Genomic DNA, 55,133 nt, shown 5'->3' with positions numbered 1-55,133 from the left:
ATGATCTATTCAATTCCACTAGATAAAGAATTTAAATCTGATAAAAATCACATCCTACACGGTGCAGCCTACAAAAATTTACCCTTCACTACTATAGCATCATGCGGTAGATGAGCCTCCCTTCTCCATAAGGTGAATCTTCAACTGCTCTAGCTTGTGAAGTGGTGAATTGCAATATGTAGTTTGACAATAGGGGATGAAGTCAGAGTCTAGACAATCATGGACTCCTCATCTGGGGGCTGGAAATTGTCAAGCCAGGATAGAAACAATAGAACTCAAGCAAGCAAGAGCAATAAAGGGGATGGTATAGCAAATGTATCATGGAGCTATCTCATGCCTGAATCTCCTTCTTTCTTTGAGAGATTAATTTCCTCTCTACGCATCCCATTGGGCTTCCACATCTTCTTCTGCAAAATCTATACATTAACTAATCGATCAAAACAAAGCTAACCTTAGTAATTATAGAATATGGGAATAAGATTTGAGGGAGCACATTAGAAGCAAGCCAAAAATAGTAGCTTTCCTAATCTATGCTATGCCTTCTATGATTGAAACTGGTGTAGCGTCCTGCACCACAAGATTCTTGTTGACACCATCACCATCGATCTCAACACCAACTTAAGATGCAAGGTAAGGTTAGAAGCCTCATCAATGAAAGCATTTATTTTCCTGGTCGTCATGCACATTGTCTAGAAGCTCTTTCCCCTTCTTATAGTGGTGTAGCTCCTTTAGTTGTTGTTGCTTTAAGATAATCGTTAATGTGGCACAATATAGCTTAGCGGCACTATCGGAACAAGTGTTGACAACTTTGATTTTGAGATGGTGGAGGGAGGCTTCCTGGAGGCTTGGGCGATGGCTTGGATAAGTTGCTCTTCATTGGAGGGAAAGAAGTGCATGAGGTGCATGGAGTTTTACAAAGCAACTGTTGGAGTTGCAATGGAGAGGTTACACTAGGCAAAGAGCAGAACAAAGCACGGAGTCATATTGAAGATGTTCATGTTGCCTTGCACAATGAATAATTTTCTCCACCATAAAAATAAAGCATAATTCAGACCATTAGATCTTCATGAAGATCAACATCTAGAAGATAGTGACATGAGGTCTCACAAAAGGAAAACTTTCCTCTAGGTTGCCTATCATAAAGACATGAATGAGCAAGTTTAGCAAAGATGAATGAGGTAGGATATGCAAGACACGTGTGATTGTATACCACCTTCTTAGTCATGTTCCAATAAAATTCCCACTTTAGTACATGCAATTTAGCATAACCCCATTCGTTCTAGACTACCGTAGTCAATTTGGTTGTTTTCCTATGCTATACAAACATGTTACTATTTACACCAAAAGGGTACACTCTGTATAAAATACTAGGGGAGGAGGGAGCATCAAAACTGAGTGCATTAGAGGGATACATCCCTCTCTCTCTCTCTCTCTCTCTCTCTCTCTAATATGTGAAAAAAATAGGCTCCAGGACAGGATGTATGCTCTGGAAATTGAAGTGCAGGCAAATAAAAGACATGAAAGTAACTCCAGAAGAGAACTGCAAAGCAATGGAAGAACTGGAAATAGAAAATGCCACTCTCAGGAAGGAGATTGCAGCCATGCAAGAAATAATGCAAGGCACACATGCTGAGCTTAAACAACAAATCAGCAACGGGGAAGCCAAGATGATGGAATGGAAAGATGTGGTAAAATAGGCACAATAGCCCTAAAGAAAGAATTCATCTTAGAAGAAATTGAGGAGGAAAAGAGGACCAGCAAAGCGCTAAATGTCTTGGTGAGGGGGCTTTCAATGGGAGAAACTCCAATGGGAGATGCCAAGATATTGTTCACCCAAATGGGGGTCAAGCTCACTTGCGAGACAGCTTGGAGGGTGGGCAAACCAAAGGCACTTACCAAGCCACTAGTGCTGAAGTTATGGATAGCCATGGATAGGAAGACCCTCATGAGCATGAGAGCAACTTTGAAGGGAACTTGGATGATGACCTCACACTTCTACAACAAAGAGCATTAAAGGGAAGGTATGGTACGAGTAATGGCAACAAGAGAGGTAGGGAAATGGGCTATATATATAGGGATGACAGGGTGATCATCCGAGAAAGAGGAGACAAGGAAGATAAAGAAGAGAAGGAAAAGAAGGAAGAGGGAGAACTGTGACCCTGTCGAGCTCATGGGATGTGTACACACATCGGATTGAAAATAACAGTATGGAATTGTAATGGCACACTATGGTCTGACTCAGGAGGTCTCTTAGAGACATATAGTAATAGAGATATGATCTACATTGAGACACATGAGAGCCCATAGAAAGGGTTGCCCATAGTAACATGATACACATGGGAGTCATCTCATAGGAGGGAGTTTAGGAGAGATAGTGGAGTACGAGGCTCCATGGGGGTGGCTATCCTTTTTGGGAAGATGCCCCAAAACCCTTGGTTTGATGACGAGTGTAGAGAGGAGAGAGCCCACTCGACATAGGAACGGGCTTTGGGTCATGATGCCACGCGAGACACAGAGGATATTTCAACAATTGACACATTGTAAGAGGCGGGCCTTCCTCACACATAGGATGGACAATATTGTCAGATCTTTTCAAGGAGGAAACTCAATCATTAGATGGGGGTTTCTATCGGAGGGAAAGACACCTATTTCCATCATCGACCTAGATGTGTGGCACACCTATGCATGTTACCTCTATGATGCGTAGATGCAAACACCATCGGATATGTCCTCTATGCCAGCCCACCACTTGCCACTTGTTCACCACACATAATGTATGGGTTGCACTTTGACAATTACACAATCGGAGAGTGCAGGACCATGAGGGCCTATGGAATGAGCACTTTGCATATGGACAGGAGGTCATAGCCTTGGTCCTAACACAAATGTTCAACTGGGCTGTGTGCCACGACTTCCCACCTGCTTGGAGCACTACCCCTATTGTGATGATACACAAAGCTGGAGACCCTATGGAGACTGGGAACTACCGTACCCTCATGATTGGCCACACTCTAGCCAAGATTTATGGATCAGTCTTAGAGAGGGAGCTCAATAGTCATACAGAGGCTTGGGCACTAGGGAAGGTAGGATTCTAGAGATAGCATTCTACCATAAATCACATTTTCACTATGATTGAGGAGATGAAGTCCAAACACCAGAAGGTCTACACATGCTTTGTAGACTTTTGGAAGGCTTTTGACACTACCCCACAGTCCCACATGATCTGGAGAATACAGGAGCTACAGATTCTAGAGACACTGAGATGGGGATGATGAGCCTGTATGAGTCAGTCACAGAGGCAGAGCTTGCGCCCTAGGTGGTCTATCGCATTGGGTTGAGAGTACGATTGAAGTCAAGCAGGGTTGCCCCCTCTCACTGACCCTCTTCAGGCTTTACAAAATGATGAGATCACTTCCTTCATAGATGCCTTCGAGGGTTGCCCCCTCTCACCGACCATCTTCGGGCTTTACAATGATGAGATCACTTCCTTCATAGATAGCCTTGGAGGTGAAGGATCACTACTAGCTGATCTCATGATACAGATATTGCTATATGCTGATGACATAGTCCTTATCTCATTCTCAATGGAGGGATTGCAAAGACATTTGAAGGCCCTAGAGGTGTTTTGTAGAGAGAGAGACCTGAAAGTCAACCTTGGGAAGACCAAGGTTATGGTTTTCAACACCTCACATGTAGTGCTCCGTCGACTCAGCTTCACTTATTGAGACGAGCCAATGGAGATAGTGTAGTCTTACACCTATTTAGGAACAATCTTCATAGGACCCCTTTTCACTATGACACATACAGCCCATGCACAACTCACATAGGGCAGGGTACTCTAGCCTAACTGCTATAGAGACAATGCATCCATGCACACTTTCAGGACCCACCAATGAAGTGCTAGCTATTTGATATGCTAGTTTGACCGACTGCCATGTATGCAACACCCTTCTAGGGATGTGACCTACCGATAGCAGAGTGGTAGGATGATTTGGATCAGGCCCTTAGTCTTGCATGAGATAGTACAGGCAGAGTTCACCATGACACCACTATAGATTGATGCCATCTTCTAGACAGTGACATTCATTCATAGAGTCTGGGACTTACCCCATTGGAGAACTACCGAGGTTGGCTCTGGAGTCATCTAGACAACTAGCTGAGATCAGGGCAAACACATGGTATGCATGTATATCCACATGGTTTGGCAGACATAGGATTCAAAAGGGCATGCTCCCTCCCTTTTAGTACAATATCGATATGGATGCACCCCCTGAGTCAATCCTGCAAGATGAGATTAACCGTATCATATAGTTAGACCTCCTCCAACTCCACACATCTCGAACTTGGGGGGATCAAAAGCTCCCAACCAAGACCTAGTTCTACCGCGACCACTTCCTGAGAGTCTTAGAGGAGGGATTCATCATCAAACCCTAGTTCTTGATGACAGAGGAGTCTCACATGAACTAAGGATCGCCATTGGGTAGATGCGCATTAGCTGAGGATTAAGACATGGAGAGTAGAATGTATACCCAAAGAGTAGTGGATCTGCATGCCATGCACACTAAGAGTGATTGAGACAGAGGAGCACTTTCTCTGCATCTACCCAACCTACTACAAGGTCCAGGGCAATACAACTATCTCTATCAGGATGAGAGGGGCTTTAGCTTGCTGTCATGATTGAACCACTTCCATGACCAAGTCTGCAGGTCTACATTGAGCTCTATCTACTTGAGATGCGCTGACACATGGAGACCCTATTATAACGGATCAGGGAGCAACAAGAGATGACCAGACCACATGATATAGAGGCTAACTAGACACAGTGGCATGTCACATATTTCTATGCCTTTGAGTCAGCTCCAGAGCTCACTAGATTGAGGTCCCCAACCTATAAGATCTTTCCTTAGAGAAGACCGATCGTGATGAGGGGTCACTTTGAACATAGCTTAGCGAGTTCATAGATCAAGGAGACAACATCCCCCTCTACCACCATAGCATGAGACAGCCAGATAGACATAGATATGAGACATTTTTGTCGCTCGTAGATGAGCCACCATAGTGCCGAGTTTCATATTCAAAGTTCCAGTTCTAGTTCTAGCTCTCATCATACTTCAGATAGTACATGATATGATATGATGTGACATGTTTTATACTTGAGCCATTGAGCTCTTTATTTCAACATAGTACTCAGCAAGGGCCTTAATGCACCCTTTGCTCTAGCCCTTTGTGGCTTGTATGAGTTTTTCCCTTTTGGTGTATTCCGCACTTGGTCCCATAGGCCCACAAGGCCTCCTGCGGATGTTAATAGTTCTTTCTTTCTTTGTTTCTTTCTCACTCTCTCTCTCTCTCTCTCACACACACACTCACACACGCATGCACGTACGTGTGCGTGCGTATTAAGAAATCATAAACCAACCATAAAAAGTGTAAGATAAACTTATTCATAACACAATTAAAGTGTCCATATGCCATATAAATTTGGTCAAGCAACATGCTAGCAATAGCCATGGCTCCCAATAATGTAAGACATAAGGGGATCTAGAGATCACTCAAACAAACTCTAAAGAGTTTGCAACCAGTAAAATCAAGTACCATAACTTGGAGCAAGTATGCCGTGTGGAAAATGAGGGCTACCTAGAAAACCAATGAACTCATAAAACATGCTCAGTAATACAAGTATCCATTGTTGCTAGTGCATCGAGACTTGCTGGTAAGATTGATTGAGATTGATATCATAGAGAAAATAATAATAATAAAAATATTAGGAGCTAACTAAGAATAGCATCATGAAGAGAAAGTAATAGCTTGGAGAGAGAGAGAGAGAGAGAGAGAGAGAGAGAGAGAGAGAGAGAGAGAGAGAGAGAGAGAGAGAGATGAGGATTTACCAGAGAATTCAAGTGTGCTATTGCGAATGATAACTCATCATTAATTGGAGGCCCACAAGGATATGGGAACTTGATGGATGTTGCACGTGATGTGTTGGTGCATGTGAGGATGTTTTTCATATATCCATGGCATGTCCACCACCAACTAGGAGTGCTCAAAGATTAGTAAAACCGCACATGAATGTTTAGTGTACTTGGGATATTTACCTTCATGCTGAGGCACAAGGAAGTGCTTAGGCAAAATTGGACTCAAATTGAAGCACAAGTTATGGAGTGCTTGTGGGTGGTACCTACTAGATATTAGTTTGATGATGTTGACATGGACCCAATTTATGAACTACATGCTTGGTTGAGGTAGACAAGAGATTTAAGGCAAGAAGGCATCGGGGGTTGATCATAGACTTCAAGTGTTGGCTACGCAAAATCATTAGAGAGTGATTATACAAATCAAAGCATATTAGTTGAGCTCAAATATTATGGATTGCAAATTCAAAATAAAGAAGTATATTCCAATGGAGCTTAAGTCTTTGCTTCCTAATTACCTATCACAATATTCAATTTTGCTAGATTTTTTTCTTTGGGGATTATATTTATCAGTAGTTATGGGCCTTAAATGAGTGTTTGATTTTCTAATTCTCTTAGGTTAAGGTCATCAGTGCTGTATATTTATAAAAACCTTTTGTCATTTTTAGAACTATGATGGCTTTATTGATTTTATATATTACACGTAATACAAAGCACATAATTTTCTAGTGCAAAAATATGGAAATCTAATCTTGATCATCTTGAGAGCGTACGGTATGCTTAAAACCATGGCTATAGGAAAACGATATAATGGACAATCAACATTCGTATCCAAAAGATATAGGTTAGATCCACACCTCATTGATTATGTGATGCAGATTGCCCATTTTTAGTAAATCAGCTTTGTATAGCATGGACAAGTATCAATAATAGAAGCCTAGAATATTGCTTTATTCAGATGTAGATGTGAAGAAAAATATTGCAAAGATTCTAGGTGACCTTAGATTAACCACAAGGGAAGCCACTATAATATTTTGTGATAGCATGACCATAAGCATTGTAGCAAAGAATACAAAAGTTCAAGGAAAGGCAAAGCATAATGATATTACTTGACATCAAATTGTGAGTATATAAATTTGATTTAGATACATTGTATTCCTAAAGTTCATTTGGCATCCCAAGGTAAAATTTTAAAACATGCAAAGAAAATCTATATTTCATAGACATGGATCTTTAATTAAAAGGGAGGTCTTAGCATAGTGATTGTTCTCATGTATTATTATTATCATATATGCATAGGTTATTGTGTGGGTAGTGACACAATGATGGAATAAGGATCAATTCTCATCCCATGTTGTATATGCAAAATTTATTTTCATTAGTATGTACATTGTAGTTCTCTTGTTGTGTGAGCCCCTCAATTTTCCTCTCCCCTTCGCTCACATTTTTCCAAATGACTTCTACTCCTCTCTCACAAACATTTCATGGACAATTTCCACATTACTTTAGGGCATCCTTCTAAAGTTCCAAAGCGATTCTTTGCTTGTTGTGGGCGATCCTCTTAATCAATGTCTAGTAATGCTGACATGGATTTGATATGCATTGAGTAACCATGGCTAATACATAAGTAATGTTTACTTTACATACAATCATCCAATAAATTAGTTTGTTGTCAACCATGTGTACATGGATGCATCAGGGTCATCCATTGGATTGATTGTCACTAAACCTTATGGGAGCCTTGATTTTCCAATATTTTATACTTATTCTATACTAGCAAAATGTTTACATATGTAGAGCAAAGCTAATAAATAGAAAGGGAAGCTATAGACATGGCATATTGTGTATCAAATTTATATTTATTTGCTAAGAAAAAACTTAAACTTTATGTGGACTATCAAGCATTAGTATGCCTCATTAACAAACCTTCAATGAAAAGAACCTTCCTTGCATTAGGGATGCTACTATTACATGAGTTTTGATTCACAAACTAGGAGAGACACTTCATGGTTACCTTGACTATATTCTTGAAACATTTCTTGATGCAATTGAAATGAAATGAAAATTTGGCTACTTACTTCGCTACTACAAACTTCCCCAAAGAGATGCCAAACACTTTACGGAGAAAGGAGCACTTCAAGCATAGAGATATATAAAGGAGGTAACTAAGGATAATTGACCCGATCTTGAGAGGACTGAGAGAGGACTAGAGTGGTTTCATGCACAAAGCTCTCTAGGGAACAAGAAGTGATGGCTGTTCAGTACCCTCTAGGGTGAGAGCCAAGCACCATCGTGCCACCTCCAAAGTAGAAGGAAGTTTTAATGTCTAATAACCCTGATGAGAAGCAGCGGGAGACTTTAGTAAAACAAAGATTATATAAAAGTTTGAAGACAATAATTCTTATTTAAATAATTATAATCTTTCAAAGTACATAATGGAATATATTAAAGCTTGTCAATAATATATTAATAAACAATACTTTAATTTATTATTTAAAAACATTATAAACAAAATAAAAAATTATTCAATAATCAAGATTTGTAAAAAACTTGATTGTAATGCACATAAACAATATAAAAGAAAGGAAAAGGAAGTCTTATCTAATAAATTAAAGCTTACAAACTTAATACATTTATGGATAAACACTCTAATTTATTGGTTATTAGTGAGGAGGAGTGGGGGGCTTTAATGGTTGTTGATGAGAAGGAGCGAATGGCTTCAGTGGTTTTTGTTGAGTAGGGTTCAACCAATTCTATCCTCCCATCATACCATAAAACTATTAATTGTCTTTTTGGTACAAGGTTTTGGAGATCTTTGATTAGGAAGACAAAAACCATTTGTATGCAGACATCTCAACGATAGAGAGGGAGGCCAACTGAAAAAAATGGAAGGAGTCTGCATGCATGCACTCTCACACCTGCAAAGCTCTCATGGAAAAAGTGAAGCTTAAACTGGGAAGCTTGTAAAAGATAGAGTATAGCTCTTCTTCATTGGTCACATTCTTCATTTGAGGAGCTCAAAAAATGTGATAGTATATGAGTGCATCTATCATGCTGTTATACTCTTTTTCCATGACGTCAACCCATTCCTTGGGTTTCAATGCCTCTTGGAAGTTGACAGGTACTTTGATTTGAGCCACACAACACTTATAGGTTGTTTCCACTCTTCTATGCTTCATGTCTGGACATGACAATGCCCTCTACTTCATCCACTAGCTTCATTGTTGCTCGGTTATTGCATTGCTCCTAACAACTGGTATTAGAATGTTTGTTTAAGCAACATCCGTTGACTCATTAGGAAGGAGGTTCTTGGTTTGAGTGGGAGCAATGACAGAAGAAGGAAAGTTAAAAATCGAGAAGTTCAATGGTGAGAGTGCTCTCAACGGAAGCAAGAACGGAAGAAGGAGAGAGAGAGACAGAGAGCCACACAAGTTTTGGTGGGTGCAATGTGTTTGAGTATTGTACATAACCGGGGTAAAGGCACAGTGACCTTTAACCCCCACAACCTCCCACTTAAAGGACAATATGCCTTTAAGGGAGAACAACCAGTGAGCATACTATCTAATGCCCATTAATACACGACAATACTCAAACCACTAACTAGGTAAACTCTTCGTCAGCATATTTGCAGGGTTATCATGTGTATGAACCTTGACAAGCTCTATGCGCTTGTCCTCAAGTACCTCCCTGATGAAATGGTACCTGACCTCAATGTGTTTGGTCTTTGCATGAAAGATCGGATTCCGTGCTAGCTAAATAGCACTCATGGAATCACTATGCAATGTCGGTATACCTGTATGAATCCCCAAATCTCCCACTAGCCAATCAAGCCATATAGCCTCCTTGCAACCCTTTGTGGCTGCAACATACTCAGTCTCTGTGGTAGACAAAGCAACGCACTTCTGTGCACGAGACATCCACAACACTGTACCACCTACAAAGGTGAACACATAACCAGAAGTGCATCTCCTACTATCCACATGCCCTCCTGCATAGTCTGAATCTGTGTACCCAAGTACACGCATGTCTCCTTTACCAAAGCAAATGCACATCTCCTTGGTACCCTTCATGTACCTCATGATGCACTTAACTGCCTCCCAATGCCTCTTTCCTAGATTAGCCATATACTGGCTAACAACTCCCACTACAAATGCAATGTTTGGTCTAGTAGCTATCATAGCATACATAAGACTCCCAACTGCTGATGCATAAGGAACCTTGGCCATCATGGCCCTTTCCTCATCTGATTTGGGACTATCTGTATGACTCAGTTTCACATATGGAGGCAATGGAGTACTCACTGCCTCCCCCCCTCCATATTGAAACGCTGCAATACTTTTGTAACATACTCTTTTTGTGAAGCCAAAGGAGTTTCCTACTCTGATCACGCATGATGCGCATACCAAGAATATGACCTGCAAGTCCCAAATCCTTCATATCAAAGGCCTCATGCAACTTGGCCTTTAATGCATCTAGCTCATAAGTGTTCTTGCTAGCCAATAGCATATCATCCACATATAGTGCCAAGATTATCAGGCTATTATCCTTAGCCCTTTTAGTGTAGAGGAAGTGATCAATTTCACTCCTTCTAAAACCCTGGGACCGAATGAAAGCATCAAACTTCTGATACCATTCTCTAGGTGCTTGCTTAAGACCATAGAGACTCTTCTTCAGCTTGCAAACTAAATGCTCTTTGCCCTTTTCTTCAAAGCCTTCTGGCTGCACCATGTAAATTTCCTCATGCAAATCCCCATGCAAGAAAGCTGTCTTGACATCCATCTGCATAAGCTCCATATCCTAGAGCTGCCACTAGTCCAAGCATGCATCTAAGTGTGGTCATCTTCACAACTGGAGAGAATATCTCATCAAAGTCCACACCCTTCTCTTGCTTGAACCCTTTAGCGACCAAACGGTCCTTGTACCTAGGCACATCATCACCTGTGACCATTTGTTAAACCCATTTACATGGCAATGCGTTCTTTCCATGTGGCAAAGAAACCAAGTCCCAAGTCTTATTCTTTTTTATAAGTGAACTCATCTCTGATTGCATAGCATACTCCCACTTCACTTGCGTTGATCCTCATGCATCATAGCCTCTCTGTAGCAAGAAGGCTCCCCGCAATCAGTAAGCATCACATAGTCTACCCCTGGAACAAACCTATCAGGTGGTCTAGACACTCTAGATGATCTTCTCAAGGGCATTTCAGCTTGCTGTCCCACCTGCATATTAGCCACATTTGGCTCATCATTTCCACCAATAGATGATCCATCATCTACCCTTGATTGTATACCTGTGGGAGTACTTGGTGGTACCATTTCTTGCACATTTGGTGCATGGATAGCTTGCTGTCTATCAACATATGCAGGTGGATTCACATCCTGGAAAGTGATTTTCCTCATTTCTACATCCCTCATGGGTGCCTTATGCATCTTCTTCTCATTGAAGACTACATCATGGCTGCGTATGATCTTCTTTGCTTCTAGATCCCAAAGACGATAGCCCATCTCTCCACTTTCACCATAACCTAGAAAGATGCGTTTCCTAGACTTAGGATCTAGCTTCTTTCGAAGCTCTTTTGGCACATGTGCATATGCCTCACACCCAAATATATGCAAATGAGAGTAAAAGGGCTTCTTGCCACTCCATGCCTCTTCAGGAATACCACCATCCAAACTCTTACTAGGTGATCTATTGATCACATGCACTGCAGTCTTCATTGCCTCAGCCCAAAAACCACCAGAAAGACTTGCATTAGAAAGCATGCATTGCAACCTTTCTTGAATGGTACGGTTCATCTTTTCTGCAACTGGATTTTGCTCTGGAGTACGAGGGGATGTGAGCTCCCTCTTAATCCCACGTGTATCACAGAAATGCTGAAAGTCATGAGAGAGATACTCTCCACCGTTGTCAATCCATAGGCATTTAAGTGTTCTACCTGACTGATTCTCAACCAAGGCCAGCCATTTCTGAAATACCTGGAACACATCACTCTTCCGAGCTATAGCATAAGCCCACACTTTCCTAGTTGCATTATCAATGAATGTCACATAGTATTCAGCTCCGCCTAATGACCGTGTAGGCATGGGACCACATACGTCTGAATGCACCAAATCAAGCATTTCAAACTCTTTCTTTCCCCTTCTTTTATGGGCTAACTTAGTCTGCTTCCCATAGAGACAATGCTCACAAAATTCAAAATCAGAGAAACTCAAATGCGGTACATAACCCAAATAGCATAAGAGTTTCATTCCATTCTGGCTCGTGTGCCCCAACCTGCAATGCCACAAAGAAGTGCTTGGCTGCGCGGTTATTACAACAACATGATCAAATACCCCTGATACATGTAAGGGATACAAAGTCCCACACTTGGCACCCCTGGCCAAAAGCATAGAGCCCTTCTGAATTTTCCAACTCTGAAAGCCAAAAGTGGTGTGAAAACCAGCATCATCTAGTTGACCCACTGAAATAAGACTCTTGGTCAGCTTAGGCACATGTCTCACATGTTTCAAAACAAATGCAGACCCATTTGCAAAAGAAAACTTTATGTCACCTACTCCCACTATGTCACATGCATAGTCATTTCCAAGATGCACACAACCTGTCTTTCCACTATCATAAGTGGAGAACCATTCCCTATGGGGAGTAACATGGAATGAAGCACCAAAATCCAAAATCCAATCCTGGGAATATGCATCATTTGAAGTGGTAAGCAACTCTATAGATAAACTAGACATGAAGAGAATGTCATTGTCACTATCATGTGTGACTGCATTGATCTCCTCGATCTTCACTTTTCCTTTGTCCTCCCTTGGACTCTCTTCCTTTTGATTTGCACCCCAATTTGCATTCTTTTTCTTATCCTTTTGCTCTCTTTTCAGCTTGTAGCAATCCTTTTTCATATGGCCCTTCTTGCCGCAATGGTAACACTCAATGTTCCATGCCCTGGATTTGCTACGAGACTTCCCTCTTTCTTGGGACTTCCCCCTGAACTGTGATCTGCCACTTTGCACATTTAAGGCTGCATCCTGCTTGTTGCCATCCATAGACTTCCGTCTAATCTCCTCCGCCAACAAGCTACCCACAACATCATCAAATTTCAGTACTCCACTAGGTGCAGAGTTACTGACAGCTGTACGGAAGGTATCCCATGAGGATGGCAATGAACATAAGAGAAATATTGCCTTAGTCTCCACATCAAAATTCATCTTCTGAGCCTGAAGCTGGTTGAAAATAATATTGAATTCATTCAAGTGAGAAGTAATGGAGACCCCTTCCTTCATTTGCAGCTCAAACAACCTCTTCATGAGGTAAACTTTATTAGAGGCAGTTTCCTTCTCATAAGTGGCACACAGTTTCTTCCACATCTTCCGTAGTCTGCTCATTTACTACTGTGAAATAAACTGACTCTGCAAGATGAAGTCTAATAGTAGACTTTGCTAATGCATCCAACTCATTCCAATCATCCTCAGACATATTTGTAGGCTTAGCTTCAATCCCTGCCAAGGGTTTAATTTGCTTCTTTTGAATAAGCACATCCCTTATTTGTTCTTTCCACAAAGAAAAGTTTGTCCCATCAAACTTTTTAATGCTAAAAAAACTCCTTTCTAGACATGGAAGAGGATGCCATGATGCAAATGAAACAAAATCCCAAATGCTAGCACCTGCAAGAGAGAATCACACCAAATACCAGGTGCACCCAAATGTGTATGCCACAATAGAGTGAAATATCACCAAAACTCAAAGCTCAAAGCATCAAAAGATGCATTTGACTCATGTGCATATACTATGCATCCATATGAGCAAATCTGGCCCAAAAGAAAATGCCAATAAGTGCCAAATGACTCAAGCATAAACATCATCCACTGGCATATGCATCAATAATATCTCATCCAAGAGAGCATAGCACTATTAGTGCATCACCTGCAATGTGTCAAAGTTGTCCCTCAGGATAAAATAGCATCCATGTGCAAAGCGTCCATAAAAATAGTATCCCACAAGGCAATTTGGGCCTATCCAATAAGGACCGCAATGCATCCAAAAGGCTTATAAATCATCCACTGCAACCCAATGCATACCACGAATGAGCGCACACTACTCAAACTACAACCAGAGTGATCTGCATAAGGTATGCTCAAGAAATCATGGTCCTATGGTAATGACTGCTACTAAAAATAGAACCTGAGATGCCTCAAAACATGGGCACCATTGCATAATCGGACTCAGCAAGAAAATCTGCAAATATCTCTCTTCTGTTGGAACTCGAAAATCCCAACCGATGAGTGAGAAATGGGAGTCAACACTTATCCACTGCCATGTGGCATAAATCTAAGGTTTCAAAACCTTAGAATGAAAAATGCATAACAGAGAGACGAAATCGAATACATAGAGATCTATAACTCTGAAAATCCTCCACCGAATTGCATAAGAACTGATAGGTAGGGGTTTTTGGGCATCCGGAAGGCAATGGGATAAACGGTTTTGGAAAACGTGGTCTCAATCGCTGGGTCCAACACACGGACTGAAAAACGTTTTTGGAAACAAAGTTGTTTGTAGACTCCACCGGAGTGCAAATGATGAGCAACATAGAAGATTTAGGACCTCTGAGTCCACCAGAACTGACAGATCTGCAAATGGTTGCTCCAAACTTGAGTTCCAATACCCGGGCAAAAAACGCAGAAACTAACACAGTGAGTCAAAAATCTAATGAAATGATCCCAGATTCAAGAATGAAGGTGTTTCCAAGCCCCTGAAGTGAAGTGGACACTAAAAGCAAGCAATAGTTGCCTCTACAAGTCAATGTGGAGTCTCTGTCATCGAACGGAACAGGGAAAAGCTCAAAAAAATGACTTTTTCTTTGAAAACACTTAACAGGCTCTCAAAACACTTCGTAAAGCCAAAGTGACTTTTCCAAAGGTTCCTCTAAGGTCTCTACACACTCGAATGCAAGTAAAGTCACCCACAAAGCTTCCCACAGAGCTGTTGAGCTTCAAGCATTCATGCACGCTCAGCTAGATCAGGGCTAGATCACCTGGGCTCTGATACCAGTTGAGAGTGCTCTCAACGGAAGCAAGAACGGAAGAAGGAGAGAGAGAGACAGAGAGCCACACAAGTTTTGGTGGGTGCAAAACCACCCTAATCTTCTTTTTCATTCATTTATATATGTGTTTGAGTATTGTACATAACCGGGGTAAAGGCACAGTGACCTTTAACCCCCACAAATGGTAAGGACTACCATCATTGGAAGATGTAGTTTGAGGATTATCTATACTAGAAGGACCTTTTCTTGCCATTAGGTGGGATCACAAAGTGGCCTACAAGTATGTCAGCCAAAGATTCAGAGGTTCTTGAGAAAAAGGTGCTAGGAATGATACGACTGTGTTTGGGAGCATCAGTGGCTTTTAATGTTCTTGAATAGAAGACAACAAAGGACTTCATGAGCACACTAGATACATTGTATGAAAAACCATCAGCTTCTAACAAGGTATTTCTTATGAAGCATCTATTCAATATAGAGATGCTAAAAGGTGGATTGATAGTTGATCATTTGAATAAGCTCAATACAAATACAGGCCAACTAATGTCTGTAGGAGTGAAATTTGACGAGGAGGTTTGAGCTCTCTTGATTTTGTGCTCAGTGCCAGAATGTTGGGATAACTTGGTCATGGATGTGTGAGTAACTCTATTTTTGGGTTGAACACTTTAAAGTTTGATGATGTTGTTGGTGTTCTCCTTAGAGAGGAAATGCGACAGAAAAGCACAGGTGAAACATCAAGTAATGCTTTGACTCTTGAGAAGAGAGGAAGACAAAGGGAGAGAGGAAAGAGCTCAGGACATCACGACAAGTCAAGATTCAATGTTCAATAAGTCCAAATCCAAAGGGAACTTGTAGTGCTGGCATTGTGGGAAGAAGGGATAATGGAAGAAATACTATTGGTCACGAAAGAAAAAGGAAGGAGACTGACAACAAGAGAATATGTAGGAAGCAAATGTAGCAGGTAGTGTGTTGCAAGATGCCTTAATTCTTTCATCAAATACTATCATTGATACATGGGTAGTGGAGTCAAGGGCTTCATTTCATGCTACACCTCATAGGAAATGTTTTCAAGACTATGTTCAAAGTGATTTTGGAGTTGTTCATTTAGGTGATGATGAAGCATTGAAGGTTGTTGGAAAGGGAAAGGTGTTGATAAAGTTGTAGAATGGAAACCAATGGTTGCTGAAGGAGGTAAGACATGTTCTTGATTTAAAAAGAAACTTAATTTTAGCAACAAGACAATTGGATGATGAAGGCTGCACAAACACATTTGCAAGAAATTTGTGAAAGGTCACAAAAAGGTCAATGGTAATAGCAAAAGGACCCAAGCTAGGTACATTGTATTCAGTGTATCAGTAATGCTTACTCCTCTATTGCTTTAGCTTCTATAGGTGCAAATACAGCTCTGTGGCATCATAGGCTTGGGCACATGAGTGAGAAGGGGATGCAGATTCTTCACTCAAGAAGCCTGTTGCCAGGTTTGAAGTGGGTTGATTTGGAATTTTGTGGGAATTGTGTTTATGGAAAACAAAAGAGTTAGATTTCTCAAAGTTGGGAAAGAAAAGAAGAGAGAAAAGCCAGAGCTTGTGCATACAGATGTATGGGGTCCTACTGATGTATGATCTCTTAGTGGTTCTCACTATTATGTTACTTTTATTGATGATGCAACTAGAAAAACTTGGGTTTATTGCATTCAAAGAAATCTAAATGTCTTGAAAATTTTAAGAAATGGAAAGCTTGAATGAGGTAGGAAAGAAGTTGAAGGCCCCTTAGATTTGATAATGGAGGTGAACGCTGCAATAAAGAATTTGATAGTTACTATTCATACAATGGAATTCTTAGAGAGAAGACAACTCCAAGAATGAGCCAAGAATGCCACAAGAAAACCCAGTCTCAGAGAGAATGAGCAGAACAATCATGGACTGTGCAAGGAGCATGAAACTACATGCAGGGCTACCCTTATAGCTTTGGGATGAAGCATGAATATAGTTGTTTACTTGATAAATAGATCACCTTCAAGTTCCTTAGATGGAGGCATGTATGCCCTTGCTTTCGAGGGCATATCTTGGCATGATAATTATCAGTGCCAACCCTCAATACCACACTCTTCATCACACTACCAAATTGTAAGGTGGTGAAGCAAGTCAAACGAAGGCCAAGAAGAGAGGGAGTGTCCAGAAGAGGCATGGATAGGTTAAAATGTTAAGTATTCTTTTCTAAAGGTTTTTGGTTGTGAAGCATTTTTCCATGTTGATGAGGAATTGAGAACAAATATTGAGGCAAAATCCAAGAAGTGCATCCTAGTGAGTTTGGTTACCGTCTGTGGGATTATGAAAGTAACAAATTCATTAGGAGCAGAGATGTTGTATTTAATGAGCCTATTATGTATAAAGCTCACTTGCAGAAAAGTAAGAAAGAAAATGCAGACACAGAATACACAGCCCTTGTTGAAATCATAGGAGATGAAATTCCAAAGGCTGTAGAAAATGAGAATGTGCAACAATAGCAACAGTAAGAACTTCAAATTCCTCCACGTGCACTTAGAAGATGTATAAGGGTAAGTACACCACCTGAGCGATTTTCTCTTACTTTTAATTATGTTTTATTGATTGATTCTAGTGAACCAAAAATGTATGAAGAAGCAATGCAGGTAGAATCCAAAAAGGAGTGGGAGCAAGGCATGGAAGAGGAAATGGGCACTTTGCTACAAACCCAAACTTGGGATTTGGTTTGCTTGCCTATGGAAAAAACAACCTTGTGGAATAGATGGTTTATAGGGTGAAAGAAGAAGATGGAGGAAAAAGGATGTACAAGGCAAGGCTTGTTGTAAAGGGGTTTGCACAGAAGAAACTTTGATGAAATATTCCCTCCTATTGTTAAAATGACTTCAATCAAAACTATTCTGAGTCTTGTGGCTGTAGAAGACTTGCATTTTGAACATTAAGATGTGAAGATAACTTTTCTTCATGCGGATCTAGGGGACGAGATTTACATGCAGCAACCACCACAGGGATATGAGGTCAAAGGAAAGGAGGAATTGGTATGCAGGTTGAAGAAAAGTCTGTATGGTTTAAAGAAAGCTCTAAGGCAATGGTATTTGAAGTTTGAAAGGTTTATGGCAAAACAAGGCTTTAATAGATGTCATTGAAAGCACTGTGTTTATTCTTAGAAACTAGACAATGGTACATACGTGATCTTGTTGTTGTATGTTGATGACATGCTCATTGCAAGCTCTAACATGCAGGATGATATAAATGTGCTCAAGAGGAAATTGGCAAATACTTTTGCAACAATGAAGGATTCGGGTGCTACAAAGCAAATCCTTTGCATGAGAATAACAAGAGATAGGAAAAACCAAAAGTTGACATTGTCTCAGAGTGAGTACATTGAAAAGGTATTGGAAAGGTTTGAAATGCAAAATGCAAAACTTACTTCTACACCTCCGGCTAAGGAGGAGATTGACTATGTGTTAAGGGTTCCATATGCATTAACAATTGGTAGCTTGATGTATGCAATGGTATGCACAAGGCCAATCTTTTAACCAGTGGATGATTCCCTTTGCATAGCATTTATTCAATCTTATGACATGGTTAGTAACCCTTTTGATTTCTTGGTTCTCCACACATTCTTACGCCCACTTTTGTATCCATGTATTTGTGTCTTCCTATGCTCCTATTTAAAAAACATATGATGGATCCCGTATGCTCACTTCCTTTCATGATTGGAGTATTTGTGTCTTCCTACACTACCTATTTAAAAAGCATATGGTGAATCCGCAATGCTCACTTCATTTCTTGCACATTGTAAAGGGAACAAGAGGGTGAAAGATTGCAAGGTGGCTATTGAGGGGACAAAGAGAGAAGAGGTGCTTTTTGGGTGCTTTTTTGCATGATTGTATTATGCACTTGGTCACTACTTTATCACTAAGTGTGTTCGAGTTGCTGCCTCTCCATATGACTTTGCTTCTCTCTTCCATAGCGCTTTTTGCACCATTGTATGCAAAAGGAAGGGAACCCATAACTGCACCTATGGGCCCTCATCGCACCCATCTTTAACATAAGAACAAGTGCCCATTCCTCGGCAAAGTAAAGAAGAGCTGAGTACATCGACCTCTGGTTTGGATCCACATATCAAAGAAGCTCCATACCCACGCTGAATTGGAAAAGGCTCAATTTCAAGCACTTCAAAAATGGGTGGAAAAGGAACAAGCCCAATTTGAAGTTGAAAAACAAGCATAAGATTCAGTCCCTGACATGGCTCCACCAAGTCTTGACACCAATGAGCCCCTGTTCCATCAACAAAAGCCACAACATAATGTTCCACAATGCCAACTGGAAGGTGCAATACTCTCAAGCATTCTAAGCTACCTTGTGTCCATACCTATTGAAATTCTCATATGACATTGCCCCAACCTTTGGGAGACTTTCAAGGTATGGGTTAAATTGGCAAATCTCCCTCTGCTTGTGGAAGAAATAGAAGACATCCTAATCCAATCAGGTATGAATGTCTTATCAAAATATCTCTACGATGAATGGGGCCTCCTATCAATGAAGAAGTCTCAATTTAACATTCGCTTTGTAGATGATTCATGCAAAAAACCCTTGGGTGTAGTGGATGGGATATCCACAAAGGTAGCAGGAATCTGATTTTCACTCCAGCCACAATATTGGATCTCCCCAAGACATCCTATCAAGTTTTACTTGGATGCCCTTGCCTATGAGAGGCATCAATGTTACATGATTGGGGAACCAATAGACTCACAATAAAAATTTGCAACATAGCAGTGAGAATTAATGTGGGGTAAGGAGCAAAAAGACCAATTGTGCCTAGACCACTAGATGATATTCTTCTACCATGGCCTCTAGGAAATTAGCCTCCCCACAACAAAATGTCTCAATTGGGGATACACAAAGCAATATCGACAATTGGATCCAAGCATTGTCAACCATTGACAATTGCCACACACTAGATCTAGTCCTACAAAGGTCATGCAAGTAGAATATTCACTCATGCATGAAGGCCCAATTCATTCTGAAGTTCCAATGTTTATGGTTGGCCTTGAATGGGATAATGAACTTGATAAGGCCATCATTGAAGGCTATAGTGTAGACTTTGACTGGGACCTGGAAATAGAAGTGGATAATGCCACATTAGATCTTTGATAGTCATTTGGCGATCCTTCAAGCATTAATGGTGGTAAAGTACCCCAAGCTAAACCATCCAACACTAGCAATAGCAGGCACTCAAGGGAAAAAAAAGAGGGTGTGCAATGCTGGCCTCCAAATGAACAAGTTAGGGCCTTGAAAACAATTTTTGCAATTTTCAATCAAGGGTATTTCTTTCTTTATCTCTCTTTTTTTTTTTGAACTGAGGTTAAAGCTAGCCTAACCTATTGTAGTTAGGTGTTTATTATTTGATTTGACTAGCCTAGGTGGAGTTAACCTAACTATAGTTATTATCTTATTGTAAAGACTTACCAACAATGGTTAGTGTTAACTAATTGTCTATGGTTGGTTTAATCTAATTGTCGAAAGGAAACTAACTTAATGACTATGATCACATTTAAAAAACTATGATCCTCTGAGCTAACCTATTGATTTTAGTTAGTTGAGGGTTGGATTAGGCTAGGTAGGGTTAGTTGATGAGGTTCAGGGACTTTTCCATAGAGATGGGTAGGGGCCAGCCATTGTCGAGCAATGGCACAACACGATGGTGGGCAGTGGGGACTAACAGAGGTGCCATTGTCGGGCAATGGCACAGCATGATGGTGGGCAGTCGGGACTAACAGAGTGCGTAGAGGGCTTTGTTGAGCTCTCACATAGAGGGATGATAGAAGCATGAGGTGGCAGTGGAGGGCAAACGTGTCATGTGGCGATAACTCATTGTTAGTAGGCAGCAGTAGTAGGCAGTGCTAGGTAATGTGGTCATGGGGAGGAGATTGGTAGAGCTAGATGTTGCAATGGCTTGGTAGGTAGTAGTGCTTTGTTATGGTTTTGTCGGGGCAGTGTTGTTGACCGATAGGAGCATAGGGAGTAGTATGACCACCAGGACAATGCGACTAGGCATAGTGCATGATGGAGTTGGCTAATAAAATGGTCAACATAAATGGCAGTGTAGATTGTAAGCAAGCAAGCAAATGAAGCAAAAGGAGGAAGGTGGCCACTAAGTAGAGAAATCAGCCACAATGCATGAGCAACAAAAAATTAAAGGGAGGTATGAAAAAATACATGGACAAAAAATATTAGATATATTTTTGGTGGAATGAGAGGAGTAATGGAATTGGAGGAGGGAAATCAATGGAAATGAGGGTTCTACATTTGATCGAAGGTACCATTTGCTAACAAAATACGAGGGTGGCCGACATAAATCAAATGTTCGTGAGACAAAAATTCAAGGGTTGAAAAGCAAGTGGGAAGAGAGAGAAAGAGAGAGAGAGAGAGAGAGAGAGAGAGAGAGAGAGAGAGAGAGAGAGGGAGGGAGGAGAGAGAGAGAGAGAGAGAGAGAGAGAGAGAGAGAGAGAGAGAGAGAGAGAGAGAGAGAGAGAGAGAGAGAGAGAGAGAATGGAAGGGGGAATGAAAGGGAAAAGCAAGGAGGAATGAGGGAGAGAGAATTGAAGGGGGCGAAAGAGAAAGAAAAGGGGTAGAAGAAAATGGAAGGGGAGAGTATTTTTTGTTTCAATGCCCCCTTGGAAAAGGAGGGTCTAGTTATCCTCACCCTGAGAAATGATAGCCTAAAATGTGTGATCATGCTCTAAAATAGTGGGTCATAAATTTATTAAATGCTTATTTGTTGCATGTGACTTTATTAAATGGTGCAACAACATGTTAAATATCTAAATCATGCCTTGCCATTTGATTTGATATGCTACATGACCAAAATATATTTGCTACATTTGATTTGGATTTGTCAACCAAAATATATAGGTCATCAAAGTTTGGCAATTTTTGGCAAAATCAACATAGATTTTTCACAAAAAATTGAATGCCGGTCACCCAATTTCTCCCAAACTAAATGAGCACCTAATTTTCTAACATTCAACTTTAAAAAAAGCATTAGAAGAGGCAAAAATGGACTAAAGGGGGGGAATGGGAAAAGGGGTGGGAAGGGGCAAATGAAGGAACGAACTTTGAAGGGGAAAAGATGAGTGAAGGGGGAAAGGAGAAGCAGGAGACATGGAAAGTGAGGGGGAAATGAGAAGTAGGAGGCGTTCGAAAGTGAGGGGGAAGATCACAACATTAAAAGAGGGAAAGAAGGGAGGGTCTCAGGAGGTATACCTTAAAGTGGATAAAAAGTGGAAGTGGTGGTGGAGGAGGTTGACGGGGGGTTGATAGACAGAAAAAATGGTGGTGGAGGTGGGGGAGGAGATCAACAAAAAAAGTGGTAGTGGAAAAATGGAGGATCAAAGAAACTTGGAGATGGTGGTGGAGTAGTGAGTTGAGAGATTCAAAAAGTGAGGGGTTGCTTTGCCTTCTGTATATCAGATTGGTCCTTTGCATCTAATGGCTAAATGGAAAATACCTCGTCCTTGGACACCAAGTTCTTGATGTCAGTAACATGAATGCTAACTAGATCTTAGTGTCTAGAAAATGTTGGGAGATGTAGTGGCAATCCTTTGCAAGCTCTCACAGTGTACACAAATTGTATGTTTGCACTCCTCTTCTTCTTGATCCTCCTCTCATGTGTCTCTTACCTACTCTTCCAACTTTGTCATTATGATGTGGCTCATCTCCTTCCGACAATTTGAATGGCCTATGTGAAGGTAGGCACTAGTTGTGGCAGGTGTATTTGTGGCCATTTGCAAAATGTAGATAGTAAGTAAGCTATTCTACATATGCATAAATTCTACATACACATAAATTCAAGCACATGGAAAAGTGTAGTCTCAATGCATGGAGCATATCACATTTCGCAATTCAAGGACCTGTAACATTTAATTTGTGTCCATGCAACATTTCATATGGTAGGATGCAACACTGATGACATGATGCATGATGCAACGAGATGATGGTATGCTGCATGATGCAATATGATGATGGTATGATGCATGATGGTGACACATGTGATGCCACATGATAAAATGCATGATGATGCTACATGACAAGATGCAACATGATGCCACATTAGAGATTTGGCCCCTTGTGTGTACTCCATTTCCACCTATTGTTATTAGTCTAGCAAGTTGCCTCTGTGGTGGCTCGCTACCATCAATTCATTGGAGGAGGCGAGGGATGTGACATTCTAGGGCATAGCTTAAGCCATGGATCATAGATCAAGAGGAAACCATGTCTCGTAAACAACTGGTCCAAATCTTATAGAAAGCCAAAGACGAGTTCATATGTCAAGAGGAAACCATGTCTCTTAGACAACTAGTCCAAGTCCTATAGAGGTCCGAAGACAAGATCAAATACACTTAGGGTCACAAATTTCCTCATAACCTATGAACTGATAAAGGTTGGTCACACGTCTAAAGTGGTCATCACAAATCAAAATGATTTTTGAATTTGCAAATGTTGAGCATGTGGCTATCAACCTAGTACCCAACCTTGTAACCAAGTCTATACCTAGCCCATAGAAGTGACCCATGGATGATGACATTTTACACACTTACTCCAAAATTTGTACTTAGAAGCACTACAGTTCACACCTAATGGCCATTTGATGAGACTCTTCCTTGAAGTGAACTCTAATAGGGGTGATAGATGCATATAAGAGTTTGATTATGAATAGTTTATCCCCTTCTTCGGGAAGGAAATTCATAAGTCCCATGAGTTATTCACAAGAAGACGCAATCCCCATCACAAGAGGAAAATCATCAATCATCATCTCCACCTCTCTCTTAGTAAGGATCTATCTTTCTTCGACAAAAGTTCAAGGGAAACACCATATCCAACGCACTTCCAAGTTCCAAGGGGACTCTCTTCCATTGTTCCATTTGATCATGAAATGAACAAGGCTAAAAAGTACATTTTTAAAATATAATATGAACAATGCATTTTTCCAATCGATTTTAGGTGACTTGTTGACCAAACAAACAAGGGTTGTAAACAAATATACCGCATAGTATTTGTAATAAACAACACGTGGTAAAATTTGATTCACTGCATAATAAATCCATATACCATGCGGTAAATTTTTGCACCATGTGGCGATGACTTTGGACATGGGGTGACAACTTTGTACATGTGGTGACAACTTTGGACATGGGGTGACAACTTTGTACATGTGTGCCAAGTGGGGTGCTCCAATTACTACACAGTAACTTGATATATTGTGAGGTTATTTTGCGTAGGTCTATAAAAGTAACCCGCCTCACATTTTTCCCTCGTTCGCTACCAAAATCCTGCAATACTTGGATCACCTTCCCTTTAGTGAGTTTTTTGCTTCTATTTTTAGTTTTGTGTGTATCTTTTAGGGCCAGGTGGTGGCTTGCTTCGGCCAGTCGAAATTGCCTCGACCTAGCTGACATGTAGGATGAGAGAGAGAGAGAGAGAGAGAGGGGGGGGGGAGGGAGGGAGGGAGAGAGAGAGAGAGAGAGAGAGAGAGAGAGAGAGAGAGAGAGAGGCATGCTAGGAGTGCATGTCCAACCCATAATGCTCCTCTGGCTCGACAATTGTATGATATTCTTGGCATTAGAGCAATATTATCATCTGATCCTCAGTTGGGTAGACTATAACATGTTGGGACTCCTATCCAAGTTAGTGATGCCGTTGCACTTTGGACATCTATTGTAATGACATACATCAATTTTGTTAATGGATTTTTGAGATGTTGCGAGAAATTATAAAAAGTTCCCATGTTGTATTTGCAAATTTCTAACTTGCATTATGTTATTTCAAGAATTGAGTTTTGAGTATTGTATTCCAAATGTTACATGTTTTAGGAACATGCTACATGCTATTTCAATCATTCAGTTTTGCAAATCAGTATTCTTCGGTACATCATGCCACCACCTCTTCTTCCGAATTGTAGATCTAATTCATCTTAGGATGTGTAAGCACAAGAGCATCATCATGCAAGGGACCTGGAAGATCTGTGTTTACCCAATTTGGCATATCATCATCACTACACACCCCTTTTACATCGTCCAGCACTTTACCATTTCCATAGAGGTTTACAGGTCTCTCTGATCTCTCTTATAGTTACTCTATGTTTGTTCACTAAAGGAGTTGCTACAAAGTTATGACAATACCTTCATGGCCAAGGCTTGTAGATGAGGCGTGGATGTTGCACACTCTTCCCACCATCTCCATGCTGGCATATCTTTTGCTAATTCTTTGAGCCATCACCTTCACATGGCAAGCCAAGTGATGTTAATGGCAACATAGGAGAGCATAATAACTGGTCACCATATCAAAATGATCTTGGCATATAGGACATATAGGTTCATCATCCACAAAAGTAATGGGCTCCAAAATGGTAGGGCTTTCTGACTAGCAGGCCCACAAAATTTGGATCAAGGTTACGAATGTAGCCTCCTTCTTTGATATGTTGAAGTGCGGCCTATGCATCTCGTGCTTGTTGATGATATGAAGCTGCAATTTGACATTGCTCCTCATAGGCATTTTTGATGTCTAACCTTTGTCTAGATTGTTGGAGCAATGCATTCAAGTGATTTGTTTCAGTAAGGAGCCATTCGTTCTCACTCACTACCCCTCGGTATTCAAACATGGCATCTCGAATTATGATGCTAGAAAAAGTGAGATCTTCCCTTAACGAACCTGGGTCCTAATCACTATCACCCCCTCTGCACCGTCAACCCCTTGCACTTTCATGCACATGCATGAAGAGTTCACTGGAAGTCATGGAAACTACATGATGCAGAACATCTCTAATGAGTACACGATCATCAATATGACAATTGTTTGCACAAATGGAACAAATTGGCATGCACTTCTAGAGATATCTATTCACTCACGTGCTCCTCAGCTAGAAATCGGGTTAGAACATATAAATAGTACTACCTTGTGGTTTAATTGTGAAAAACCCACATATGATATGTGTTTAAGGGCTAATATTTAAACCCCTACATATGGGTCCTAAATTCCTTTTCCTTTATTAAACATTTAATTTTATGATTTTGTCATGAATTGAATAAAAACCTTTTGTTTGTATATTTATATAAAGTTTTTGGTTAAAATGTCATTGCATATTTTTAGGTGCACCCATTTTTCCTCGTGGGAGAGGAGGAGCATTGTATGTAACTTTAAAGAATGGATGCTTGAGATTAGGATGTGTAGCTAGTTATTGCAATTGAGCTGAAGCTTACAAACATAGATTAGAAAGTGCGCCATGAGGTCTCATGATCTATACAAAAAATGTACAAATTCTTTTTTGCTAATTGCAAGAATTAAGGAACAATAACAAGTTGAATACATTCAAGAGGCTTGCCCGAGATGGTGTGCGGACAAGGGGGCGAATTGAAAGCTAAGAGAGAGATAGAAGAAGAAGAAGAGGAGGAGTCTTCTCTATTGACATCTTCCTCAAATTCATTAGACCATCTAGACTCTATAACAATGTTGTCATCTTGGTTGACATTGTGTCTATTCTCTAAACTCTCTTCTTGTTCCTTGAGAGGATGAAAAAAATTTTTCTGTACTGTTTTTGGCTTTCTGATATCCTTTTCTTTATCACGAACTCTAGTGATGCTCTGGAGAGAGAGAGAAAAAGGACGGGAGAAAAAGACTAGGATTTCAAGGGATACACATAGCAAGATGGAGCACAAGGATTTCAAGGGATACAAATACGAAGTGCACCAATTGCAAGATGACAAAATTCCAACCTCATTGCAACTCACTTTAATCTGTAAAAGGTAGATTTTTCTTTTCCACAAACCACAAAGCCAAAACTTGATGAGGAGGTTACACAAAAAATGAGTCCATTATTGCAAATTTCAGGAATTAAGGAACGATTAAAAACAGAATAATGTACAAGTTTTTCTACGTACTTCGACCGTACACTGAAGCATTTGGAACTAGATTGATGGTCTGCTTGAACAGTGTGATCGGTTGAAATATTTACATGAATAGAGTGATGCAGCTTGCAAGGAGAATTTGATTGTTGTAGTCAGCCTTGTTTCAGCTGGGCTAGAAATCTGCGGCTTGTTATGGAAAGGGTATAAGAGATCAAAGCGGTTCTAGGTTCTGTCTGGTGACGAAGTTTCGCAAAATTAATCTGCTGTGCTAATGCTCTTTGATTCCGTGCTCCTGGTGAAAACAAGGTATTGGCGCTTGCGGGAATCCCTACATAATGTTTGATGCTGTGTGATAGCAGAAATCGAAGGTCTGCAATGGACAAAAAATGCTTCATACTTTGTGATCGTTTGATACTACGATCTGAGAAATTCAGCGTCTGCATTGAACCCAAAACGCTACAGACGTTGCTCGCGCATCCGTGTGTTGCCTTGAGGCTCGTCGAACACTCGCATCGGTGTGTTGCCTTGAGACCCATCGAACACGCTGGGATTGCTCTTCTTGTACTTGTAAAACATAGCGCACACAAGGAAGCACAGAAAATTCACCACGCTGATGCCTGCAAGCACCCAATAAAAGTAGTCGATCCTGCTTCTGTTGAGATTGTCTCTGATCCATCCAGTAGTCTTTCCCGTGGCGGCCTGTATAATGTTGACGATTAGCACGCTGATCCAGTTTCCTATGCCTATCCCCAGCAAGAACAGGGACGTTCCCACACTCCTCATCCCATCCGATACCTCGTCGTAGAAGAACTCGAGCTGACCCACGTATGCAAACACCTCTGCCATTCCTCCTATAAAATACTGCGGCACCAAAAAGAAAATGCTGATGGGAATCGTTGCCTCTGGATGATCTAAGAGCCCGTTCGCAGCTGCTGCATGCAACCTCTTCTTCTCCACCACCGCAGCTGCGACCATGGAGAAGATGGAGATGAAGAGGCCGCACCCAATACGCTGCAATGAGGTGAGTCCCCGTTCATTTCGCGTCACTCGCCGGAGGAGCGGCACCAGGAAGTAGTCGTAGAGAGGTAGCAGCACGAGTGAATTAACGGTGCCGAAAATTGGAAGAGAAGCTGCAGGGATCAGGAAGTGCTTGCCCAAGCGTCGATCCATTGTGTTTCCTTGCTGGATGAAGAATGCGGCGATCTGGAAGAACACGGTGGAGAGGAAAATGGTGGTCAGCCAAATCGGCAGGATACGTAGAACGCTCTTGAATTCTTCTACTTGAGTGACAGTGCAGAGCTTCCACGGGCTCTCAGGCACGCCCTTGAGAGCGGTGTTATCAGTGTCCACTGCTGCTTTGTCAAGAAATCTGTTGATGTACACAACTTTGTTAGATACTTTATTTCACCGATTGAAGCTCTGCCTCTGCCAGCTTAAGAATAATATTTGCGGTGTATCTATAAATTAGTGGATTTGTATCTCCGATCGAAGCAAAAATTATGTAAACTCTCAACCCGCCTAATCGAATCACAATGATTTTCGTACACTTACTTGAACTGTTCCGAATGTCTAAGCTTCCTTACGCCCTTGATTGCAGAGCTCTTGCGGCTGTCAACCTCGTAGAGCATGCTTTCATCAGGTACAATTGCGTTGTGTTTTCGAATAGCAGCAACCAAGACTTGAAGAAAGCGCGTGAACGGGCTACCGGAGGTTAGTTTGTGCCTATATACACGCATCCCCGCAAGCAGGAGCACAATGGATATAGCAACAATTGCGGTGGGGATACCGAAGCCCCAGCCAAATCCTATCGTGTTCTGGATGTAAACGAGTATTGTGATTGCGAATAGAGCTCCCAAATTGATGGCCCAGTAGAACCAATTGAAGAAAGAGGACTTAGATAGTTTCTCTTTCTCGTCCTTATCATCGAACTGATCTGCTCCGAACGATGAGACATTGGCCTTGATGCCTCCTGTGCCTATTGCAATGATGTATAGTCCAGCATACAGGAAGGAAAGCATGTGCTTTGTAGCAGGCAGGCATGTTTGAGGACTGTGAACAATGTCACATACAGGGGGCCTGAAAAAGCTCACCGAAGCTCCCACCGTCAGAAGAATCATTCCCTGATCACGCCAACAATGGGCTTCCAAGTCAGTCTAGCTTTGAGCAGATGCGACAATTCGAAAGGTTTAAGTGTGCTCGATGCTTGATTCGCCTGACAATTCGGAGCCCTAACTATTCAGATACCGATGTTCTTTGGAGGCCCAACTATTCAGATATCTATGTGAAAGAACAATCAGTGGTATATGCAATATTGAGATGACGGAAGGAGGCCTAACCACAACATATATCAAAGTGAAGACGAGGATCGTGTAGAAGCGACCCCAGGAAGAATCGGCAATAAAGCCTCCGAACACGCAAAGCACATACGCTGCTGCAACCCAATTGGTAATTAACGTAGCTGCCTCTGCAGGGAATATGTGGAACTCGAATACTAAGTACGTCCCCAGGTTTGCGCCAACTGCGAAAAATGCAATTCTTTCCGCCAACTCGTTCACTGCATGCAAAATTGGGTTAGCAGGCTGCGAAATACGATGTGAGTAACTAGCATCGGAAAGCTCAACTTCCCTTTTACGTGTAAACCAGCACTTACTTAGAATCCAGCTAGCAGCTTTATAGCCGCCGGTTTTGCTGAGGTTGACGGGCTTCCCACGAAGATCAACTGATACATCGCCGGTGTAAATCGTCTCCACGTTCATTTTCTGGAGAATCAAAGAGTCAATCAACAAATAATTAGGATGAGTTTCCTTCATTCCCGGCTACAACGAAAGTGCGGTGCATGCGCCATATTCCTCTTCATTCTGTGTATTATGTGCATTGAGCACGACATAGAGCAGCTCAAACTGTACAGCTTGAGCTGCGTAAGGAAAAGAAGAGGCTGTTTCATAGATAGAGAGGACGATAATTCAGCTACTGATGAACCACCTGAAAACCAGAGCCGACGTACTGGCGAGGAGCAGCAGTTTCGCAGGAGGGCACTAGAGGCTATTTTCTTCGCAAATCAAAGCGAAGGTTGCTGGAAGCTAAAGCTGCAAAGGATCTACAAGAAAGTAAAACTAGGAAGTGCAAGCAACGGATGGAAGAGATCAGATAGTTGGATAGAGAGAGCTCTTTGAAGAGAGATTTGAATGTGGGATATTTGAATGGAAGAGCCGGCTCTCCAAGGGTCTCCACGTGGAGGATTTTGGCTTCGCTCTGCCGACCGTTTGACCAGTTCTTGAAATGCTTCAAGACAAAGCTCCATGTATTCTCTTCCAAAAATCCGCTTTTACTTTCACGAGTGCTTTCCAGCAAGATATGATAGTTTTATTGCTTCATTTTCATTCAACTGGTCATCCCTTACAATAATTTCCACGTTAGAAAGCTGAGACCCGTCTTTCGCAAACTGCGTTCAAAGTAGCTTTCAAGCTGTTATAAAGATATTACCAGACGAGTTTGTGTCACTACGAGCTTAGAGATTTTGCATGCTTGAAGAAGTCTAGCGAAGGGAGAATTTTTCTGTCTACTTCCAAGTTCCAAGTTCGTGGAGCACGACGAATGGAATTAAACAACCAAACTTGAAGTTTTTATGTCTGCCAAAGAGTATACAGAGAAGGATCATGCACAAATTCTATAGATTTGAACCGTACGACTTTGGTATATTAAAATTCGGGACCGAGCGTGGGGAATGTGTTAGACACAAGTAGTTGAACCAGTATTTTAAAGACCTAGCCAATATTTTTAAGAGTGGTGGAGAAATTTCAATTGGTGCAAAATACACTTGCCTCCGTGCGTCCGCCTTTCATAAGATTAATAAGAAATTTCTCTCTCGGGGTTGTCGCTAAGACATTCTAAGAGCTTATGCGTGTTAGACGTCACTTGGATGCTGCAGCTGTGGATTCTCGCTTTTTTCCGCCGCTTAATTTTTTTGTGTCCACGTTCAGCTTTCTTTTTCTAATTTTTTCTTTCTTTGCTGCAGCGGCCAGCTTCAATCTTTGAGTTTTGCTATATTAGTTAATGAGTTTTGATGAATCCGATGCTCGAACGACGCACACTCTTTCTTGGACACAACTCTTATTTAAAAGGTTTTCCCTACACTCCCTGCGTACACCAGGCTAGCAACACTAGCATCACAATGGAGCATCCCCGCGAGCTGCTAAATGCCAGTGGTGCTAATTTCTGAGCACCATTGCAATACTCAGCCAGCAACACTTTTGGAGGGCTTTAGACGTCTATAACTGCTAGGACTTTGCTAGCAGAGCCTCCATGCGGATTCAGGGCTATAAAAACGTGGTGCTGGGCAGGTCATCGCTGGAGTTCTGTACCTCGTGGTGACGGTGCGGGGATCTCCTCATAATGTAGATCCTCATAATGTCAATGGAGCTTGTTCGGCTCTAGTAGCAGGAGAATTGCATCGTTTCCACGATAAGACACAGCAAGAGGTACGAGGCGCACTTTGAGGCCCAACTAAGCCAGGAGCTCCAACCGGGTAAGTCAGGTATTCTATCTCTAGCATAGGATGAACTCACAAGAGTACACTGCAAAATTACACATTTCTTACGCTCAGAAAAGCAATGCTTTCTTTTGACCATCTTTGTACCCCCAATGCTCCCCCAAGTGAGGAATGGTATTGGCTGTCAAGTGGTAGCCTAGGGAACTCACGGTTTCATATGTTCGCCCCTTAATCATACATCTCTCCAAACGAGCCAACTAGGATAAAAATAGAAGGTCAAAAATCTACTCTTTGGATGAACGTAGAAGAAGAAGCCTTCTCACTAAAAAGAATGATAGAAAATATGTAAAGAATGAGAATAAACAATAGCTAATACTTGGAATGGCAAGAACTGTGGTTGGATGAGATGGCCGCTGCACATTATTGATATGTAAGTTTGCAAGATAACTGGTGTAATAACTTTTTTGGCAGTATATAGCTTTGCGAACTAGCTTTTTTGGTAGAGCAGTGTTTTGGACAGTATATGGTTTTGCGAAATAGTCTTTTTAGTATAATATTTTCTTTTTTGCATGACAGCTTGTTTGGAAGAACATTGTCAACCTTTTTTCTTTAAAAGAATACTTTTTTTTCTTTCCTTTTTTTCCTATCTAGTAGATAACAATCTTTTCACCGGTAGGCATAAAGCCCGTTTGGCAGGCATAAAGCCCATTTTGTGGGCAAAAAGCCCTTTTGGCAAGCTAAGCCCTTCTTTATGAAATAGTTTTTTTGGTGGTGTATATTTTTGCAAAATAGCTTTTTTAGTAGAACAACTTTTTGGGCGATTGGTAGAACAAAGTGAGCAAGGAATTGTTGTAACCTTCAACATATAGAAAGCCGACCCATCAAGCTCATAATCAACCCACATTAACCACAAAAATAATCATCTAAAAAATGCACGGACCGAGCCATGTAGAGGGAAACAAACACACCAATCTTGCTAACAAAGAAGGCTAGTAAGGATAACTCTTAATGAAGGAAGGAGTTTTAAAAATCATGCTTCAGTAACTTACACACTAACACATAGAACTCCATAGAATTAAGGCTAAGCTCAAAGACAAACCCCTAGAGTTGTTGCTCTAAACACTCATGACTCGGCAAGGATAAAAATTTATAAAGACAATGAATATTTAATGAAAGAGATGACATCTTATTGAAAACAACAACTACCTCAACCCGAATGATTGTGCCTTGAACTGGGAACCCCAACACTTAATCAAAAGTACCAAAGAAGAATAAAGACCCTCCTAACAAAAGCACTAGGCTCAATGATCATGCAACACCTATAGCCACCCAGACAGGCTCAACTAAATAAGCAACGATCCCAACATGAGCCAAAGTCAAGCAAGGATCAATAAGCACTCAGAGATAGATAGAGATGTAGAGAGAGAGACAGAGAGAGGCACCCTCCTTACTGGTAGCATCAAAAGTAGCTTTATCTGCAAAGAGAGAATATCAAAAGATGAGAGCCGGCAAATAAGACCGTTGTACTCACATAACACCATAGCATGCAAGCTTGCAAAGAAGTTCAAACAAAGCCTTACCTGAGACTAGTAAGGTGGGAGAGCTGCAACATATTGTCCAAAATTGAAGAATCATTCTTATTGTTTGTCATGCAAATTCTTGAACTTGTGTCATTAGTGGAGCAAAGGAGATCATCATACGGGGGAAATTCCCAAAGGAAATCCTTCTTGAGTGAACTAGTATCCTCAGTCTCCACCGATCCTTTAGCTGCTGAACTGGTCAACAAATAGCTGCGCGACCCTCTTGTGGGGAAGTTCGTAGAAGATCGAAGCTCCGATGGGTCCAAAAACTAGTAGAAAAGTGCATGTTGGTATGAGGTCCCCTAATTTTCCTTGTTGCTTCCTTGTAGGATTTAGCAACTTGCTCAGGAGTGTCGTAGGTGCCCAACCATTGTCTCACACCTTTGGAGGGATCTCAAAGTTCTGCAACCCATTTTGCCCACCTTCGATGTCTCACCATTCACCATCCTAGAGATCTAACCTTACCTAGGCCTCATTAATCACTCATATGATGACCTTGTAACCAAGTTTGTGAAACTAACACCACCACAATTTATGGTCCAAGCCATAGCAACCTTTGCCAAAACGAACACATGGACTATGGCACTTGCCTTACAAAATGCAGTCAAGTGTGACTTGAATGTCATCATTTGACAGGATCTACATTACATGTGCATTGCTTTGCCTATATTGAAGGATAGATTAGAGCCTCTATTACATAGCTACCCAAGTATTGGATCTATAGATCCCAAAGCTGAATTGTTGAGAAACCACATCAGGTCTGAGTACAGTAACAGGTACATACAGTTTACATTTCATAGTGTGATCAATTCAAGCTTTGGGTGGAAAGCACACTCTTCGATTGTAGTTGTAGCTTGTCAATTTGCCGAAATGCATGGCTATGTGAATAGTTCAAGATTTTACAAAGTGAGCTATCCGATATGTAATTGCTTAGCTTCTCCACCTTGTTGTGTAAATTCCTTTTCGATGTCATAGCTACTGATGGATTCAAGCGTCTTGCAAAGTGAGTTATTCGATTTGTAGTACCCACCTTTGTAGCTTTGATTTTCTGCATGGCGCCTGCAAGCACTAATATTGCCAAGCTCTTGAATGTTGCACTAGATGTTCCCTATCTCCTCAAAGCCACCTCTCACACATGCACCGGTCTTCTCAACAATGTTTCTGACATCCAATAATTGTAGATTCATGGAGGAGTCCCTCCAATGTCTTGCACACAAAATGGTTAACGTACGTCATTATGCATTTTGAACAAGATATGGCCATCCTTTTGAAAACTCCTCAACTTTTGGTTTATGCATTGTACAAACACATCTACAATCTCTATGGAGCTCAACCATACCATTTTACTGGGGCTTCCTGGGCCATCAATCCTATACTTGCATTGTTCTTTCGTCAATACTTGGATATGGAGTAAAGGGATGTGCAAAGTATGCAAATGGAGGGAAGACCACCACTTGGGGGAGCTAGCTGTCCCTCATAGTCATGTGACTAGTTTGTGGCACATTTAATCGGGTGCTACAAGCTCTCAAGACTCACTTGAGTCCTTGGTGAGTAATTTTGAAACAATTCATATAGCATACCCTGAAGAAATAATCGAGGACGAAGAACAAAATGCAATCACCCTCTTTCATGCCACCGCCCCTCTGCAAATATTCCATTACCGCCTCCACTAGATCCCTCCTGACCCACCCAACAAGCTACCCAACCTCCTCTCCCTTAGACAACACTGCCTGAGTACTCATCCAATGCCTCCAACACCACCACCGCATAGCACAAACCCTCCCCTTCCATCACCTCCAATGCTCCGATTGACCTCCTTGACAAGGCATTCAACACACTGCTCAAAGCAGCACATTTTCTACAAAGCACTGACGCCGTGACTCCTATAGGCCCCCTAGAGACAAAGCCAATGCCGCTGGTTGATGATGAAGCTCTATCATCCTCGCCAAGGTCTCCTCTTGAAGATCTTCATTGTTGTCCGGACTTGCAATCCTTCTAAGAGTTATCGAATAGTGTGCTCATGCACCACTAGAAGCGCCAACTCGAGGGCTCCAACCTCCATCTCTATGAAATTCTGGAGGTGCTCCCTCATAATTCATAATGCAATAATTCAACGATTGGCAGCAAATGCATCCCAAGCACACAAGAGGAGGATACAACCTCGCCCCTAATGCCCCCTTTCTCGTGACTGATGCAGATGTCGGGGTCTATAGTCCAAGTGGCCGCTTCCCTTTTTGAAGTTGGAGAAATTTTGGCACTACTACCGTAGCACGCCCATGATCGTTGAGTCCACCCACTCTACATGCCCATGGAATGATGTTGGACTTGGGTTGCCTTTTGACATCTCCAGCAACAGGACCCCAATGTGTTGTACAAATTTCCAAAGTACAACTTCCCAAAGGAAATGATGCAGAAAGGTTTTTGCCTTTGCCTCCAATCATTTAATGACACCTACGGCTCCATCCCAGATCCCACTGTCATCATCGCCGTCCACTTCAATCGCCTCATCCTCTTACTCCTCTGTGATCTTCCCACCCACAGTCACCCCATTGACGATCGCATTCACAATTTGACCAACTAGATTGTCTTCAACCTCGACATTGGTCCATCTCAATTTCAGGATGTTCGACTCTACCTATGCATCCACAACCTCCATGGGCATCACCTTCGCACTTATGAGGATATGCATGCCACCCATTTTTTGAAGTCGCATGAGCATAAGCAAGAGCTTATGCTTATGCTTAAGTTTCCGCATAATCTTATGCTTATGCATGAGCTTATGCGGAAATAGAGAATGAGAGAAGCTTATGCTTCTCTCATTCTCTATTTCCGCATAAGCTCCTTCTCTTTTTCTGCATAAGCTCCTTCTTTTTTTCCGCATGAGCATAAGCATAAGCTCATGCTTATGCTCATGCTTGAGCATGAGCTTATGCTTAAGTTTCTGCATAAGCTCATGCTTATGCATGAGCTTATGCGGAAATAGAGAATGAGAGAAGCTTATGCTTCTCTCATTCTCTATTTCCGCATAAGCTCATTCTCTATTTCCGCATAAGCTCCTTCTCTTTTTCCGCATGAGCTTATGCTTATGCTTATGCTTATGCTCATGCATGAGCATGAGTTTATGCTTAAGTTTCCGCATAAGCTCATGCATAAGCATGAGCTTATGCGGAAACTTAAGCATAAACTCATGCTCATGCATGAGCATAAGCATAAGCATAAGCTTATGCATGAGCTTATGCGGAAACTTAAGCATAAACTCATGCTCATGCATGAGCATAAGCATAAGCATAAGCATAAGCTCATGCGGAAAAAGAGAAGGAGCTTATGCGGAAATAGAGAATGAGCTTATTCATGAGCTTATGCGGAAATAGAGAATGAGAGAAGCTTATGCTTCTCTCATTCTCTATTTCCGCATAAGCTCCTTGTCTTTTTCCGCATAAGCTCCTTCTTTTTTTCCGCATGAGCATAAGCATAAGCATAAGCTCATGCTTATGCTCATGCATGAGCATGAGCTTATGCTTAAGTTTCTGCATAAGCTTATGCTTATGCATGAGCTTATGTGGAAATAGAGAATGAGAGAAGCTCATGCTTCTCTCATTCTCTATTTCCGCATAAGCTCCTTCTCTTTTTCCGCATAAGCTTCTTCTTTTTTTCCGCATGAGCATAAGCATGAGCTTATGCTTAAGTTTCCACATAAGCTCATGCTTATGCATGAGCTTATGCGGAAATAGAGAATAAGAGAAGCTTATGCTTCTCTCATTCTCTATTTCCGCATAAGCTCCTTCTTTTTTTTGCATGAGCATAAGCATGAGCTTATGCTTAAGTTTCTGCATAAGCTTATGCTTAAGAAGGAGCTTATGCGGAAATAGAGAATGAGAGAAGCTTATGCTTCTCTCATTCTCTATTTCCGCATAAGCTCCTTCTCTTTTTCTGCATAAGCTCCTTCTTTTTTTCCGCATGAGCATAAGCATGATCTTATGCTTATGCTTATGCTCATGCTTATGCATAAGCATAAGCATAAGCTCATGCTTATGCTCATGCATGAGCATGAGCTTATGCTTAAGTTTCCGTATAAGCTCATGCTTATGCATGAGCTTATGCGGAAATAGAGAATGAGAGAAGCTTAAGCTTATGCTTCTCTCATTCTCTATTTCTGCATAAGCTCCTTCTCTTTTTCCGCATAAGCTCCTTCTTTTTTTCCGCATGAGCATAAGCTCACGCTTATGCTCATTCTCTATTTCCGCATAAGCTCCTTCTTTTTTTCCGCATGAGCATAAGCATGAGCTTATGCTTATGCTTATGCTCATGCATGAGCATAAGCATATGCTCATGCATGAGCATAAGCATAAGCATAAGCTCATGCTTATGCTCATGAGGAAAAAAAGAAGGAGCTTATGCGGAAAAAGAGAAGGAGCTTATGCTTAAGTTTTCGCATAAGCTCATGTTTATGCATGAGCTTATGCAGAAATAGAGAATGAGAGAAGCTTATGCTTCTCTCATTCTCTATTTCTGCTTAAGTTTCCGCATAAGCTCATGTTTATGCATGAGCTTATGTGGAAATAGACAATGAGAGAAGCTTATGCTTCTCTCATTCTCTATTTCCACATAAGCTCATTCTCTATTTTCGCATAAGCTCCTTCTCTTTTTCCGCATGAGCATAAGCATGAGCTTATGCTTATGCTTATGCTTATGCTTAAGCATAAGCATAAGCTCATTCTTATGCTCATGCATGAGCATGAGCTTATGCTTAAGTTTTCGCATAAGCTTATGCTTATGCATGAGCTTATGCGAAAATAGAGAATGAGAGAAGCTTATGCTTCTCTCATTCTCTATTTCCGCATAAGCTCCTTCTCTTTTTCCGCATAAGCTCCTTCTCTTTTTCTGCATGAGCATAAGCATGAGCTTATGCTTATGCAGATTTCGCATAAGCTCATGCTCATGCATGAGCATAAGCATGAGCTTATGCTTATGCATAAGCATAAGCATAAGCTCATGCTTATGCTCATGCATGAGCATGAGCTTATGCTTAAGATTTCGCATAAGCTTATGCTTATGCATGAGCTTATGCGGAAATAGAGAATGAGAGAAGCTTATGCGGAAACTTAAGCATGAGCTTATGCTTATGCTTATGCTCATGCTTATGCTCATGCATGAGCATGAGCTTATGCATAAGTTTCCCCCTTCTCTCTTTCCCCCTTCTCTCATTCCCCCTTCTCTCATTCGCATAAGCTCATGCTCATGTAGAAATAGAGAATGAGAGAAGCATATGCTCATGCTTATGCTTCTCCCATTCTGTATTTCCGCATAAGCTCCTTCTCTTTTTACGCATGAGCATAAGCATGAGCTTATGTTTATGCTCATGCATGAGCATGAGCTTATGCTTAAGTTTCCGCATAAGCTCATGCTTATGCATGAGCTTATGCGGAAATAGAGAATGAGAGAAGCTTATGCGGAAACTTATTCTCTATTTCCGCATAAGCTCCTTCTCTTTTTCCGCATGAGCTTATGCTTTAAGCATAAGCATAAGCATAAGCATGAGCTTATGCTTAAGTTTCCGCATAAGCTCATGCTTATGCATGAGCTTATGCGGAAATAGAGAATGAGAGAAGCTTATGCGGAAACTCATTCTCTATTTCCGCATAAGCTCCTTCTCTTTTTCCGCATGAGCTTCCGCATGAGCTTATGCTTATGCTTATGCTTAAGCTCATGCATGAGCATGAGCTTATGCTTAAGTTTTTGCATAAGCTCATGCTTATGCATGAGCTTATGCGGAAATAGAGAATGAGAGAAGCTTATGCGGAAACTCATTCTCTATTTCCGCATAAGCTCCTTTTCTATTTTCGATGCCTATGCTTAAGCATAAGCTCATGCTTATGTTCATGCATGAGCATGAGCTTATGCTCAAGTTTATGCGGAAACTCATTCTCTATTTCTGCATAAGCTCCTTCTCTATTTCCGATGCCTATGCTTAAGCATAAGCATAAGCATAAGCTCATGCTTATGCTCATGCATGAGCATGAGCTTATGCTTAAGTTTCCACATAAGCTCATGCTTATGTGTGAGCTTATGTGGAAATAGAGAATGAGAGAAGCATAAGCTCATTCTCTATTTCTGCATAAGCTCATTCTCTATTTCCCACTCTATTTCCCCCTTCTCTCATTTCCCCCTTCTCTCCTTCTCTATTTTCGCATAAGCTCATGCTTAAGCTTATGCAGAAATAGAGAAGGAGAGAAGCATAATAGAGAATGAGAGAAGCATAAGCATAAGCTCATTCTCTATTATGGTTCTCTCCTTCTCTATCTCCGCATAAGCTCATTCTCTATTTCCGCATAAGCTTATGCTTATGCTTCTCTCATTCCCCCTCATCTCTTTCCCCTTCTCTATTTCCCCTTTCTCTCATTCTCTATTTCCTCATTCTCATTCTTTTCTTTCCTTTCCATCTTCTTTCCCTTTTTCCTTTCCCTCTTCTTTCCTTTCCCTCTTCTTTCTTCTTGCCTATGCCTATGCCTATGAGAATGCTTATATTTGTTTTTTTGTTTTCTGTTTTTGTGTTTGTGTCTATGTTAGACATGGGATCACGTCGCTCATCCGACAAGTATGGACAGCCTCGCAGGAGGAGAGCTCACGATCTATATGCTCCAGAGGACTTTGATTCCTCTCAGGCGACTACCCCGAGGACTACCCCTGGTCCGACTCCTCTCAGACCTAGCACTACGACTACCCCTGGTCCGACCCCTCTTCCACGTAGCACTCCGACTACCCCTCGGGGAACTCCTTTGCTAGCCGCGCATGGCTTTGTCGGGAGTCCTGACGAGTTTGTAGCGCAGATGAGCGACGAGGAGGCAGCGAGATTCTTCTCTCTGCTCTCTCAGAGGACCTCCGCAATTCCTTCCCCTACACCGACGGGTGGACGTACTGCCCAGCCATCCCCTCGCGCCCCTTCAACCACGGGATCATCACCTGCACATGCCTCTCGCAAGGGAAGGAAGAGTAGGATGGGTGGCTCATGTTGTGTTGACTCTGGAGATGTAGACGAGTTAGCACACTCACACTGCTTTAGGTCTCCACTTGGTCTAGAGACACAGTATCAGTCAGGTCGCTTTCCCTCTCCTACTCCCACTGCTACTCCTCGCTCCGGAAGCGCTCCCGCAACTTCCACTCCTTCAGACTCTGCTACCGTCAATCCCCCTTACTCATCAGGGGATCTCTCCTATCAAATCACATCTACCGGAGAGATAATAGAAGATAAAAAGGGCAAAGCAGTGATGGCCGCCATGAGGAGGTTGATGAGTCATCACTTCAAGAGCGGCATAAATACCGATTGGCGGTATCAAGATGCCCAAAAGAAGCAGGCGGTGATCGATGAGTTAAAACAAAGATACCCTAATTTGCCAAATGTGGAGTTTAATGATGATTATATGCGAGAGCGCATGGGTTTGGTCCTAAAGCATCGTAGATCAACCTTGTGTACTTCCATTACAAAGGGGTTGGCTAAACCCAGCTGGGCAGACAAAGCTGATTGGAAGTACTTCAAGAAGCAACATAGGGACCATCCTGAAATGTTCGAGGGTCAGAGGAGGGCTGCGAAGAGATGGCTGGACGTCGTAGGTACTTCGCACTTTGGTGCAGGTGGATGGTATGCGTTCGAGGCAACCGTGGTAAGTCTACTTCTTCCCATTTAATGTATTGTTCTATTTGTTTTACTTACATATTACATGCACTTTAGCTAACTCTAACTCTCGTAAATTGGATCCACAGCAAGCTGCGATCGGTCGTCTTCCTACGGATGCAGAGACGCGGTGCGCATTTCGAATAGGAACAAAGCCGTGGTTTATTGAGCAAGAGGCAATGGGAGCGACAGTTGATTGGGCTGAGGTGGCTGCTCGCACGGTATAAGTTTACTCCTACTTGTAATCTCACTTTTTAATTTAAGTTCCAATCTAATTTTTGATTTATATGGTTCACTCTTAGGGTCAAAGCTCAAGCGTCCCATCATCGGAGGCGAGCGATCAACAGGGGCAAGGATCAGACGCAGGTGGTGAGGACGAGGGAGAAGATGCAGGTGTCGAGGACCAAGGAATAGGCCAACAAGACAAAGATGATTCGGATTCGGATGAGTAGTGGTAGTAGCATTTTGTATATCCGCTCGTTTGAGCAATTTCGTATCACCCTTTCGACAGGGTAATTTTGTTACAAACACTGTTGTATATGTCCGACATGTATATGCATTTGTTACTCATCATTTCACAAGATACCTTGCAAGCAAGGGAAATTTTGTTATAAAAAACTTTCTTTTGTAATTACAAAAAAAAAAAAGGATTAGTGGGGCTAAACAGGGCCAAAAGGAAGCCCTGTTTAGCCCCACTAACCCTTTTTTTTTACTTTTGTTAATCGTCGCTATATAGCGACGTTTACCAGTATCACTATATAGCAACGATTAACAGTGTCGCTATATAGTGACGTTTGCATCGTCGCTATATAGCGACGTTTGCCATGCTCATGCATAAGCTCATGCTCATGCATGAGCATAAGCATGAGCATAAGCATAAGCTCATGCTTATGCTCATACGGAAAAAGAAAAGGAGCTTATGCGGAAAAAGAGAAGGAGCTTATGCGGAAATAGAGAATGAGAGAAGCATAAGTTTCTCTCATTCTCTATTTTCGCATAAGCTCACGCATAAGCATAAGCTTATGCGGAAACTTAAGCATAAGCTCATGCTCATGTATGAGCATAAGCATGAGCTTATGCTCATGCGGAAAAATGAGCTTATGCTCATGCGGAAAAGGAGAAGGAGCTTATGCATAAGCTCATGCTCATGCATGAGCATAAGCATGAGCTTATGCAAATGAGAGAAGGGGGAAATAGAGAAGGGGGAAAGAGAGAAGGGGGAATGAGAGAAGCATAAGCATAAGAGAATAAGAGGGAAAGGAAATAGAGAGTAAGAGGGAAAGGAAAGAGAGAAGGGAAAAGAGATGGGGGGGAAAGAGAGAAGGGGGAAAGAGAGAATAAGAGAAGAGGGAAAAAAGAGAAGGGGGAAAAAGGAGAATAAGAGAAGGGGAAAGAAGGAAAGAGTGGGAGGGGAAGAGAGGGTCCCTACGCCCATCACTGCAGCTAGCGCTTAAGGTGCTAGCTGTAGGCCAATGCAAATAACAAAAATAATAAATGGAAAAAGGAGGAAGCACTTACCTGAAAAAGTATGTCCCGCTCGGTGTAGTGGACTGGCCCTACAAAAGAGAGAAAACAACCCATTTTTTCAAATAAGATGTTAGTGGAAGGAGGAGATTACAAAAGCAACTTCTTGAAGGGAGGAGATTGAGGAGACAAGGAAAGGAGGAGATTGAGGAGACAAGGAGAAAGAGAAGGAAGAGAAATACAAAAAAAGAGGTGAGTTTTCTTTCTTTCTTGAAATCTTGTTTTTTATTTCAATCCTTTTAAAACAAGCATGAAAACTAGTTTACAGGTTTAGCAATACAACAAGAAACACTCACAAAACTAAAGCTAACAAACAAACAACCTACATTGTTGAAACAAACTCACCTCTTAAAGAACTTTCTTTCAAGAAACCAAAGAGGGAAAAGGATAGAGAGGGAGTACAAGAGGTAGGAGAAGGGTGAGGAGTGGAAAATAGAGTGGGAGGTTGCTTGGAATAGATGGGAGGTCGTCGAAAATAGTGGGAGGAGATTTTGGGTTGCTTACTTGAGAGATTAGGGAATGGATTGAGCAAAACGCCGCGCGTTTCGGCGTTTCGGGTTTTAATCCACAGCGTCGCTATATAGCGACGCTAATCCGTCGCTATATAGTGACGTTTTTAATTAAAAACATCGTTATATAGCGACGGAACAGAGCGTCGCTATATAGCGACGCTTACTGTCACTTTTTTTATATGGCCTCAAGAGAAGCTCAAACATGCTATTTTATAATTGTCAATATCTCCTCTTCATGCTTATGTTGTGATTTTATAAGTGTAGATGGAAGGGACGAGTGGAAGCTCGTCCGATGATGCGCCAACGCCCGGTAGCACGAAGTGGCTTACGGAGAGGTTATACTATCATTGTACTCATTGCAAGCAAGAAGTACGACATCAATGTCGTATTATCATGCGCCACTTGTGGATGTATGGGGAGGAGCCGGAACCAGTGTCCCCCGTTGGTGTTGCACACGTTGATGGATCATCGGTAAGTCAAAGCTATTTAAGTTCGCAATCTTATTGTATACCAGGATAGAAGATCTTATATTTACACTAAATCTTAAAACAGGATGAGGAGGGTGATGAGGGTACACATATACCTTCTCACTTTCAACAAGACTATAGTCTCTCGGATGACGACGAGGGTATGGTCGACATGATGGATTCCATTTTTAGGGGCACTACATCCCACGTACACATGATGTCAGAGTCTGAGGTCAAAATGCGAGAGTTGGAATCAACACAATTGTACGAGGGTGCTAGGATGTCTAAACTACGTGCTTGTCTCTCAATCTTGAATCTACAAGTACAGTATGGGTGGTCGGATACAAGTGTCTCGACCTTAATGAGGTTAGCCCTTCCATTAATTTGACTCATTATTTGGATATTGTTTGTTTTGAGAATCATCATTTGGATAGTGTCTTTGTCATAGGTTGCTCCAGAAAATGTTGCCTGCACCAAATACTATGCCCGCATCAAGAGATGAAGCGAAAAAGATGCTAACAATGGTGGGTATGGATTATGATACCATCCATGCTTGCCGTAATGATTGTATTCTCTTTCGTCGTGAGCATGGAGATTTGGCTAGTTGTCCAAAGTGTGGGGAACAATGATATAGAGATGACTTGCAGGGTGAGCGGATACCGGTAAAGGTCTTAAGACACTTTCCCATCGTTGCAAGAATACAACACATGTTTCGATGCAAATCCATAGCAGAGTTGATGACATGGCATGCATCTCATCGGTCCACTGATCACACATTGAGGATTCCCGCAGATTGTGCAGCTTGGAAGCACATAGATAATTAGTGGCCGAACTTTGCGAGGGAGCCACGTAACTTACATCTTGGGCTAGCCATGGACTGCGTGAATCCTTTCGGGTTACGCTCGACATCTTGGTCGACATGGCCCATAGTCGTGGTGAATTACAATATCCCACCATGGCTAACAATAAAAAAGGGACACCTCATGCTTGCACTACTTGTGCCAGGAAAGTACAAGGCAAAAAACATGGACGTGTACATGGCACCTTTGATAGAGGAGTTACAGATATTATGGAGAGGAGTGCAGGTCTTTGATATTTCCAGAGCTCCTAGACATACCAATGATATTTTGGTCAGGGGTATCTTGATGAGGACCATGCATGACTACCCAGGATATGGAGAGTGCGCAGGTACGTGGTTATGTCTCTACATGTACAATGAGGGATTATGCTTTTTTTACTCTCTTTTGCACGCATGTCTTGTACTAACACATTCATGCACGCGTGCAGGACTTGTTACAAGTGGGTACCATGCTTGTCCTGTTTGTGGACCGGCTTTGAAATCGCTTGCACGCTACTCCAAACATATGAGGAAAAATGTTTATGAAGGTCATGCTCGATACCTTCCGCTCGACCATCTCGCACATGGAGGTCAACTTGATCCATCACCATCATATTTGAAGGCAAGTGATTGGATTCAAGCTTGGAGGGCAAATGGAGAGGAACCTCCTCCTGGTATGAAGAGGCTATCGATCTTTCATGAGCTTCCTTATTGGGGTCAGTTACAAATCAATCATCTCTTGGATCCCATGCATATCTTCAAGAATATGGGGGCTACTATTTGGGCACACTTGGTTGGTTCTAAGGACTCGAGAGGAGTGCGAGAAGACTTACGTGCTATGAATAGGATGTCTCGTTTGTGGCCCCAAGTGCATGCTTCGGGAAAAGTTGTCCTCCCGAAAGCAACGTGGATCCTCTCTACGAGGGAGGAGGCAGCGGTCAAGGCAGACATTGCCTCTTTTCAAACACCGACAGGGTACATGCGTTGCTTGAAAGGAGCATTTTCAAAGGACAATAAGCTTAGTGGCCTCAAGTCCCATGATTGGCACAAGGTCTTACAGGTATTCTAAGTAGAATTAGTGTACCGATAATAGTGATGCATTAGCGTAATTATTATTATGTTATATTGTTGACATGACTTCATTATTGCTTTGATAGTTCATCCTCCCAATTACAATAAAAGGGTGCTTACAAGAAGATGTTAGAAATGCTATATTCAAGATCTGTGGTATTGTGAGGTATGCTTACTATCAAATCGCATTATGTATTTTCTTAATGGACATGTAAAATAGGTGGATCTCAAATATCTTACATATGCATGGACATGTGAAATAGGTAGATATCTCAAAAAGAGATCTCTATATCGAGCATCGAGAAGGCTAGGGTGGAATCCATCGAAGCCGTATGCTTGCTTGAGAAGCACTTTCCCTCAAGCATTATTACAACTCAAGTCCACTTGCTTGTGCACATAGTTGATGAGGTGGCTATAGCAGGTACCGTTCATAATCGATGGATGTTTTTTCTCAAGCGGTTTATGAAAACTTTAAAGGGGTTTGTAAGACAAAGAGCAAGACCAGAAGCAAGCATGGCAGAGGGATGGCTTGTGCAAGAGTCATTAGTATATATCACAGAGTTTCTTGCATCCACGGATCCTGATATGTCGCAAGCTTGGCACAACAAGGATGATGATTGCATCATTGGCGAGGTTCCCCAAGGAAAAGGGATTGAAAGAAAGATGAGCGAAGAGCAAATGGAGAAATTCAATAAGTTTTGTATCCTCAATAGCCCTGAGATGTAGAAGTGGATTGAGAGATATGAAGTGGCCAAAGCAGAAAGAATAAATGCAAGGACGAGATTTAGAGTAATGTACAGGCGATCACAACCATATCCACGAGATCTGGCTCTTCTCCCTACTCACATGTCACTTGATTGGCTACAACTGGCTCTACATAAAGGCCGAATGTGATGGAGAGACAATAAACGAGCGTGAGTGGGAGTTATCATCTAGATGTATGGTGCATGTAAGTTTCTTATATCTTGACGTAATTAAGTAATTATTTGTGGCAATATATGCTATAAAATAGGTGCATCTTCATTGTTTTAATGATGCTCTTTTACAGTACAAAAAGTATAGTGCATTATGGTCATATGGACGACATTTTTGCGTGGAACGCATCGATTCAAAGAGAGTCACGTATGATTGTGGAGTCATGGCTAACTTCACACAAGATAGCTGAGCAAGTGCTTTGGATACCAATCTTCTCTCTTCACAGTTGGATTATTGTGGAACCATAAGCGACATCTATGAAATTGATTTCAGACGATTTACTATTTTCATTCTTGATGTAAAATGGTTTAGAACTACTTACAACGGTCCCCATGCGACAGTGAGAAAAGATAGTAGCTGTCTCTTTGCAATAGACTCCACCAAACATTGGACCGATGAAAGTGATACTTTTGTTCTTCCCGAGCACTGTGAGCAGGTGCATATTAATGATTTAATTAGTCGAAGCTTTCGATTTTAAAGTCCATTGATATATATATAATTGACGACATTTGGCACCCATCTTCAATATAGGTGGTTTTTCATCTGGATCGTTCTGGTCCAAGAGGATGGTACGTGATCCAAGTTGCACCACGAAGTAAGCGAAATTTTGAAGATCGAGATGTGGATATGGAGATGCCACTACCAATGCCGGATCCAATTGATGAATCTAGCGAAGAAGATGTAGATCACCATATGAGCCAAGACGAAGATGCGCATAATGACATCGCACGGGAGGAGGATGGAGATCACGATATTGACGAAGAAGACAACAATCATCAAGATCAATCACCACACTTAAGCTTTATTGAAGAAGATGATCAAATACTTTTAGGTGAACGTACGATGCTAGAGTACGATGATGATATAGGAGATCAACTCGGTATAGAGTTGGAGATAGACTTGCTTGGCGCCTTAGACTTGGCTCAAGATGAAACAGTTGATGTAAATGCTCTTATTTGATTTTTCTCATCTCAAACTTGGACATGAATATATATATGAGCTTCAAAGACTTGATGTACATGCTCTCATTTTTTATTTCTCTATGAGCTCAAACATGTATGAAAATTTAAAAAAATTTGTCATTGGAAAAAACTAACTTTTAAGGCCTATAAAAAAAAAAAAACTCTCTGTAAAAGCGTCGCTATAATATTTTGTATCAGTGTCGCTATATAGCGACTTTTATATAGCGACTTTTACAAAAGTCGCTATATAGCGACTTTTAGCAACAGTCGCTATATAGCGACGATTTACGAAACCCGCTTTTCATACCGACGATTAACGCTAAGCGGGCGCTAAACGTCGGTACGTAAACATCGCAATAGGATCCGTGTGTAGTAGTGTCATCATCTAGCACATCCATGAGACTATACTCCTTCTCAAAGTGTGAAGGTATACACACACCACCCTCCTCATCTTGTCTCAAGGTTTCGTGTAAATATAAGATCTTGTCTCAAGATTTGGTGTCGTGTACACATGCAATATTAATCATGAACTCAAATAGCATTGACTTTCCAATGATCCATCATCACGTGCACCACCAATGGTGGGTAATGGTTTGAGCTCCTTCCCATACATCCTCAAGTGGCACATGACAATATGGCGTTGATGTCGTACTTCTTGCTTGCAATGAGTGCAATGACAATACAACCTCTCTGTAAGCCAGTATGCGCCACCGAGCATTGGCACATCATCTGACAAGCTTTCACTCGTCCCTTCCATCTGCACACCTCCAAAATCACAACACAAAATGTAAGGAAATCCATTAAGATCCAAAAAATAGCCACCCATGAGCTCCTTCCCTCTCTTCTTAGATCAAGTGCCCTGAACCATCGCTATATAGAGATGCTTTGTCCTGTTTTGTCGCTATATAGCGATGCTTTTAGGGTATAAGTATATAGCGACCCTTTTAGGGTATAAGTGTTGCTATATAGCGACACTTTTAGGATATGAGTGTTGCCATATAACAACACTTTTAGGGTATGAGTGTCACTATAGTGTGACTGACCAGTGTTGCTATATAGTGACATTGGGGGACTAAAACCTGAAACACCCGCGAAACCCCATGCGACGTCATCTTTCACAACTCTATTATGAGAAAAGCAAAAATCTCTCCTCCCACGTTTTCCTTCTCTATTCGGCGACCTCACTTTCCTCCTCTATTCCCCACACTCCTCACCCCTACCAAGCCCCTCTCCCATTGACACTTGTGCTCCCTCTCTACATGTGTGAAAGGAAGTTTTTCAAGAAGGTGTGTCTCTTTAAGCAATGTAGGTTCATTTTTTTGTGAGATTTCATTTTGTGAGAGTTGAAGCATGTTTCTTCTTGCATTGCTAAGCCTATGCGCTAATTTTCATGCTTGATTTTCAGAGATTAAGGAACAAAAATGAGATTTGCTTCTCTTTTTGGTATTTCTCTTCCTCCTCTTTCCCTTCCTTTCGTGCTTTCTCCTTGTTTGTAGGCTTATGCTTGTCCCCTCAATCCAATCCCTTTGGAAAGTTGTTTCTCTAAATTCTTCCTTCTTCTAACTAGTTATCTAAAAAATGGTATGTTTCCTCTCTTTTGTAGGGCCAGTCCACTCCCAGTCCATGAAACACCGAGCGGGACTTTTCCAGGTAAGAAAGTGCTTTCTTTTTTTTCCTTTTTTTTTTTTCTGTTATTTGCATTGGTCTGCAGCTAGTGCTTTAAGCGCTAGCTACAGTGATGGGCGTAGAAACCCTTTTTTCCCCTCTCTTCTCTTATTCCCTCTTCTTCCCCTCTTTTCCTCTTTTCCACCCTCTTTCCCCCCTCTTTCCCTCCCTCTCTTATTTCCTCTTCTTCCTCTCTTTTCTTCTTTTCCCCTCTCTTTTTTCATTCTCTTTTTCCCCCTTCCTTCCTCTTCCTTCTCTTCTTTTCCCCTCTCTTATTTCCTCTCTTTCATCCTCTTTTCTCTTCTTTTTATAAGCATATGCATTTGCCTATGCTTATGCTCATATGCTTATGCTTATGCATGAGCACATGCTCATATGCTCATATGCTTTTCCCCTCTCTTTTTTCCTTCTCTTCTTTTCCCCTCTCTTATTTCCTCTCTTTCATTATCTTTTCTCCTCTTCTCATAAGCATATGCATTTGCCTATGCTTATATGCTCATGCATAAGCATAAGCATATGCTTTCTCTTTTTTCCTCTCTTTTATTCTTTTTCCCTCTCTTTTTACTTCTCTTTTCCCCTCTTTCTTTCTCTTCTTTCTCTACTTTTCCCCTCTCTTATTTCCTCTCTTTCATCCTCTTTTCTCTTCTTTTCATAAGCATATTCATTTGTCTATGTATCTCTCTCATAAGCTTATGCTTATGCATGAGCATATGCTCATATGCTCATGCATAGGCATAAGCATATGCTTTCTCTCTTTTTTTAATTTTTCCCCTCTTTTCTTCTTTTCTCCTCTCTTTTCTTATTTTCACCTCTTCTTTTTCCTTCTCTTATGCTTATGCTCTTTTCCCCTCTCTTTTTTCGTTCTTTTTCCCCCTCTTCCTTCCTCTTCCTTCTCTTCTTTTCCCTTCTCTTATTTCCTCTCTTTTATCCTCTTTTCTCTTCTTTTCATAAGCATATGCATTTGCTTATGCTTATGCTTATTCATGAGCATATGCTCATATGCTCATATGCTTTTCCCCTCTTTTTTTCCTTCTCTTTTCTCATCTTCCTTTCTCTTCCTTCTCTTTTTTCCCCCTCTCTTATTTCCTCTCTTTCATCCTCTCTTCTATTCTTTTCATAAGCATATGCATTTGCCTATGCTTATGCTCATATGCTTATGCTTATTCATGAGCATATGCTCATATGCTCATATGCTTTTCCCCTCTCTTTTTTCCTTCTCTTTCCCCCTCTTTCTTTCTCTTCTTTCTCTTCTTTTTCCCTCTCTTATTTCCTCTCTTTCATTTTCTTTTCTTTTCTTTTCATAAGCATCGGCTTTCTCTCTTTTTCTATTTTTTTCCTCTTTTCTCCTCTCTTTCAAAAGTATAATTTTGTAACAAACAATGTTGTATATCTTCAACATGTATATGCTTCTGTCGCTCGGCTCGTTTGAGCGATTTTGTATCACCCTTTTCACAAATTTTTTTTGGTAACAAAGAACATTCTTTTGTAATTACTTTAAAAAAAAACATTAGTGGGGCAAAACAGGGCTTGATGTGGCTCTGTTTAGCCCCACCAATGCTTTTTTTAAGCTTATATTAATCGTCGCTATATAGCGACGTTTACTAGTGTCACTATATAGCGACACTTGTTAGTGTCGCTATATAGCAAGTTTACTAGCGTCTATATAGCAATGCTTGTATAGCAACCGTTCTTTTTCGACGCTTATAGCGACGTAAAGACCGACCTTTGCGCCCGTAAAAAAAAAAATTTAGTGTAAAAAAGGTCAGTATTTCCATTAAAAAAGGGCCTGTGCCTTGTAGTGAAATCCATAGATTCCTCATGAATATCTTCCTCAATAGTTTCTTTTCTTTAACATTTTCTTTTCCTTTCCTCGGTCTTTCCTTTTCTAATCGACCTTTCACACTCTAGAATTTTAAAGGAATAGGTTTTCTTGTTTTTGGAAAATTTTCCAATAAAGAAAAAGCTTTGTCTAGAAGGGAGAATACAATGTCTACTTGGTTGTTATTTGTTCAAGGTATTGGAGTTGAATCACTCTTTCTATGATAAGTGTAAACGAGTGCTTATGGCTCAACCCTACTTCTCCAAAGTTAAATCTTGTAATCTCAAGATTTAAAGTTAGTTCCTTTCAAGTAGGAATGAGAGAGAGAGAGAGAGAGAGAGAGAGAGAGAGAGAGAGAGAGGTCAAAAAGAGGCTAGGATGTGGATTAAAAAAAAGTCCCTAACTTTACATGACATGGCTTTGTTTTCTTGGTTTCTTTGTGCAAGACTTAGTCATGTGGATGATCGTGAACTTTTTTGAGGTAGAGTTTTCCCCAAAGCTCATTTAATGAATTTTCCTTTCTATTTAGTATTCTCATTGTTTTGGTTCAGATTGATCTCAAGGTATATGGACTACAAATTAGGCACATGGATGATCAGTTATGTATTTTCCTTTGTTGTATATTTAACCTCCAAAGCTCCATTCCTAGATATTGATGGTGAAGGAGTTTTCCTGGTTGGAATTTACTCCACAAACTTTGTCAAATGAATTTTTGCATATCTTTTTTGCTAAACCTTATAGGAACGTGGGGAGAAACAACAACTATCTATATTCTGTGGGGACATTTAAAGAGATGCAACTATGTTTGAAAGCAACAACATATTTTGCAGATTTCCAACTATTTGTTCACAAAATATAATAATTTCTATCGTGTTGATGAAGAAAAGAGAGGAATGTGCAAAATACTTCTTATGGTTGAGCAACTCCATGGTGCATCAAATTATTCATGAGTGTAAATAAGAGGGGCCTATTCCCAATGCTAGACGATGAAGACCTTGAGATCTTTTGCCTCTTCAATTTCCTGTAGCCTCCATGGGATCTCCTCTAGTGGTGCCCAATTTACCATTCTTCTTCTTTTGAGGAGCATGCTTGATGACATTTTGGATGATATCTCATCTTTTAGGCTTAGTGCACACGCTACACAAAGTGTGCAACCAGCCTTGCATCCATTTGGTGCACACGATTTTGAAGAAGGGCACATAAATGCGTCCTCAGGTGCTCATTTTGGCACCTTGGTTTGGAGAGATGCCAAACCAAGCACCTGTGTGCCACCACTTCATGACTCCTCCCAAGCATTTTGACCGCCTCTAGGGTGTGCAGACAGGGGTAGAGGAGAGGATGTACACCATCGACCGCTGTCGGTCATTTGTTTGCTCGTGGAATGCTCCCTTGAAGACTCGCCCGAACAAATTTTTCCCATGAAGGACGTCCTCGAAATCCATTCCGAAGCACAGGTGATGCGTAGAGCAAGTGCACACATATCTCCTCATGTGCACTAACCCTTAGCTATCCTCACCGAGTCTCCCATGTGTTTTCCTTAGTTACTTTTGAGAGACCTTAGAAAATAGTATCGTACAATGTTGTCCACTTTCCATAGATTGGTCTTTAGAGAAATCCTATCAAATAAATGTGTCCGAAAGAAATTTGAAAAGCTGTTCGACTATCCCAATCTAACTTGGCGAGTAGGGGCACGGTGATGTAAAAGATCGTTTCTAAAAGATAGAACGTCGCAAGCCATAAGGCGGATTCAAGCTGTATGCATGTACTTCTCTTGATTTGCTGTTGCGAGGTTGCTAGTTTGCCTAGGAGTTGACTGTCATGACCGACAAGTTGCCTTGGCAGAAGATCAGGTCTCTGAAACTTTGCCTCTTGAATTTGCCCATGTGCAATGTTCCTACACGTCCTTGCAAACAGTCGGAGAACGGCTAATACTCATGCTAGTTGTTTCCCGGACCTACCTGGCAAAGCTGTCTATGCTCTCTAGCAGACCTACAGCTGCTGCCAGTGTCGAATCACCTGTCGATACTCTAGCAGGCCTGAAGAGAGAGAGCGTCTGAGCCAGGTTCTCGCGAAAAGCTGAAAACCCTGTAAGCCATACTATCGGGTCGGGACGCAAGGCTGGCTGAGTAAAGGAGCATTTGTCTGTGCTCAAATCCTCCGCAATCAACGGAAAATCTCCAAAAGCGAAAGCACGATAGAAGTCATCCTGATTGTGGATAAGCAACAATCGGCTACGGAAAGTGGCCGTCACAAGCTCGAACTGACGCATGAATGGTCGGAAGCTTGTGACATGCAATCAATTGGATCCGGGGAGAGAGATGCGTGCATCATGCATGCACTTGCAAAGAGGCAAAACCAAGGACAGCAGGTAGATACTAGAGATGGAAATTTGGCAGGAGCACCAGTTTCTGATCATCCGGTGACGATGCCGGCTAGACGCGAGGGCCCTTGGAAGTATTGGGCAATGCATTTGAGCCTTGGTCCGTGATACTGACAAAAGGCCTTATTTGAAATCTCGATCAACGATAAAATGGGTTCATAATCATCGTCATATTAATAGCGATGAGATAGACGTGAAAGAGAGCGACCTGGGATGGTCATTCCAATCACGCCTTTGTAAAGAAGCTAGCCTTTTAAAAGTGTGTGCACACGATGCCCAGGCTGGTGGCGGTTTTTGGAGGCTGGCACATTTTTGGGGTTAATTCTCAAATTTGCGACTCATTTCCTCACGAGCCCTCCATCTCGTGCTAGAGTTAGTGCACACGTTGTGAAGAATGTGCACGGCTGGTGCGAATCTTCAGCTCAATTTGAAAATTAGCGTCTCAAGTGAAATCAACATTCATTAGATCTCATGGAGTTTATTGGACCACCTGACTCCTTGCAGGGAGCTCTCTGTGAGCTACAGAGTCCACATGGCAAATGTGGATTGGTGGGAAGAGTAATGGCACTAGTGTTGAAATCTACAACCTCTAGAATGGAGGTGCGAAATAGAGCATCAATTGCGCTCCACACTGACCTCGAAAAATGGCCAACCTCTAAAACAAGGCTCCAACCACCCATTACGTGATGCATGTGCACTGAGCCTTCAATGCTTACAAGCTGGTACATACGTAGATGGGCAGGCCAATCCAAATTGCCATGGAGAGCTGCTTGCAAGTAGTTAGACCTCTATTTCAAATGAGTCAGACCTCTATTAAATGCTTCAAACTAGTTGAGCAACTTAGTCATGTGAACAAAATCATATAATGGCACCAGTTGCACATCTTCTTCTCATGTGCATAGCCCCTAATAGGATACAAGGTACCATTTCTTTACCATTACATGCATATAATAGGTATCACATTTACATCTACATCCTCATATTTATTAACCATGAAGCAAAGTGAAAGCTCTCTCTCATGTGAAAGCAAGCTCCTTTGACCATGATCTCCTCATGCATACAACCCTAAGGCTTATGCAAACTGTATCCCTCTATAACAATGGCATTGTCAAGAGCTTTTAGGAAGTTTTGAAAGCTCTATTTAATACATCAGGGATCGCTCTACAATGTATGAATGTTTAAACCATGTGGGATCTTATGCTTGATCTATGTATACTGGTGGTCCATTAGAAAATATATGAGAACTTAAACTAAAAAAGGTTGGATTAAAGGTTTACAATTTACAAAAAGCTATGCAAGGGATATAATTGGCATATAATGAACCCACTAAGAGTCTTCCCAGAGAGGGGAGAGAGGTGCACAATGCAATAATGAATTCAAATAGAGACCTTCAATTAGGACCCCTAATTTGTTACATCTCATCAAGAAGTTTTGGAAGCTTTGATTGAAATGGAGTCAAAATAAGGGGCATCTCAAGAGGAAATAGTTTCTAACCCATAAGCATGTTTAGGAAAAAGTTCCTCTATAGAAACTATTATGATGATTTAAGGTGAAAATTGATAGTATAATGTTGGAAAATGGTTAATAGGAATCTAGATAGATGAGACTCTTTCAAAACTACATCTGAGCCACATCCTAGAATGGAGAGATTAGGAAAGCATTATCACATCCTCTTGAAGGTTCTACATCCTGATAATTATGTAACATAGCATGTTAGCTACTTATCAAAAATGAATATTCTTAAATTTTGGAAACTCATAGAAAGACATATTACAACATGTAGGAGGCATGCACTCACAAGCATCATGCATACACACCCATGCATGCATGAACATATGGACATCCATGGAGCATCCATGCATGCATGACTATGAAATGTATAAAACATTCTCTACTTATAATTACCAAAATATGCTTTATTTTCTATAAAAAAGTAAAAAATTTCATCTCAATCATTGTAGTTCATTCTAATATTTAAATTAGAACATATTTTTAATGTTAAGATAAATAAGTATATGGAGTCCATGCTCATAGAACATGTTTATTGAAACTTAAAATGTCTCTAGAATTAGATAGTAACTAAATTATCGAGATGGTTAAAGTTTAGAGAAGAAAGCAAGTAATACAATGTATTGTCATTTGGACCAAATGGTTCAATTTTGACCTAATAGTCAATATTTAGATGGTAGTAAGTTTTGAGTTTACTTTATTCGATCTAAGCTATTGAAAAATATAACTTCTAGTTTATAAAAAATAAATTCTAAGTCATGAAGAAAACAACAATTGTTGCTAAAAAATAATGATGTGAACTTGGATTTTGGAATCCC

At 41.2% G+C, this 55,133-nt stretch overlaps 1 protein-coding gene across 1 annotated transcript; it reads right to left on the bottom strand.

Annotated features, from left to right (window-relative positions):
- Positions 1-27,311: 27,311 nt before the first annotated feature.
- LOC147905947 (protein NRT1/ PTR FAMILY 8.1-like) lies at positions 27,312-52,695 on the bottom strand. The gene is made up of 6 exons (XM_087380545.1): positions 52,385-52,695; positions 34,505-34,604; positions 29,506-29,614; positions 29,192-29,409; positions 28,407-28,975; positions 27,312-28,224 (listed from the first exon to the last, which is right to left on the bottom strand). The coding sequence occupies exons 1-6, from the start codon at positions 52,693-52,695 to the stop codon at positions 27,312-27,314; spliced, it is 2,220 nt and encodes a 739-aa protein (XP_087236671.1).
- Positions 52,696-55,133: the final 2,438 nt, after the last annotated feature.

Source organism: Dipteris shenzhenensis, chromosome 1 (assembly GCF_047967505.1).
Source record: "Dipteris shenzhenensis isolate YYH24624 ecotype China chromosome 1, Dip_SZ_1.0, whole genome shotgun sequence".
Lineage (NCBI taxonomy): Eukaryota > Viridiplantae > Streptophyta > Polypodiopsida > Gleicheniales > Dipteridaceae > Dipteris > Dipteris shenzhenensis.
The sequence above is the reverse complement of the archived record's forward strand: the minus strand, read 5'-3'. Positions and strand labels throughout refer to the sequence as shown.

Coding starts and splice junctions, on each gene's coding strand:
- LOC147905947 (XM_087380545.1), bottom strand. CDS start 52,695: ATGCGTCAGTTCGAGCTTGTGACGGCCACTTTCCGTAGCCGATTGTTG. Junction 29,615..34,504: donor TCCTCGATTATTTCTTCAGG/GTATGCTATATG, acceptor TTGATTCTCCAG/AAAATGAACGTGGAGACGAT. Junction 28,976..29,191: donor TCACTTTGATATATGTTGTG/GTTAGGCCTCCT, acceptor TGGCGTGATCAG/GGAATGATTCTTCTGACGGT.